The 72,089-nt window shown below is 39.0% G+C and overlaps 1 protein-coding gene across 1 annotated transcript; it reads right to left on the reverse strand.

Annotated features, from left to right (window-relative positions):
• Positions 1–11,236: 11,236 nt before the first annotated feature.
• Positions 11,237–47,247, reverse strand: COL1A2 (collagen type I alpha 2 chain). The gene is made up of 52 exons (XM_036328161.1): positions 46,988–47,247; positions 44,495–44,505; positions 43,899–43,913; positions 43,231–43,266; positions 41,991–42,083; positions 40,658–40,711; positions 37,718–37,762; positions 37,550–37,603; positions 37,405–37,458; positions 37,031–37,084; positions 36,567–36,620; positions 36,019–36,072; positions 34,427–34,471; positions 34,081–34,134; positions 33,939–33,983; positions 33,545–33,598; positions 32,948–33,046; positions 32,777–32,821; positions 32,531–32,629; positions 32,073–32,126; positions 31,830–31,937; positions 31,404–31,457; positions 31,206–31,304; positions 30,229–30,282; positions 29,718–29,816; positions 29,272–29,325; positions 28,764–28,817; positions 28,558–28,611; positions 28,236–28,289; positions 27,233–27,277; positions 25,715–25,813; positions 24,412–24,519; positions 23,709–23,762; positions 22,797–22,850; positions 22,005–22,058; positions 21,857–21,910; positions 21,651–21,758; positions 21,230–21,283; positions 19,905–19,958; positions 18,785–18,946; positions 17,960–18,067; positions 17,192–17,299; positions 16,747–16,800; positions 16,556–16,663; positions 16,360–16,413; positions 15,881–15,988; positions 15,356–15,409; positions 14,690–14,797; positions 13,884–14,142; positions 13,555–13,739; positions 12,586–12,828; positions 11,237–11,700 (listed from the first exon to the last, which is right to left on the reverse strand). Exons 1-52 carry the CDS (start codon positions 47,055–47,057, stop codon positions 11,554–11,556), a joined length of 4,101 nt encoding a protein of 1,366 aa, XP_036184054.1. The 5' UTR covers positions 47,058–47,247; the 3' UTR covers positions 11,237–11,553.
• Positions 47,248–72,089: the final 24,842 nt, after the last annotated feature.

Genomic DNA, 72,089 nt, shown 5'->3' on the forward strand with positions numbered 1-72,089 from the left:
GTGTTCATGGGGATATAACTCTGTAATAAGCATGAGATGGGGGATAGGAATTTGCTGTTTCCTCAATCAGTCTCCGTTTTGCTCATCTCTTATAGTGTATACATCTTGTTGCAGGGACTATGATTCTAATGGTAAAAGTACATACTTTTCTTACAGCATGATCAAAAACTCAAGCCAATAGCTTTCCTGCTCAATCACACAAACAGCTGTCTATTCTAATACTAAAAAGAAAAACTGTTGAAGTTATGGTATTTGGTATCCAACGTGGAGATTGTCAACTATCTGAGATTTTTTTTCATCATGTGCTGATTTTAAAACCTATTTCCTGCATCAGATGTAACCTCACTGAGTTCTACCTGTTTTAGTGTATAGCTTTTAATTTTTCCCATAGCAACTGTTCTTTGTTTTGTTATAAATAAGCCTATGAACAACTGTTGTGCCTGTATTATGATGTGATGGTCAGCCATTATTCTTGAGCATCTACTTACTGCTGTTGTAGTGTCTTTCCTTCAGGTGCTTTTTTTTTCCCTTTACTACTTCCATGCTGATAAGATAGAGGAGGGAGGAGAATTGGTCTGCACAATAACCAATTGAGGGCTGTCTTTAATGAAAGAGGAGGCAATAAAACATCCATTCTAAACACAACCTTTTGGAGTTTTGTGGAGACTTCTTGCCATGACACCTCCTATTCAGAGGGTTGGATCGACATTTATTCACGTGAGCCAGTTCAAAGGGTATATTTGCTGTGGGGTTTTTTTGGGGGAAGTGCGCTGTTCTGGTTCTTTCTGTTGGCTTCATTCTGCAAGCAGACATGGCATTTTTCAGTTAGAAGACTTCTATAATTCATGTGCATGTCCTTCAGATCATCACATGCTGCTCCTCCAAGCTTCGGTTGCTCTGGACAGCTGCACTGGGGGAGAGCTATGTGTCATTCTGATTGGGGCAGTGGAAAGAAAACCAGGGTTTCACAGCTTTATGAGACACTCCTTATAAAGACTCTCCTTGTTCAAAAGTCTTTAGAAAAACCAAGGATTCATTCCCTAGGATACCATGCTAGTATGGAATAATAAGCGGTCAACATTATAGACATTTTTAAGGTTTTGGTACATACTGATTAATTATTCTCCAGAAATTTTGTACCAACATATACTCAAGTCAACTGTATATGAGATTGATCTTTTGGCAAAACCACTATTGTTGTTTTTTTAATATATTTTATTAATTTTTTACAGAGAGGAAGGGAGAGGGACAGAGAATTAGAAACATCAATGAGAGAGAAACATCAATCAGCTGCCTCCTGCACACCTCCCACTGGGTATGTGCCTGCAACCAAGGTACATGCCCTTGCCGGAATCGAACCTGAGACTTTTCAGTCCCCAGGTCGACGCTCTATTCACTGAGCCAAACCAGTTAGGGCAAAACCACTATCGTTTTTAACAGAAGCATAGCCATAGACCAGGTGAGGTTTTACTTTGTATTTATTTAATAACTAGAGAAATCAAACATTATTTGCATGTTTAATGACCTCTTGTCTTTTATGTTTTTATTCATGTTCTTCATCCCCACCTCCCACCATTTTTTTTTTGTGTAAGCATTTTTGTTTTAATTTATGTCTGAGAACTCTTTGTATTTTGTGTTCTTATCTAAAGACAAAATACTCAAACTATTTGTAATAAGATGCACATTTTTCAAGAGCAAGTAGGAATAGGATGATTGTGAGAAGGATAGATAGGCAGCAGACATTCAGGTAAAGATGTTATTCATGGTCTTTCACACCCTTTCCCCCTTTCAAAATTGCCCTACTCATGGCTTGTGGTTCCTAGGTGGCCACCTGTTATACCACATGACTTTAATGATCATAGTTGATGGGATATCTACTCAAAGGTCACCAGTTAATAGCCTGCCAAGGGATTTATGAACTGCACCGGAATCTCTCCCTGAGGAATTAGAATAGTAAGTAGAAAAAAAATTGCCAATTAATATCAGATCTGAAAGGACAAACATGCAGAATATGGATGAATCAGATTGGTGGTGGAACTACAGAGTGAAAAGCATCCCAAATTCCTGCTCCTGAGAACTCTAAAACCACCTTCAAGAGGCACATTCCAGCTCCATTTCAGCAAGGCTGTTTACCTTTCCCACTCTTCTTCGTCTATGTATATCCCTGTTTCTTGAGCTCCCTTGAGTGTGTCTCTGTTATTCACATTTAAGAAGAATGATTCTGAGGAAAAGTACCTATGATTAATATTTAAAACTATCTGAGTTACCACGACTCTATACATTTCCCAACAGTCAAATTTATAGTTAATTCGTTCTTTTAACAATTTCTTCAACATAAAATCATTGAGCGTACAGTCTATATTAGGAATCGGGCTAGGCGGTAAAGGAAATCGGTGATGAATCAGACAATCTCTGTCATCTAGACTCATATAGTTCAAATGCACTTTTCTACATAGCATGGTCTTTCATTACTGCAGATTGTCAGATCAATGGTGACCAACCAGTTGCTAGGCAACTTGAAAGACAAGAATACAGAACGGTTGCAGCTTCATTCTGATATGAATTCTTTGAAATGTTTGTCAAGGACTGTGAAGGGTCTGAAATTTTCTCTACTTTAAAGCTGTTAGCCTGTCAAAATTTAATAGATGCTGGCAGAAGACATGTGACTTCTGAGTCAGAGACAAAGGATTTTATTACTCACAACAAGGCAAGCAACATAAGTTTTATGTTTGCTTCTGGTACTCTTGCCCGTGGTGGCAATGCAGAGCACCCAGGTGGACATGTCACAACAAAGGAACACCAAGCAAAGGGAGCCCAGGTCTTTTACAGTGGGCTTAGGAAAACCTGCCTGACATTTGCCCTGCAGGGAAACTATCTTTATTATACTGGGCAGTAACCTGCCCTCCACTCTGCAGGGACACGTACACATACCCTCTCTCCCAAGGCTTCTCTTCACTATCACTATAAACATCCTCGAAAAGACAGTCCAAAACAAAGGCCTTTGCTTGCAAGACATTTTGCAGAAAGCCAAAGACCCATGGAGAATTGTGTCCCAAGAATATTCTTTCTCTGGATACTTTTTTTTTTTTGAACCACTCAAACTTTTGGTTCTTTTTCTACTAACCCTAAGTATCTACTTATTCTAAGATTTATCCATATTCCTTTATTTTTGCCATATCCTGTTTAAAGATTTATAGTTAAAACCTTTTGTGTGTGTGTGTGTGTGTGTGTGTGTGTGTGTGTAACAGAAACCAACTTTCTCTAACTTAAGCAAAAAAGAAAGTTAATGGAAGAATATTGGATTATTTCCTAATTCAAAGAACAACCAAAAGCATAGTACTGTCTGGGGATCTTATCAGAAATTGAGAGTAGTTTCAAGAGTATCATTATTAATAGGCTGCAACTTCAGTGGCTTCCAGTCTCTGTCATTCCCCACTCCAAGTTGTAAATTCTCAGAAGAGAGGAGTTGAATGGCATAGCCTGGCTAAGGCTCTGCCTCTAGCTTTTCATGATGCCCAACAGGGAAGGATCATGAATGTACAGACCTCATAAATCTTGGTTGTTCCCAAATTAGGAAAGGTTCTTAGGAGCTTTGGAAACCTTAATTGTTTTCTACTATATCTGGATTTATTTGATAGGTATTCCACTGCTCATAAAAGAAATACAGTTATTGTTTTCAGCATTACTCCATGTCGTTTAAAAAATCAATTAAATATAGTTTTGCTTTGTGTGTCATGTTTTTGGCCATCTTCTGACATTTATCAATTTTTTTTGGAGTCATTTTGTGAGCTGATCTAAACCAATTTAGTGAGTCAAGATTTTTAGGTAAATATAGCTAGCCTCTGGTGGTTGAACATAGATTGGACTATATGTTTCTTATCAGTATAGTCCATTTTGCTATTAAGTGGTATCTTACAGAGTAGAGCAAGGTTTAGCCTAAACTTTGTTAATATTTATTGGCTAGTCATATATTTTCAAGACCATAATTTCAACAATAAAAATTTATTTTTAACATCTTTTATTCTAATTAACATATTCTCTCCTGTAGATTTCAATAATGCTATTTAAAATACCAGAGTTGATACCTTTAAGGCATATTTCCAGGATTACTTAATCAGCCCTCAAGTGTGGACTAATGTTATCTTATTACCCACATACACACATGTACACGAGACTTCCCGTGGAAGTATTTTAAAAGTAAATTACCAGAAAGATAATATAATAGGTTAGAATTTAGGCATTTAGTCATGCACTCATGCTAATTTTCATATTCCTTTGCAATTAACATTCCTCCTGACTGGATTAATTAGGTTTGCAATAAGTAATCACATTTATAATACTGCAACTGTTCCCAAATTAATTGCTTACGTGTTCAATGAGCCATTACATGTTTTCATTTAAGCAGCTTAGAGAACCCAGGGTTTTAGAGCTGTCATCCTAAACATTTTGGGGAGAAGAGCACAGAATCATCCAAGAATATGCCAATAAGATGATCACAGCAGTGAATGAGCAGTTCCCCCACGTTGGGAGTACATGAGAATCATCTCATAGTATTCTTCATCCCTGCAATTCTGGTTAGGTAGATATTGTGTAGGGTTTTGGAAACTTGGAGAAGTATTGTACATTGTCTTTCTAGAAAAAGCACCTATACACATACTTCTAACTTTAAGGGAGGGTTTCATAAACCTATGGCTTTAGCCTAGTACATTTTCATTCAAGACTGACTGCATATTACAATCACAAGGGAGTTTTGAAACAATATTTCAGACCAATTAAACCATAGTATGAGTGGTACAGGGTGACTAATCTGTCTGGGTATTATTTTCCCCAACCCAGAATGGAGACTAGAGATTTTTCCCAATCTATCAATCCATTTTCCTGAGTTAGACTCACTTGACAGATACCTAGCAAAAGTGATAATAAAAAAGAAGTCCAGTTACCCTATAAATCCTTTAAAATACACAGCTTAATTTATGCATTGGTGAGAAGGCACATCATTTTTGGCATGGATTTGTCTTTCTCTATTAAAAGGTTCAAAGGATTTAGTGGACTTTGTACTCTGCTTGCTAGATAGCTCTCCCAAGCTTGAGAGAAGAAAAGCAATGCTCTCTTTATAATTTATGGTGGCAAGGTGAGTGTTTATTATGACATTTTAGTTGAAGAAAATCTAAGAAAACCTGTGGAGCTTCAAATTGACCATAAGTTCCCTGTATTTTAGTGGCATGCTCAACAATAACTAAAAGTAAATATTCATTATGGATAATCCAGAGAAATGGTTACATGGGCAATTTTATAGATGTTATCTGAGGAGGTTTTTTAAAAAATTCTTTTGATTAGGAACATACATATCCTAATGTGTCAAATAGAAGATGGGAACTTTAATTACATTATATTGATGAAAGTTTTTGAAATTATTTTAGACTTCTGTATTAGAGGGAGAAGGAAACTGATAATCAGTAACATAAAAACTATGTTGGAAATAACTGTAATCAAAACTTCTTCCACGTCTCTTTGAAGTGGATCCATTTATAGTATTATTCATATAGACATTCAAAGCACTGCCAATAATAGGTGATTTAATGCTATTTAAAGCCCTCGAGTAAATGTAATAGGCCGAGACACTTCCCCGAGGACATGAATTTAATAATTATGATCATTTCTTGTGCTGATAACTCTTGGATGAGGATTTCCACTACCAGAGACAAAGTTTTAGAAAATCAAATTGTGAAAATTAAGTGTCAGAAGTTTGGCTAATTTAATATGTATGAGTTACGGTCTATTTGTGTAGAACCGGCTTCCAAATAAGCAAAAGTACCATTTCTAAGCTCAGAAAGCTTTCTCTCCGAAATTGGATGCACCCAATGGCACAGGGCAGAAACCAGTTGAATGTAAATTTGTTCTTTTTGGTCAGAAGCTTTACTTTTTTTTTTTTTTTTTTACTGTTAAAGTGCAATGGTTAGATATTATGTTTGTAAAAAAAAATGAAAAGGTTTTCAAACTTTTAATAAAAGCTCAGAGCCTTTTTATTGGATTATGGAAGACTCACTAAAATTTGGACCTTCGCTGGATCCTATTTGTTGTAGGAGAAATTGAAGTATAATGGAATCGAAATGAAATGAAATGGAATGGTAGGCCACTGCTGTCAGAGAATATAGTTCTCGTGGAAAGGTGGATACTTCCCTTAGCTATGGAGTTAATGGCCGTCAGAGGAGATCTCGCCTCGTGGGGGTAATGTTAGCAATGGTGCTGGGTATCTATTCTCCACCCAATTCTGATCCTGACAATCCTGTGGGTCGTAGCATCATCATCCCCATTTTTATAGGTGAGGAAACTGTGGAGGCAGGATTCAAATCCAGATATCTCTGCTCCCTAAGCCTCTGTTCTTTCTGTCCCCATCTTCTTGTCTCTGTTTCACATCATCTCTAAAACCCCTTGCTTCAATCCCGAAGGGTAACTCCCAGCATCTTGGGGCAACATTTATAGCATTGGGCAGCTCTACTCGCCCAAAAGTCCATTCTCCTTTTGAATTAAGTTTGCCTCCTCCTGGCTTCTACTTACTAGAAAGATATCAATGTTAGATTAGAGAGGGTGAGAACAAAAGGGAGCATTGGCGACATGAAGGTAGGCCACCATGGAAGCTCAAGAGAAGGCTGCGTGTCTGGGCAGACAGGCAATAAGCACAGGAAGCTGTTGTTCTATTTTCTCCTCCTAACATTGAACTTCCTCTCTGACCGGGTGCATGTGGCACTTTGGAAGGACTGGGGTGTTCTACTATCCAGTCAGCAGGGGGAGCAGTGAACTTGAAGCGACGTCCCATAAGGAGAGAAAGGCCATCCCCTCAGCACAGTGGTTTATGAGTGGGTGTTCTTATCCTGGCTGGCATTACTAGATTCCATTTAAAAAAATTTTTCGCTCTTTTTTTTTCATGCTGTTTATGGTTAATTAAGACATTGGACACCAAGAGCAATGCTGCACTCGGAAAAGTTATTCACTTTAGTGGTAAAATGCATTCTGTGTTTTTGAATTTATTTAAATATGTAGTGAATTGCAGTTTTCAAGAAAAATGCACATAAACACAAACATAGCATTCTATTTCAAGATGCCCCCCATCCCCCAGAAGTCCCTCACGAAATCCTGTTTAGAGCAGTAATCTCTAAAATGTGGGGTGGGGAGGTGTATGCACCCCAGGGTGGGTGCAAAATGATCCAATGGAGTATGGAATTTTCTCTTTTTATTTACTTTCTGCCTTGTAAAGTTTTTATTCCGCATAGGTTTTATATTGCACATAGTATATTAGTACCATAGTACACCTATAACACGTATATGTAAATAGTTCAACAAAACTAGTTGTAAGAGCTCACATTTTTACTGATTGGGCAGCACGACTTAAAATTGATAGACTACCAATTTAGAGAGTGATGCTAATTAAATTTAAATGATAGTCTCTTCTCTTCCTAAATTGGTGGGCCAAGGATAGGAGAGTTAATTAAGAGGTGACTCCCGTTGACGGAGTTTTTGACCTAATGATGAGGTAACGTTCAGCCACACTTCACTAGGCTCTTTAACACCTACCCCATTTAACCGCCCCTCCCGCCCCCAAGATACATGGAGTAGGTATGCTAATGGCAATGGTATGTTAACCAAATTCTCAGATAACTTAAGACACTTTCCCAAGGGTCCTTGGCTAGCCAGGGGTGGAGCTGGTGCTCATAACCTTGGCTGCTGACCACAGATTATGTGCTCGCTCCACTGAACCACAGGGAGAAGTCAATCACTATGTGCTGTCTATGGCCCCTCTGCTGCAGTTACTGGTGCTCCCCGAGGACACCGAGTTGTTGAATCCCTGGCTGATCCAGGCACAAGGATAGAACATATTTTCGCTACTTGATCAGAGGGCTAGGAAGCTGAGCTAACAATTCAGCATTTACTCCCTGCCGTTGGTACTATAATACCAAACATATTTCAAAACAGATAGAAAGGTCTGGAAGGGTTTAGATACATCTGTGTACAGAAAAGATTTATAATGGGTTATTAAATGGGAGTTTTGAGGCTGACTTCACGGGAAGTGCCAACCACTACTTTCTCCCAAATTTCCCCTGGTGCCACTGTCAAAGGCGAAGTACTCATCCAGATGGATTGTTGTTCTGACCCAAAACGACATTTCCAACTTTTCTTGTATATAATCCAATTTCTGAACTTCCTTTTCAGTGATATTAAGTGGAATAGCATAAAAAAGACTTTTGGCATTAAAGATAATAAATGTGTTCAGCATTGCTCAGGTGTCTTCGCTCTTTGCCAGTGCATTAGCTTTATTGATTTTAGAATTTTAAGTGACCCTTTTACCAGACTTGATTAATATCTCCTCCTTTCATCTCGGCTACCTCGCTCCTTTCCTCTCTCACGTGTGATGTTCTTCCACTTCACACAGGCACTAGCTAGAGACAGCTGACCTTCACATGACCCAGGGTCAGAAAGATGTGAGGAGGGTCTCTCAGGCTTGGTGATTAGCCTCTACAGAGGCTAAGCAAGGGTCAAACCTTCAGTACCTGGCCCAGGCCGTGAGGACACTTACAGTGGACCTCCTGGCTTGGTAAGCACCAGACTTTTACTATATGGCTTCCAGAGGAAAAGCGTTTAGGCAGACAGAGGGCTTGAAGGTGAAATGAGATATCTGGCAAGAACTGGCCAGCTCAATCCAAATATCACTGTTACTGCATGATGCTCAGGTTAATATCCTGAGAGTCCCTCTCATTAATTAACAGTGCCCACTGCTATCCTCAGAGGACACTTTGTTTAAAATTGTGTTCACACATTATTTTATTCTCCCTCTGCAACTGAACTGCGAGATCCCTGAGGATGCTGCTGCCCCTGAGGAGGTATGGCTTTGTGCCCCCCTCCCCAGGGTCCCCAGAGTGGCTGGGACATGGTAAATGATGACTCCTAAGCTAGGGTTTTTCATTCCCTTTTAGAAAATAGGTGGGTGGGAGGTTGATGAGCCATCACCTGGAGCTGCCACTCCCCAACCAAGATTTTTTTCATTTGTTGACTGCTTATTTCTTTTCATAATATTTTAAGAGTAAGTTTGTTGTAAGTGATCAAAATAATATAACTGTATTATAGCATATTTGGAAAATTTAGGGATAAAAATTATTCTTGTCATTACTAGTTGAATGCACCTACTCCTTGGCATTTTAGATGTATTTTAATGTATTTCTGGAAGTGTACTTGAATATTATATTTTAAAGATTGTAACACTCCATTATAAACATTTTTCTTTTGCTTAATCATCCTCATAAATGTTATTGGGATACCAAAATGCGTTTCACTATTTTCATATCTTTTAGATATATCATTATTTATTCATAATTGGTATATTTATTGGATATACCATCACTTGTTTCAACAAATATCATTATTCTTATCATCTAGCATAGTATTTGGCTCATAGTTGGTACTCAGTAAATGTTGGCTTTCTTCCTTCTTATCTTTCTCTACTCTTTATTCTATCTGTATAGTTGTATCTTGTATTGTAAGCTTGGGGGCATAGCATATATTTAATCCAGAGATTTCTAACTGGTTATCATGCAAGTTTGCCTTGACTATTTGCAATTACTAATTTGTGAGGAGTTACTAGTATTGTGACCCCAGAGGTTTAGCTTTCTTTATATTGTCTGTCCAGGTATATTGATTCATTCTTGCTAGACATAAAATATTATAGCTATAAAGGATTTTGGAAATCACCTTAACCAAAGGTTTCCCAGTTAGTGCACATCAGAATTTTGCCAGGTGCTTTCAGAATACTGATTCCTTACAAGTCTTCATTTGGTGGATGAGGACTGAGAACCTGCTTTTTACTACACATCCCCATAGTTGATTCAGGTAGCAGAAGAACCATAATTTGAAGTTACAATTTGGTTAGTAGACCTTGCTAACTTTTTAGAGTTAATGTTAGATTTCCATCATGTTCAGTTGCTTAAAAAACTAATTGAATCTTGAGATGACTTATAACAGGAGGCAAATATTATAATCACAATTATGTTCTGCAACAGGAAATAAGCTGTAAATGAATTTTAACATTTTACTTGACACATTACTATGTTTAAGTGTATTTAAGATGTCATTGAAAGGTGCAGGGAAGGAAAATGAATTTGATTTGGCAGGTAGGTGTTCATGGTACTATTATCCACAATTGTCTGTGCTGATTGACAGCACACATATTGCCTCTTAACAGGCATTGTATTCAGTTGCATCAGATTTAAGTGTATGGCATTTTTTATGAATATTTGAAACTGTTTTAGTTGATAGTATTAATTGTGCATAGACCAACTTTCAGCCACTGTTTCAAAATGCTTAATGGGTAATAACCCAAAAGGGTCTGTGGTCCTCTGCTTAGAATAAACTTAGGTCAACAATGCCATGTTGCTTAGGTATTATGTATTTTGAGTAGGACAAATGTGTAATAGTTCAGAGAAGGAATCTTCCCCATATTATAGATATAGAAACTGAAACTCAAAAAGGTGAAGTGCTCAAGGTCAGTCAGCCAGAATTGGGGCTCAGATATCCTGGGCCCTTGTTCTCTGCTCTTTCTACCAAACCAAACTGCCCTTCTGCATAGTTTCTATCCAATAAGAAACACTCGGTCTAATGGCCGGTAGAGATGCCATAATCCATATGTATATTGCAAAGAGCATTGAAGCAAAGAATTTTAGTCAATATTTTCTTTTGGAAAACCAAACATGCTTTATTTCATTTTTCACAATTTATTTAAACATCTCACATATACAAAATAGGTACAATTTAATTTTTCTGCTTGTCTTGAGAAGCAAGGCTTCTTTGGAACCATGGGAGAGGATGAAAATGAGACTGGCAAAGAACAAATGCTGAATTTAAAGAAGAGGACAATGTTGGGCAAATGATCTGCATACTTTTATTCAGGGATAAGATGTAAATTACTGATGCAAAATCAAATGGAAAAAACACAATACAACTCAATACAGAGAAGTATCTTCTGAAATTCTTCTAGCACCATCAACACTTTTCAAGTATCTGAAATACTATTAATTAGCACCTTTGTATTTTGAACAAAACAAAACAAGTACCTCAGCTCATCTCTGTCTGGGCCAGCACCTAATGGTATGGATCACACTCACAGGAAAGTGTTTTGAGGTAGTTTAAACCATCGGAAGTTTGGGTTTTAAACTTCCCTCTGTGGAAGATATTCAAAAGCCACAAGTGGTGCACATGTTCATGGTTTTTATTTTTCAATTTTTATTTTGGTTTTCTTACAAAGGTTGACATTGTCCACAACAGGTGTAAGAGTGTTGAAAAAAAATCCAAATCTTTTGGGGAGGGGAGAGGGAGAGGGAATTAATGAAATCGTATTGCACAATGCTCTGATCAATCCTCCTTCTCTTTTGCCCGCAATTTAAGCAAATAGATGTGCAGAGGAAATGGAAGGATTCAGCTTTTAGTGAAAAAAGAAGAAAAAGAAATGGCAAAGAGAGAAAGTTGTTATTTTAGATTTCCTTTTTTTTTAATTTAGGTTGAGGTCAATTATTTGAAACAGACTGGGCCAATGTCCAAACTGATTTCTTGGTCAGCACCACCGATGTCCAAAATTGCAATATCAAGGAAAGGCAGGCGAGATGGCTTATTTGTTTTGTATTCAATGATTGTCTTTCCCCATTCGTTTGTCTTTTTCTGTTACAAAAAAAGAGAGAGAAGAAAAAATATACATAAAGCAGCAATATTTTAGAATCTAACATCATCTGAATCTTAGATATAAGAACTACATTTTCACTTGTGTCATTCTGAAGACATGTGTCCCAGATCAACACATTCATCTTTGAAACAGAAGCATCGGGGGGTGTCTTTAGAGGGAGAGGCTTCCTACCAGTCTAATTAAAACAACAACAACATTGCAATACATATTCCTAGTGATTTATGTCTACATCATCATTTTCAGGATGTGTGTGTGTCTGCGGGGGAGAGGGGAGTTGGAGAGTATTGCTATCAGTATATTTAAATTTTTCTTCCATTTATAGTATACTAGAGGCCCAGTGCACAATATTTGTGCACTGGGGGGAGGGTCCCTCAGCCCGGCCTGAACCCTTTCACAGTCCGGGAGCCTGCGGGGGATGTCTGACTGACTAAGCAGGCAGTTGGACATCTTGAGCGCTGCCACGGAGGTGGGAGTGGCTCCCGCCATCTCAGCTGTGCTTGCCACAGCTTCTGGCTGAGCAGTGCTCCCCCTGTGGGAGTGCACTGACCACCAGGGGGCAGCTCCTGCATGGAGTGTCTGCCTCTGGTGGTCAGTGTGCATCATAGCAATGGGTTGTTCTGCCATATATGGACATAGTATATATTTCAGTAGTTCAGAGAATTTCAGAAGGCAAGAAAGATCTGATAAGAATACTCTGGATTTAACATCTGAATTTAAATAAATAAATTCATGTAAAATTATTAAATAAGTTAGGCCACTCATTTATCTGTTTACTTTGTGTATGTTTCTAAATTAGGACCCCCCCCACCCCCCGCCCCTCAGGTAAGTCCTATTCACTATTCCCATATTTCACTTTTACTTACAGAGCAGCCGTCTACAAGAACAGTGTAAGTGAACCTGCTGTTGCCCTCGGAAACAAGTTCAACATCATTGGAGCCTTGCAGAATGACAGACTTCTTCAGGTTGCCAGTCTCATCATCCATGTATGCAATGCTATTCTTGCAGTGGTAGGTGATGTTTTGAGAGGCATGGTTGGCCAGCAGGCGCATGAAGGCAAGTTGGGTAGCCATTTCCTTGGTTGTCACGCCTTCAACATTGTATTCAAACTACAGAGAATAAGATGGACATTCCAATTAAGTGGAGAGGGACTCAGATACTAAGAGTCAATTTGGAAAAAAATAGTCTGGTATAAGGAAAAACAATGAAGTCAGATTTGAACCTTAAGAATAAGGAAATTTTACTTTCTTATTTCAAAAAATATTTATTGTTGAAAGTATTACATATGTCCCCTCTTTTCTCCCACTGGCCATTAAAGGAAACAGAATCCACTTGTCTTTGAAGTATTAGTTACCTAGAAGGGCCTTGGGAACAACCCGGCTGAGGCTAGGTCATCTCAGAAAGGTACCTCTTTCAGACAAGCCTTTTTGTGCATGTTTCTTATTTACAATAAAAGAGCAGAGATCGAAATTTGGATCTCGTTCTTTTTCTGTGATTCCCACCAGTAGGCATTCAATAAAGTCAGTGAAAAGGTTAATTAAAAATTTAAATAAGCACATATGCTCAAAATACACATGCATGGTCAGGACACCTTCATATTAAATGACATTAGTCAGTTTCTCCAGTGATTATCAGTTAATTTAAATGTGAGTAATAACTTTGAATTGTATGGATATGTTCAGTCAATATGTCTTTAATGTGTAACTCAAGATAGAACTGGAATCCCCAAAAGAGCAGGTTCTTTTAATAAGTCCATTCCAGTAATGGATTAAAAAACAAACAATCCTAACAAAATATTGTTTAGCAAGGGAAGGAATGTTTGTGGGATTCCTCACCTGGGTTCCACCATTGATAGTTTCTCCTAACCAGATGTGCTTCTTGGTCTTGGAACTTCTGTACCCGTTCTTGACTGGGATGTTCTCAGGTTGAGCCCGGATGCAGGTTTCACCAGTAGAGAAATCGCAGTATACTTTGATAGCATCCATAGTGCATCCTTGGTTAGGGTCAATCCAGTAGTAACCTTTAAGAAAAAAAACAAGACCCGGACCATAAAACCTCACGCTGAGGTTTTACTTTTCATTCTAAGTATCAGTGGGAACTGATTTTGAAAAGCCCAACTTGTGAGAAGGGTCATTCTGGCTCATTCAGGGTAATCTTGACCTACCACTGCTCCACTCTGGGTGGCTGAGTCTCAAGTCACGGCATGTGCGAGCTGGGTTCTTCCTAGAGCCTTCGGGAGTAAGAAGGGTCTCAATCTGGTTGTTGAGAGATTTCAGAGTGGCATCAACTTCATAATCCTTGGGTCTGAGAGAAGGCGGTGAACGAGGCTGGTCAGCCCTGTAGAAGTCTCCATCAAAACCAAAGTCATAACCACCACCACTTATGCCAGGAGGCCCGGGAGGGCCAGGGGGACCAGGAGGACCCTGCAAAGGTGAAAGTGAGAAAGAGGAGGCTCACTGAGAGACATCAATGACAGCAGGTTTTCAGATGGGCATCACACAGAAGCATGTTTTAATAAGTAAAAAAAGAATCAGATTTATGTAAATAAACAACTTGCTCCCAAGCATACATGCAGGGATAGACTTAAGCAACTCATTATATACAGACCACTTTTAGATATTTTGGAAAACATGCAACTGGGAGACTACTTTAATGTGTTGACATAATTATCTTGGTTTAGTCTTTAGGCCAGTGATGCTCTTTTTTTTTTTTTTTTTTTTAATATATTTTATTGACTTCCCACAGAGAGGAAGGGAGAGAGACAGAGAGCCAGAAACATCGATGAGAGAGAAACATCGATCAGCTGCCTCCTGCACATCTCCCACTGGGGATATGCCCGCAACCCAGGTACATGCCCTTGACCGGAATTGAACCCGGGACCCTTTAGTCCGCAGGCCGACGCTCTATCCACTGAGCCAAACCGGTTCGGCGCCAGTGATGCTCTTTATTCTTTCCCCAAATAATACTTACAGCAGGACCTTGGCTACCCTGAGTGCCACGAATGCCAGCAGGTCCGACCACACCAGGATGTCCATTGCGACCATCTTTGCCAGGAGGGCCAGAAGGACCAGCAGGGCCCTAGGGAAGAAGGACTTTGTGAGCCAGTGAAACCCCCCTAAGAGAGCAAAGGCCTGGGGCTCACTACCTTCTATGCAGTGGTTCTTAACCTTCTGGCCCTTTAAATACCGAAGGACTTGTATACATGTATATAAGCCAAACCAATGGACATGGACAACGGGGGGATGGGAGCATGAGTTTGTGTGTGGGGGGGGGGAGGTTGGGGGTTAATGGGGGGGATGAGGACACATTTGTAATACCTTAACTAATAAAAAAAATAAAAATAAATAAAAAAATAAAAATAAAAAATAAATAAATAAATAAATAAATAAATAAATAAATAAATAAATAAATACAGTTCCTCATGTTGTGACCCAACCATAAAATTATTTTCGTTGCTACTTCATAACTGTAATGTTGCTACTGTTATGAATCGTAATGTAAATATCTGATATGCAGGATGGTCTTAGGCGACCCCTGTGAAAGGATCGTTCGACCGCCAAAGGGGTCACGACCCACAGGTTGAGAACCGCTGTATAGGCTCTATTTCAGAGATAGATGTCTCTTAGAGTTACCTACCCTGGGGCCAGCAGGACCCACAGTGCCAGGAGCACCTTGATCACCATGATGACCCTTTAAAGAGAGAACAGGAAAATCACATTTTCAGAACACATGTCAATAAATAGATTTTTAAAAACTGAATGGAAAACTTTAGTTCCAATGAACTCTGGATTGAGAAAATTGAAAATGTAAAATGGGGCTCTTTTCTCCCATTATGTCTATTATATTCAATTCTTTTTTTCTGCAAGCTATTTCAGCAGTGCAATATTAGTCATTCCTCTAATTACATTTACTTTAAGTGAGGTTGAAGGACATTGTTGCCAGGAGATTTTAATATATGTGTATTTTTATCTCCCTTAACCCTCACCTTTTCACGGTGGGATGAAACAGTATTATCTCCAAGAGATGAAGTTAGCCAGAGAATGGTAAATGAATATGAGGCAGGACATTTTAGAATAATACCAGTGAAAATCTAAGGAAGATAATTTTGGGTTGAAGGCCTTTAAGATCTGCATAGATGCTGGATGTCCTCATTTTACTTACAGCAAGACCAGGAAGACCTTGCAATCCATTGTGCCCCTTTAAGCCAGGAAGACCTCTGGGCCCCTTCTCACCAGGCTCTCCCTTATCACCTCGAATACCTTGTGCGCCCTGCAGAGAAAGAGTAGGGCATATAGGACATTTACCTTTTTAGAAAAATGACACTCACTTCTCAACAAATACTGTTGAATCTCTTTACAAAGGAAACTCAAGCCATGCAAAGGTCTAAAAGCCATGTGTATGCTACTCCCATCTCAATCTGCTTTAGTTGAGTTTTCTGTAATGTTGGCTATATCTTCATGATTATTTAGTACAAATAAGCAGAAGAGATTTGAAATTGTGATTTAAAAGCTATTTGTAACAATTCTCAACAGGGACTAAATTAAAAAAAAGTCTAGCCTATATATTATTATTTTTTTTAATGGACAGTCTAGATTTCTCTTAAATGTTCATTTGTAAAGAAATCTTCACTATGTACATACACTAGGACCTCTTGGACCAACGGCACCGGTGGGACCAACAGAACCAGCAGGACCCTGTGAATTGGAAAAGAAAAACACAAGTTATCAGCATGCCCAAGATTGTCCTCCCCGGCCCCTCTCAGGTTCCCAAGTGTGGGTCAATCAGAAGTAAAGCCTATGAGGATGACAGCATTAAGAACTGGTATTTACAACTTACAGGTTCACCACGGTTTCCATGTTTTCCAGTGGGACCCACAGGGCCATGAGGACCAGGTGCACCCACAGTGCCAACAGGACCAGCGTTGCCAGGGTAACCACGGTCTCCCTACCAAAGGCAAAATGAAGCTTAGCATCTTGCCTGTAGTTTAGTCACTTTTAAATGAGGGGAAGATGAAGAGGTGTACCAACCTTGTGTCCAGGTTGACCATCACGGCCTGGGGGACCATCACTCCCAGGGTTGCCCTGTGAAGACACCACATCAACAAAGGCACTTAATGAGTTCTGTAGCCCACCAGCCCCTTTAGTTCAGCTATTCTGCCTTCATCACTCCCAGAACTCAATAGTGAAAACCCTTTCAGACTGTTAAAAATAGGAACAACACCGTGCCAACCTAGATTTTTTTAGAAGTGTTTTCTTAATATTTTGGCCAGCTTTGAAGTATTATATACTATTTAAAGACCTACCCTGCATCCCAAGTAATTTTTTTTTTCAATACTAGGAGTGGTCAGTATATGTAGATATTACTGACACCATGTTTAGAAACTTGGAACAAGTGGACCTCAGGGCAGGATATAAAGCTGCACATAATGAAATATTGCTAGGTTTTATTTTACAAACCAAGTGTTGGACTCACATCACGGCCGGCTTCACCAGGAGCACCATTAACTCCAGGACTACCCACAGCACCAGGGGGACCACGGGCCCCAGGTGGACCGGCAATGCCAAGAGGACCAGGCTCACCCTAAAAAGGCAGAGAAGACAAAATAGCATTTCTCTCATTGAACAGAGTGCCAATCCTACCTCCCCAGAACTACCCTAGCCAGGAGTTTTCAGCTTGAAGAAAGAATGAAAATGAATAGGCTATAAAATGGTAAGAACTGTCACCCTCACCATTCTCCTACACACTTAAGATGCCCGGCTCTATGTAGTTTTGGAATGTCCTCTGTATTCGGTGAGCCTAGTTTCATCTGCTAGCCCAAATGAAATGAATTCATAAAGTTGAAAGAGTTTATGGAGATGAGATGGTTCCTAGTTGCTGTCACGTCTAAGGTTTAATGGGATGATTCAGAACTTTCAGAGTTTCATTCTTCCCACAGGATAAATGATGCTAGCATTTCATATTGCAGAGGAGTAAATGCAATTAGAGCTTATGTCATTCTTAAGCATGTAAAAAGAACAAAAATCATTCTGCATAATGTTAAGCTGTGTCTTTATTGCATGTGTCTAAGTAAGGTGGTATTAAAGCTTCTTGGAGAAGTGACATGTGATCTGAATAAAGGAAATGCCATGAATAAAATATCTTAAGTGGAGTTATTCAGTGATCAATCTGTCACATTTGAAGTGGCAGCTTTTAAAATCTTTTATTATGTTAATGAGAATAAGAATCGTGTCAAACACTCACCACAGATCCGGAAACACCTGGTAGACCACGTTCACCTCTAGAGCCTGGGAGACCCAGAATACCAGGAGCACCAAGAAGACCCTGAGGACCTGGGGTGCCAGGAGGTCCCTGAACAAGATGAAGAAGACTGAGTGTTACTGTAAAGACCATAGCTGATAACAGGTTGGCTTGAGGGTTATGAGAATGAGCTAGCCTCAGTTTAGAAACAGTCTGGTTAGCAGGACATATCCTTAGATGTCTTTTCTTTAGTGAGGACAATGAATTTCCATCTTGGCATGCATATTTTTGTTCCTGGTCCCTTCTTGAAACCAGTGGAACAACATTAAAAATATGTGGTTGAAATTAATGAATTTAGCCCTCTGGGTTATGGAGTAGAGTTTTTATAGAATCTATGCCAGCAAGCAAATTTGGCCTCTAACTGAACCAGGTCTAACAAAAGCACATTTCAGAGTAGGAATAATATTGGACAATGCACGTTTAAGGAACTGGTAGCTTACTGAGATCAACTAATAGATGGTAGGATGACCACTGCGCTGGGATTCTGTTCTAATCCCAGTATCCTAAGGTGCCCTCAAGAACTTAAAGGGCTATTTTGGTAAAACCTTTAGTTTTCTCTTTTATCATTATTCCCATCTAGTGCCTTCTGAGCATCCACTGAAGCGATGACCCTCAATATCTGTTAGACAGATTTCCTGGCTTAACTGAGCTCTACTCAAGAGCCTGCAATGCTCATCAACAAATATACACCATTTGAAGATTTGTGTGTAAGGGTTTTATTTTGATTCAATGTAAGGTATTAGGAAAGAGGAGTTTAAAATCACTTACAGCAGCACCAGGCTCTCCAGAAGGACCCTTTTCACCAACAAAGCCAGGAGGCCCAGTTGCACCTGTTTCTCCCGTTCGGCCAACTGGACCTTGGTCACCACGAGGCCCACGGATTCCTTCTTTACCAGAAGCACCAGGGGGACCAGGAGGGCCAGTAATACCCTGTGGGCAAATGTACAAGGTCATTTACTTTCTGTTAATCATCATGGGCCTGGAAGAGAGCAGCTGGGATTTTTGATATTAAGATGCAGGGGAAACAACAAAACAGTATCCTGGCCATTTGGGAGAAATGTTTAGATTTTTAAACATTCTTTCTTATAGAAAGAAGCAACTCCCATCTTCCTTCTCTGGAGGCTGTAATAAAGTGAATGGAGGTAGAAGCTAAGGCAAATGTCTGTGAGGGGAAGCAATGCTGTAGTACTAGTAACCTGGCATATTGGAACTAAGCAAAGTTATCAAGTTGTTGTAAACGAGTGAGTTTTGGAGAACTCTAGTCATTTATTTTTTGAAGAAAGCCAATACTGGCATTTTGGTCATAAATGAGGAATCACATATGCTCTCAACTAGCTTTAATTAAATGCCTACAGGGAATGAAGATTTTTCTGTTATGAACCTGTAAAAGGATTCCAAGAAATCAACATCTTTGCTATTTTTCCCCCCTGAAACCTTAACCGGAAGACTTAATCCTTGGTAATTAATTAAATTCTCTTGAGTCCTGACAGAAGAGTCTGATTCAGAATTAAATTAGAGGCCAAACCAACTTTAAATTCAGGAACAATTATACCTTAACAACGGGACAGAATGTTGGCTATAAAGGGTAATTAGATATAGAAATATCTGATATGTGACTAAAACTGTTCTGTTTTTTATTTTTAACAAAAAGACTATGCCCCTAAAAGGGAACTTGTGTTCACATGAATAAAATCCTCTTAAATTGATATTATAAAATATAATTTGTGATGAATTTGCCTTAACGGTTCAGAAAAACTGATTTTAGACTAGGAAAGTGATAGCTAAATATCAGTAGCATATTTTTACACAGTTTCTTATCAGTTTCCCACCAGAGGCCAGGTCTTTTGGCTAGAGTATATGACGATATATTTTGTAGTGATTTACTTACACTGGGTCCAGGAGGACCAGTACGTCCAGCAGCACCAGGGAAACCAGTCATGCCCTAGAACCAAGCACATTAAAATTCCATATTAAAATTCTACAGTCAGCACCAACTTCAAAGATTCAGGTAAAATGGAAAATTCTGACAAATCCTCAATACTCTGTGACAAAGGGATGGACCAAGGAGTAGGTAGTGGCAGCCTCATATAGAGTATTATTAAATCAGGACTCTAAGACCCTCCATCTCTACCATCTTCCTCACCAGCATTCCTCTACTTGTGACACCCATATTTTGCATTAAAGCTCTGATGGTCCTTTTCTAAATGTTAATATACTACTGGAGGTTTTAAGAACAAGAAGATAAAGACACTATGCCATTATTACACCTTGTTGTGTATACCTTAATAACTATCTTAACTATCTGGCTGGTGCTAAGGGAATGGACAATGAATAAGTAATTTTGTTTACAGAGGAAGATACGACAAAAGACTAAGTTTTAATTGTTGTCCAATGAAAGAAGGAAGGAGCCTTAGGGAGCTCAGGGTCTCTAGGGAGTTGGTGTGATAACACTGGATGTCAAAGGAAAGGACTTGGTCAGGCAGAAGAAGTGAAGCATCAACAAGAAGATAAAGGGTATCAAAGAAATATTTTACCCATCCCACAATTAAACCACCAGGAATTTTAATTTGGGTTATTACCTCAAGTGAGGTGGTAGCAACATACGTGACACTGAGTCATACCTGGGATTATGTTAATATCCTATGAAGCTGACCTTCACTTCAATATGAGAATTTCTTTGATCAGAGTTAACTTGAATCTCAAGTGTCTCCTTATAGTAGTACACATTTACCCAAAATATCCAAACTTTCAAGTTGTACCTATTCAATTTTTTTAAAAAAATTATTGTTGAAACTATTACAGGTGCCCCCCTCTTTTTCCCCCATTGACTCCCTCTACCCTGCACCTGCCACTACCCCCCACATCTATCACACTATTGTCTGTGTCCATGGGTTATGCATATAAGTTCTTTGGTTACTCTCTTCCCTTTTCCTCTAAGATTTGTCAGTCTGTTCCATGCTTCCATGTCTTTGGATCTCTTTTGTTGATCAGTTTAGTTTGTTCATTAGATTCCACATATAAGGGAGATCATGTGATACTTGTCTTTCTCTGACTGGCTTATTTCGCTTAGCATAATATTTTCCCTGTCCCTTCATGCAGTCTCAAAGTGTAAGAGTTCCTTCTTTTTTGCAGCTGCATAGTATTCTATTTTGTAAATATGTCCCTCTTAGATTTTAAAGAAAGAAAAGCCATGAGTCCATTTTAAATACTCACAGGGGGGCCACCATCACCACGAGTTCCAGCAGGACCTGGGGGGCCATTGGGACCCTAAATGGAAACAAAAGAAGATGGGATCAAATCACAAAACAATTCTTACAATTGTTATTCTTTTATTCAAAGGAATCATTCTCATGTCTCTTAGAAGCAAATATAGAAATTAAAAATAATTATCTGTGTCATATAAAATAAAATAAGTGTTCTTACTTCAATATTACCACCTATGGGATTATCAAAAAATAAGGTAATATAAATGAGACTTTTACAAATATAAAACAGGATGCAAATGTTAATTCTTATTTTAAAAATAATCTTCTATCTGGCATATTCTCTGCTGTGTGTAGTAGGAATTTAATTGATGTATGTGCAATTCTAATATTTCATAGGTAGCTGCTGAGCACCAGTGAATTCAACTTACAGATGGTCCAGCAGCTCCTACAGGGCCTGTGGGACCCACAACACCATTTTCACCCTTGGGCCCTTTGGTTCCTCTCTCTCCTTTAGCACCAGGTTGACCAGCAGCGCCCTGTTGGAAAGGAACAGTTTTATGGTTCAGGTAGTCCAAACTCACTCACTTACCAACGTGGGATGTTTTCAGATTAACCTTTATTACATGATACTCACGGCAGGACCAGCAAATCCATTGGGACCAGCAGGACCAACTTCACCACGTTCACCCTAAGTGAGAGAAGGCATTTTTATGTCTTAGCATCTTAGGTTCATCAATGTCTAAAAGTTATGAGTGTCCGCAGTGACCCAGGTTTCTACTTACAGGGCTACCACGAGGGCCAGCGGGACCAGCGGGACCAGCAGCACCAGCTTCACCCTATGATGGGACCAAAGATGAGCTTGTTAATGTGCCAAACACAAATGCTCACAGAGTTGGAAGGAGAGGTAACCATGCTAGACAGTTGTCCTCTGTCAGAGTTTGCAGATGCTTTGGGAGAGATAACTAATGCACATCTACAGAATAAAATGAAGTGGTTCTGACTCTGCTTAATGTTTGTATTCAATTTGTGGGCTGAAGTGGTATTGGTCATACACTTGCAAAAACTCTATAAATCAGTGCTTACAATACCAGGAAGAGGACATTCTATTTTTTAGATGAACACAGGGCTGATCTATTTGCTGCAATCTGTGCAGTACAATAAATAAGGCCTATTTTAAGTGTTCAATGGGAAATGAGCACACTATGTATTTTATTGATTTCTTTACTTTCTTTTTCTTTCTTTTTTTTTTTTTTTTTTTTTTTTACAATTGCAGGCTTTGAGAAGGCTCAGTGCATTAGGATGTTTTTAATGAGCAACAGAGTAGGACTTTAAAATAAATGACAAGGAGTAAAGTGTAGATCACATATCTGGCATATATGTAGAAAGGGGAAGAGAACTTTAAACACACAGTGTTTCCTGCTGCCCCATCATAAAACATAGGTTTTTAAATAAGTGGGTTTAAAACCAAGCCATATAAATGAATTACTGTGACTTTTGGGAGCTAAGGCAGGCAGGAAATTTTAGCTACTGCTATTGGCTTGGAGAGTTGCAACTCAGAGAAAATGCATGCTTACCCTGTCACCAGAGGCTCCAGAAGGACCAGGGGCACCCATGGCACCAGGAGCGCCCTAGGACCAAAAAGGAAACAGATCTTATAATAATCTCCCCTACCATCAACAGTGACCCCTGCTGTTCCCCCTGCTGTGCTTATCCAGGGACAGGCCACTTTCATGGCACACTCTAGGTGGACATCAAAAAAACCTTTGATGCGTTTCAGTTCTAATTATCAATACTACTAGAAGCCACTCTCAGAAGGAGAGTGCTCCCGTGGTAAAGGTTATGGGAATGTGTAAGGCAAGGGCAGGTTAGGAATTGGGGAGATCTGAACTCTCTGCTCTTATCAAATTCCCTTGAGAGCAACAAATGTGTGGCCTTATTTGGAACTGTTAGGACTTTGTGATTCAGGGAAAGGACTACTATGAATGTGCCATAGTGAGATATCAGCTCCAAGAGAAAGATGGGAAGAAGAAACCAAGGTAGCTTATGGCTTTTAAGAGCTGTGGTATGGTTATTATGAGACTATCTTTGGCATCTCCATGGCATTAACAGGATCTGGTTAGGAGGTTCTGGCTTCTTAAAATGTAGGAGTTAGTGTTTTTTTCTAAGCCCTCTAATGACTTCAGCAATCCTTTAAAGTTCCAGTAACCCCAGAGTTTTTGGTTTGTACTTTTTACTTTTGTTCAGTTAACAATGAGGAAGGTAGAAAATTCAGGCTGTGATTTTCAAAGTGGTAAGTCCTCTTGACTTTTGCTTTTGGAACATGTAAAATGGTATCGTTAGTCGTAGACCCAGGAAGGGATAGGAGGCTCTTTGACTAAACTCAAATCCTTATTTGTCAGTTCTGTTTTGGAAAGCTTCTCAGCTCAAATTGAGTGGGGGTACAAAAACATAATCTAAGCACAAACAACAAACAAAATTTTACTCACACGAGCACCATCTCTGCCTGTGGTACCCACTTCACCTCTGAGGCCAGGTTCACCCTGAAATATAAAGCAGGAGCCATGTTTTGTCTTCCGACCAAAGTTTTTAATCAAAATTACTCTGGAGTGTTCTTACAGAACATACTACAATATCTCAGTCACTGAAAATCTTAGTAATGCCTTGATTCCCTACCATTCTACATGTGTAAAAAAAAAAAAATAGGAAAATAATCAAGGACCTTTTCAGATGATCGTTAAATATTCTTTTCTAATTTCCATGACCCTCCTGAAGCATAATCAAGCATAATTCATGTGGACAGAATTATAAGGTAACGTCACAGCGGGCTTCAGCGCCCAATCCCTCCTATGGCATAACTAATGCAGCAGCACGGTTGACAGCTGTTCAATATAGCTTTTTGCCATTAATTAGGGCAGGATGAGGCATTATTGTTAGTGGCATTAAAATGAGCCTCATGTATTACTCAACACCATCTGTTTGTGTGAAATTCCATGGTAGCAAGGAATTTTGCCAGATTAGTGAGTTTAGAAATGCGTAGGTGCTAGGTGGCAGGGGGAAACATACATGCGTAGATATCAAAATGCTACTAGACCACCTGCCAAGAATTGTAAAAAACTGGGCAACCTCGTGCAGCCTTCTCGCTAAAGTTCATCAACAATATGTATTCAAGTCCAAACACTAAAAGGGTACCTTGTCTCCCTTGCCTCCAGGGATGCCAGCAGCACCCCTCTCTCCGGGGAGTCCACCAGGACCAGAGGCACCAGCACTGCCCGGAGCACCCACGGATCCAGGTTCACCCTTGAATCAAACATACGTGAATCAATTATTTCAGTGGCAAAAGAAAAAAAAAAAAAGAAAACTCAAACTCTTGAAGGATTCCAATTGAAACATTTAATAGATAGCATCATTGCCTACTTAGAGACACAAAGGAGGGCTATGAAAGGAGGGAGAATGTAATGGAGGAAGATGCTATGATGACAGTGACTGAAGAGAAGCTGGGAGTGGGAATTGGTGCTGTGGTTTTTCTATAACCTGCTCCCAATCCTCCTAAGGGAGGCAGGCAGGGAAAGAAAAGGATAGGATTGGATAATAGGAGACAGAGAGTGAAAAATACTTGTCAACCAACATTTCTCGAGAATAAGACTCTTAGCTCAGACAGGAGCAGAAAGAGACCTTACCGATCGAGGAAATGTTTACATTTTAATCTCCTTAAGAGCGGGGATTATAGCCTCCATTTCTATATCAGGCTCCACAGTCCCACGTCCTTAAAGCCTGTCTACTAGCTTCTGAGGTGAACCTTATTTACTTTCTGATTTCCACGTTTTCTCTTACCTTGTTTTTATCACTCCCCCCAATATTCTTCTACATACTAGAATAGCTTTCTGCAGCTAATCTTTACATTTTTTCCCTTAAAGAATCAAAAGTAGTATCAGCTGTCTTCTCTTTATTCTGATTAAAGTGATCTGTTTTTCAGAAATGTATAATTTCACTTATTTTAAAATCAAAACCCCAGATTCCATTTTGAAACAAGATTTTCAGGCTTATGTTTTTGGGGTGAAGGTACTGTTCATTTAATTTTTTTATCATTAAAAAGTCTCTTATTAAAATTTAGACTACTTTGTGAAATTTTACTCTATGAAAGAGGATACTGAGAAGGTAAAAGCTTGTTCTCTAAATATAGTATCTAAATGTATCTGGAGATTAAAACAGATTCTCAGTCCAGACAGGAACAGAAAGAGACCTTACAAATAGTCTGATGAAACAATAGTGAAAACCCATACTAAATTTTTTATGTGTGTAGAAGACTGGGATTTCCCATTTTGGGAAATAAATCAGGTTCACTGGAATTGGATTATTATTTACTTCGATGGCCATCATCATAGAACTGGAAATAAGTAAATAATCTGAAAAACAACGAATTCACTATTGTAAAGGATCTACATATTCTAGAGGATAGTGGGCCAAATCAGCAATATATAACATGAAATTTTACCTTGTTCCCATCAGGCCCTGGGGGTCCAGAAGGACCTCGGCTTCCAATAGGACCAGAAGGACCAACAGCACCACTTTCACCCGGGGGACCGCGTTCCCCCTGTAAAAAAAGGGATTGGAAGAAGTGTTGCAAGGTTCATGATTACAGAGATAATGTTTTGCACATCAGAGTTCATATTTGTTAAGCTTTCAGAATCCTGGTTCTGCTACTGATTAGAAAATTATAATTATTTCTTCTTAATTTCTCTACCAGTAAATGAAGGGATGGGATGAGATGATCTCTAAAATCTCATTCAGCTCTAATATTCTATGGCTACAACTCCAAAATTAATTCTCCTAGATTATAATATTCAGATTTGGAATTAATTTTCCTTTTTTTCTGTTTATTTCCCTTTTTTTGGTGCTAGATCCATAGGTAAAAAGAGATGCCAGTTATGTATAATATTGAAAGGGAAATATTGTGTCATTTTAGGTGGACAGCAATGCCAGGTGATAATAAGATTAGATATTAACATATCTATGTTCCCATTTTATAATTGCATGCAATAATTATGCAACAGTGACAATATTTACCAGAGGAGACATACATATGTATATGTTATATGTATTTTTGTATCTATCTATTAAAATATCTCCCAATTTGCATGTAAATATCATTATGCTATAACATTCTATGGCCCAGAATATTTAACAAGTAAGTCCACATTGCTACTGTTTCAAAGTCCCTTGTTCTAACTTGGTCCTATGATACTGCAGTTTTATGATATTAAATTTGCTTGGGCATCCTAGATATATGTTAACTAGCCACAGAGTAGGACACTTTAGGGGTAAGCTAATCACTCCAGCTATTCTAATGACTACAGACAAACTAAATATATATATTCATTTATTTTTTGTAAGAGTAGACTCATGATTTTGGCTTTAGACTTTAAACATCAGCATACCTTGCAAAAATTTACCTTAAAACTTAGTAAGATATTAATTTTTCTTGACTAAGGTTGAGCCACTGTCATAAATATATCATGCTTGTCTATTTAAATCATGAATATAATAAAAATATTAGTCATTTATGTTTCTTATAACCATATGGTTTTTGAATAAAAAATATGAGCAAATAAGTAAAAAAGTCTACTATCAATTAAAAATTCAAATGCTCTCTACAGATTATGTTTGACTACAGAAGAATATCAGGAACTTGTCGCAAGGTCATCAAGAGTTTTTAGGAGAGGCTGGCCAGCATGGCTCAGTGGTTGAGGGTCAACCTATGAACCAGGAGGTCATGGTTTGATTCTCAGTCATGCCTTGGTTGCAGGCTCGATCCCCTATAGGGGGTTGTGCAGGAGGCAGCCAATCAATGATTCTCTCTCATCATTGATGTTTCTATCGCTCTCTCCATCTCCCTTCCTCTCTGAAATCAATAAAAATCTATTTAAAAAACAAAGAGTTTTTAGGAGGAACAGTCCTTGTTTAAAAAAATACATGCACAGAAGTTTATGAAAGTTAGTTAAGTAATACTTACTCTTGGACCAGCAGGACCAGGGAGACCAAATTCACCAGGGAGACCCTAGGCAAAACACGAAATAAATGAAGCATGAAATTTATGTAGGTTCTCAAAATCTACATACGAATTGATATTAGAAATGTTTTAAAAGAGTTAAATAAAGTCAGATAGGCCTTGCCTACATGGGATATTAGGAACAAGAGAATTTTTAATGGTGTATGGAAAGATACAAAAAGTGAGAATCCTTTTGATCCAAGCTTTATCCATCCTAGAACCTGTTATCAGGAAATTTAAGTTTCCTATTATTTAGTGTATTGTTTTTTGAAAAGTGACCACAGACTATGTCCTTTGATAATATGATAAATAATGATGAACACTATTGGATGTTACTTATTTTTAGTTACATTAACAGACTGCTTTTTTAATAGAAATGATCATATTATGCACATTACCTAGTTAAAATGTATACCCAAGTATATCTCCTTTATTACTGACCAGCTGTCTCCTCAATATGCCTGACTGTTGACAGAGGAGACCAGGCCACATAATGTAACTGAATTGAGAAACATTCATCACAATTACAGAGAAAATGACTCAGAACTCGTGTTCTGATTGTGGACCACAGTATCATGTATGAATGCCAAGAAAAACATTAAAACCAATTTTTCATGGTCTAGTTTGATGAAAAATCAGTGCATTAACTTTTTTCACTACGAAGAAGGACATGATTTATGTTTTAACATTACCAAGAGCAATGCAAAAAATAAGGCTAAATGGAAAGCTCATTGATTTATTTTATTTCCATGGTGTGATGTTTCATTCAATCCTCAAAACAAAGTAATTTAAACAAAATTGGGTAACTTGGCTCATTCTCTCCATCAGTACCAACATATATAGAACACTATCATTCACATATTAAATATGAAGTTTCCTTTTTCATGTTATAATTACACTGCAGTAGAGTATTAAACAGGGAAAGTCCCAAGTTTAGGTGAATTTACTATAAACTTGTTTTACTCACCCTCTCTCCTGGTTTGCCAGCTTCACCAGCTGTACCTGCAGGGCCAGGCAGTCCCTAGATGAAAGAAACACCAATCTCAATCTTATGGCTATACTCAGGCAGTTTGCTAATAATTGGGTTTTGGGGGGAACTCTCTAATATCAACATGATCACTAACTATTGTGTGTTAGTGAAGCATTACACAAAAGTTTGCCTTGAAAAAATGCACCTTCTTTGCTTCAGTTCTGACAGCCTGTGCTCTATGGTGGTGGAGAGTGGTATGGTGATTTGCAGATGGAGAGTCTGACCAAAAGCACTATTCTGTATGTTTTACATGACTTACCTGGAAGCCTGGAGGACCAGCGGGACCCTGTTCACCTTTTCCACCTTGGACACCCTGAGAGTGATAGGAAAGACAGCATAAATAATGGTAGATGGCACCATTACTATCTAGTGACATCACTTTTGGACTGAAAAAAGGAGATGGCCATTTTGCAGGACTATATTTATTTTAGGGCAGAAAAGAACACGAGTGGGAGAAATACTCACCTGTGGTCCAGGAGGCCCCTGAGCACCATTGTTTCCATCAGGACCTGGGGCACCCTAAAATGTTTAACAGAAAAACTCAGGGTCAGCAAGAGTCAGACAGTTTAAGATGCCTCAAAGCCTCAGGCATTACTTGCTCAAAACAAAGCTTGTCATTTTAGTATGAATTAAACTCATTCTGTGTTTCCTGCTAAGGCCCAAATACCATCTACCAAGTTTTGATATGGTTCACTGGAAGTCCATCGATAGAGGGCAATTAATGAAGGTCAGAGAATGAATTAAATAAAATCCGAGCGTATCCAAAAATAATTCTGACTTGACATATATTCTGTTTTGTTACAGCTCACTTCCTTATAAGTGTGGTTTAAAAACAAAACATTTTTAATGGTAAAAGAACCCCAGGGGATGCCATCTTGGAAAGAACATGATGGAATGATGTCAGGTGGCCTCACAGGAAGTGTGTCCTAGATGAATACCATGTGAATAGATCTACACAGAAGTTAGCACCTACCCGGACACCAGCAAGACCAGCATGACCTTTTTCTCCAGGCTTGCCAGCATCACCCTATAATAAACATTTAAAAAATGTTTTACACATTAAATGGCAAAGTAACCATAACAATTTTGAAATGTTCACTTCTTGCTTTTGTTTTTTAGATTCCTAGTCCTTGAGTTCTGTTGTCCAAGGTATGATCCATCACCCTGCAGCTCCATATACAACAAGGGACACCTGTGTCTGCAGAAGCATGACTCAGGAGATGGATTTTCAGCAGGTGTACAGTGAGTGATACACTGGACTCTGACTTTTAATATGGTAAGTGGCTAGCAATTTTCCCATGTTGAGAGGAACCCCTTTGAAATAGAGTAAACTGAGGCAAGAGAGAAATACCAGAGTTTTGGTGAAATGTGGCCACAAAATAAAAGTGCCAAGGGAGAGGAGGTTGTGGTGATTCTTACAGTGGGACCCTTGGGCCCAGGGAATCCGATGTTGCCAGGCTCTCCTCTTGCTCCAGCTGGGCCAATGGGTCCAGGCCTGCCATCTATCCCAGGGAGACCCTGAAACCAGAGTTGATTGAAACTTTACCCAGCATCAACAGGGTCTCACGACCTCAGGCTTGTGATCCAGCATCTTCAAAATCAATTATGAATCCATTTCCCTTTTCTAAGTAGGATGTTACACACATAGCCAGTCAATTTCATAGGTACACAATTCCCTCTTTCCCTCTCTTTTCATACCCTTGTCACCCTCTCCAATTTTCCCTGTCATGTTTTTTCTTTTTTCTTCTCTCCTTTCAGTCCTGTATTCGTTTGGACTCCGTAATTACAACCCATTATTTTGCATTCCCAGATGATGTACATGGCTGATATTTATTTCCAACATATTCATGTATAAATAAGCCACAAAATAGACTTGATAAGGGTGCAATAAGTGTTCTTGAAAATATAATGGAAAAGGAACAATACTTACCACGGGACCTTCTTTACCAGCTGGGCCAACATTTCCAGGGGAACCGGGAAAACCCTATAAAGCAAGTGAGGATGGTTTCATATTGGCACTTTCATGCACATACTACAATTAGTATTTCATGAGGCACCAATTAATTGAAATCTAACAAAAGCACTTTCCCCTACTTTTTTTGTTCATTGCCTGGGGTAAATTAGGAGTATTAGCCACAAGCTGGGAAATATGAAAAGAACCCTGAAATCTTTTATTTTCTATTTATTTTGTGCCTTTCCTTTTACAACCGATCTGTTTATAGATATCTCAAGAAACTGTTGAGCAACATACTATATGGGCAAAATATATCATGTTTACTCATCATAGGAAAACAAATACTTTTAGCAAGCAATTTTCCAGAGTGGATTTTTTATTGCTATGTTTGATGTCTTTATCAGTTGTTTATGGTATGGTTACAGTTGATATTCATCCATAAGAGATAACAGAGGCAAAAAAATTACTCTATTGCTATGGAATAGGGTGTCTATGGATCTCAAGGTCGTTTCTCCATAGAAAGTGTGATGCTGAATACATTACAGCACTTTGTGATTGCTGGAAAAATGATTTCACTATGAATCTAATAAACCGATAATGTATAGACCTAATACATTTCACAAATACCTTATATAAAACTCACCAATTGAGATAAAAGATTCATGCTGATAGAACTAACCTAATTTGGGTATATGAAAATAAATCCATTCTTCCCCAAACCTCATAGCTATTGTATCAAGTCATAAATAGGAAATTTATGAACTAACCAAATGTGTAAAAAATCTCTACTAGGCTTTGGTGAAGTTAAATTTAAAAAGGCAACCATCATCAAGCCTGCTAACACATTTACTAGTACTTTTCATTTCTTTTATTGTTGCCTTCAAATAATATTCATATCTTCAAAAAAGGAAGCAGTGACATGTGTTACTTGCTCAGAATCAATGGAAACTTACTCGGGGTCCCATGAGACCAGGCTCTCCAGGGCGACCAGCATCTCCATTGGGACCTCGAGCACCAGCAGGACCAGTTGCACCACGTGGACCAGCAGGGCCCTGTTAAAGAGAAGGGGAGGGGCAGGGCTCCAGTGAATGACACACCAACCACAAGAAGCCTCAAGCTCTTTCCCAGGAAATGAGTAATAGACAACCTACCATGACACCAGCTCTGCCATCAGCTCCAGGAAGACCACGAGAGCCAGGGTTTCCCTGTAAGAACGTACATGAAACAGAAGAGCATTGAAGACGATCCTTGAGCCAAGCGGGGCAGAGTTTATTGAAACATGGCAAGATGCAAGAAATCTCGATTCCCTTAAGTGGGAGATACGAACACAAGCCATGTCGAAAATTTTTACCCGACACCAAAGGAATGTCTGGAGGAAGCATTTTGCAAAAGTGGGTCATCATTGTTTCCAGATCTATTTTATGACATGCTGAAACGAGTTACTGATTTAATAAAGCAGATGGAAAGCAGATGCTTCCTCCGTCTAGAAAATGCACTCAATAATTCTGACCAATTCCCAGGGAAAGGGTGTTATCATCTGCCTCTCGTGTGTCTGGTCAAGAGCATTTGGAACCTACTCTCAGCCCAGCAGGTCCTGGGGGGCCAGCGGGGCCAGCTTCACCAGCGGTGCCTCTCTTTCCTTCTTCCCCACTGGGACCAGGAGGACCTTGAGCTCCAGCAGAGCCCTGTTTAATAAAAAAAAGAGGAGGGAATAGGAAAAATCATTTTGATGTCATAATCGGGTGGAGAAAAGTTAAAGTATTACTTTTGGGATTAAAAAAGTAATAACTTCATAAAATTATGATAATAGAACTACTTACGGGCTCACCCTTGTTACCAGTCTCTCCTTTGGAACCAGCCGGACCAGGCTCACCCTAGGGTTGAATACACAACACTGGTCAAATGACAGACATTTGTCACAACTTTCTTACAGAAAAACACCTTGGAATGTTTATAGATCAAGGTAAAGAGAAACTCAAGTTCTCTAAGAAATGTGCCCAGTTCACATTGAAATGTCTCACAGGGGAATAGTCTTGGTGGAAAGGACAAGACTGATAGTGTTGAAATATGCCTCGCTGACCTTTGGGTGACAGTCTAGGATAGCAGGAGGGAGAAACTGTATGTACATGTACATGCACTTATAGAAGAAATACCAGTTAAAAATGCTAAGGAAGAAAAAAGTGAGAATCATGAAACTACCAGAGGAAGTCTAGATGGTAATGAAAGGGGGGTACAGGTGGGATTTCAGGATGATGAAAGCTACAGCCCTGACACTCACAACGAGTCCTCTGGGACCAGCGGCACCAGCAGCACCAGGAGGGCCAGGAATACCTCGGGGTCCAGGGAGGCCAGGGGCCCCAGCAACACCAGGCAGGCCCTGAGAAGGAAAATGCAGTGTGGCCAATCATGAAGCCACGGACAGGAGAGGCAGCACTCATTTAGGGCCATTAAAATCACAGCAGCAAATCTGAGCTCTTGCCCCCTTCCGACATCCTCCCTGCCTCCATCCCCACCATATACTCACAGCAGCACCCTTAGCACCAGCAAGGCCATTGGCTCCAGGGTTTCCCTACAGGAAGAAAAAAAAATGAAGGGAGAAAAATATCAGTTAATAGAAATATTTGTCTTCTTCTTTGACCCCAGCTTCACTCTTTCCCCCTTCCACAAAATGAGGTTAATGACAGTGGCTACTTACAGGGGGTCCAACGGGTCCAGAGAGACCTGGAAGACCTACTTCACCACGGGGACCGGCAGGACCAGAAGGACCAGGGTTACCAACAGGTCCAATTTCACCCTAAAAGAAGGAAAGACACTGGGGCATTAGCCAGCAAGTAATGAAATAGCATAGCTCCATTTGGAGGACACCAATTTTATGAAATTTCTTCAGAATTGCAGTCATTTCCCTTATCTAGTCTAGTACCACAAGATTTGGGTTTGGGATCTTATTTTCCTGACTACCATCCTGATTCTACCATCCTGGCTACCACTGCTAGCTTCATCTCTCTCTGTCCCTATGGTAGAGACTCTGGTTCTCAGCTAGTCGATCCCCACTAGTTTGGGAGTATATCCCAGAGGAGCCCCACAGGATCATGTCTATGTCGCCTTCTCTATCTATGCTCATAGTGCTCGAGTGCAGAGAGGTGATGTATTTCAAAGTTGGAGAGAGAAAACTGGGCATTCTGTGTCCATTAAGGTACCTGTTCTGAAATTCTCTATCTGCAAACACAGTCTCTATGTTTCTCATCCCTATAGAAGTTTATCAATATAATGACAGTTGTCACCATGTTTTTACCTTGGGGCCAGGAGCACCTGGGAAGCCTGGAGGGCCAGCAGACCCAAGGGGACCCTGAAATCAAAGTAGAATGTGGTAAGAAATTTCTTCCCAGTAAATTAGCAACACAACAACAACAGAATATTGAAAGGCTTAGAGGGGCTTGATCTTATTTAATATGGCAGAGGAGAAACTGACAGCTGGTCTGTTGCCATTAGTATCTTAGCAAAGGGAAGACATTCAAGGTATCCAAGGTAGAGTAGATTTTACTTAATATATCATTCAACAGCCCCAGGGATAGTATGTATAATTAGAACCTTCAAAAGACCCCACTGATATCTAAAATGGTGTTATTTCGTAAGCAATTAATAAAGGAGATAGCTCCCATTACACACTCTTCAGTGTCAAAACTTACAGCAGGACCCACGGGACCCACACTTCCATCACTTCCACGGGCACCCTATGGAGAACATAAAGAGGAAAAGTCAAGTGGAAAGTTAAATAGCAGTTATTAGAAGATCTTCAAAAAGGCTGAAAAAATAAACGGAAGCACTCACAGCTGGGCCAGGGGCACCAACTCGTCCTCGCTCACCAGGCAGCCCACGGGCTCCCTAAAAGCAGAAATAGTTTCAGTGAAATCCAGATGCCAACTTTAAAAAAGTCACAGGCATCATTTACTTTGTCCATTTTCTAACATGCGCAAAAATCCACTAGAAGTAAATACGTCTTATTTGAATTCCAACTAAAAGGTAATAGATTTCAATTAAGTATGCAAGAAGGCTATTAGAAAAATATCAAAGAATATAATGCTGAAGGAAATATTAATTAGCAAAAACATTAAAGAAGTTCCAGCTTGCAAGGAGTGTACACATTTAGGTTTACAATAAAGTAATTATTACTTACTGTTTGACCAGGAGTTCCATTTTCACCAGGGGCACCAGGTTCACCCTACATGAAAAACAATTGAGGTTTTGTTAGTCACACACACACACACACACACACACACACACACACACACACACACACTTTTTTCTGATTGGGTAATTTTTGCCCTATTATTTCCATTTGAATCATTCATATATTTTGTAACATTTCTTACACATATAGACTGTTAATTATGACAAACACATACATTTTAAAATGTTCTAAAATATGGGTTTTTATTTGGATAATACTAACTATCACAGCACTAGGGAGATGTGGTTGAGTGTTACCCTCACTCCAATTCCCCCCTTTTATTTTGGCTATCATTTAGACTAGGCTTATATATTAGAAATGATAACATAAAAAGAAAGAACAGAAGATAAATTTGCTTTTAATATTACCATATTTACTTTATTTTAACACTCAGTAGTTTTATTTTTGTAAAGTATACATGAAAATGTGAACTTCATAATAATTTTTGGAGCTGTCATTTATTTCCAATCTATATGCTTGAGTAAAAAACATGCTGGTGAGGGTAGTGGTGGTTTAATTTGATACATGGCACAGGTAAAAAGAACTTTCCTTCAAGATAATCTGACTTAGAGATAGAAGAAACAGGATTTGAGAGATCAGTTAAGGAGCCTTCATTTGTAGGATTCTATATGACATGTATTCTTTGGGAACAGGCACTAGAATGGCAGTCAGGAATTCTAGCCTGTGTGCTTCTAACCACTAAATGTGACTTTGGACAAGTCACTCATTCTCTTTAAGCCTCAGTTTCCCTCATGCAAAAAGAGGAAGTTCCCAGAGCTTCTTGCAAGCTTTACCATTTCCTGATGCTTTGATTAGTAGTCTGAGCTATTATATGAGGCTCTGGAGAGAACGAGTTTGACCTTATCCATTTGTGTGGCAGCTGGAAAGTTAGGACAGATTCTCCATATTCATGTTCATTTCTGGTCCCGCTAGTATTCGTTACTCATTAATTTGTAATTACGTTGGTATTCACTTTAATATCACATTATCTCCTTAATAGAAGAGAGAACATTTTACAGTTGAAAATGCTGTCAGAGAAGAGCCTAGCCAAGAGATAACACACTTCTGAGACTTTAATTACCTAATTAAAAATTTTTTGAGTGTGAATAGATAAATCACAGCAAAGAGGCTGAAAAGTGTATTGTGACATGAATGTATCTATCTAATTAGTGCAAAGCAAGGGAGAATTTACAGTTTAAAGTAACATATAGTGTCCTAATACCTGACTCTATGTTTATTTACTTTTATTTTGGCTGCAGAGATCAACTGAAATTATAGGAAGAAAGGAGATGAAGGAAAAAATTATTGACATTGAATCTCAACTGTATAACTCATATTGAATTAAATAAATATTATTAGGGATTGGCCTTTTGTCACAGAATCCCATGGGTCCCACCGTTGAGGGATTTGAAGTATGGAAGAGAGAATAAGATACTCTTTAGTCTATGAGTAGCTTTTGGTCAAAATACACTTTCTGGTGGTGATGGGAAATTACAATCAGTTGTTTTAAAAAGAACGTTTCTGATTTAGTATTTTACCTTAATACCTGGAGCACCAGGTTGTCCCTTCAATCCATCCAGACCATTGTGTCCCTGAAAGGCAAATCCTTATTATTAAAATGCTGTTCCATGGCAGCACTCGGTCAAATCAAACATCATCTTTCTCTGCCGTTACTATCTCCTGGCTAACTCCTGTGACTGCTTCGGTAGAATGCAGTCCCGGGGCTCCAGCACCTGGCAAAAGCCCTTCTTTTCCCTAGGAAAGCTCCCTGAAGGGGAAACAGAAGGATATAGGACTAGCTGCTCTCTTTAGTCCCTTCCATTTTTAATCATCTTCCTATCTTTAGAAGCTGTAAATACCTCTTAAGCCATTTTATGCAATTTTCTCTGTAGAGATCCCTGCTCCTTGGCAACTATGAACAGATGGAAAGAAACTACTTCCCAGTGATCCTTCACTCTTTGACTCTCTTCACTCTGGCAAACTCCAGGACTTTGGATGCAAATATGTGTCACCCAGAATTTTAAATATAGTTGAGGTTTTTCCTAAAAATAATCAATTTTCTCTCACGGGGGAATAATGTGCTCACCCTAATGCCCTTGAAGCCAGGAAGTCCAGGAGTCCCAGGGAAACCACGAGCACCCTTAAAAAAAACACACACACACACAAGAAGACACATGAAGTTTTTGTTCCAAATAAAAAGATAATTATTTCTTCCCTCCGAAAGATTTTTTTCTTATCAAAATTCGAGCTTGGAATCAAAGACTAATATATATTTTAAGCACAGAATAGTAAATTAACTTGCTCTATTTGAGTAACTAATACTGTGGTGTTTGTAGAAAATACTGTGTTTAGCTGTTCATAGTGTGTTTGCTGTAATTGATATTACATTAATAAAAACTGTCCACATTCTTATTTGTCAGATGCCTTCAATAAGTGTTATAAGTATGCAGACCTCTAGGTTGTTATTTAGACTGAAGTTAGTTTTAGCAGCAATCTTATATGCGAGATGCCTCTGATGTTTGGACTGTATACTGTTGTAAAAAGTCTTACCTGTGGCCCAACAACTCCTCTCTCGCCAGGCCGGCCAGGTTTCCCAGGGTGACCCTAAAACACATAATTAAGCATTAGAGGGTTAACCTTTCCTTGGTAAACTCTCAGATGAAAGTGGGGGATCTTGGTTTTCACAATAGGGAAAAATGGCATCCCATAAAAGTGCGGATCCAAATATATATTTAATTAAGAATTATATTTTCTTAAATACAATCCAATTAATTAATATTTCACTAACATACTATTTTCCATATGGGGTCGGTTATATCGGGCATATTTGGCTCTTGGCAGAATACTTCGTTTGAAGCTAGAAACTCTCCTTGAGGCAGGAGGATTTAAATGGCACTTGGAAATGCTTAGGAGTAAATACTTACGTCCTCACCAGCCTTGCCAGGAGGGCCAGCTGGACCACGAGAACCCGCAGGACCCTAGAGAATGGGAGACCCATCATTGTGTTAGGAGATATTAATACATTTCTTTAAAAAAAGTATTTATCACAAAGGGGATGAATGTACTTACAGTTTGACCAGGTTCACCAGGCTCACCAGCAGGTCCTTGGAAACCTTGAGGGCCCTAGGAGAAAACAGTACGCCATACTTCAAGCCTTTATTCAATTCTATCATTTTACATAAGAGCTTTTTACATAAAGGCTTTTTTTTTCTTTTTCCACAGGTTTTTTGTACTTACAGGGGCTCCAGCTGCGCCAGGAGGGCCTCTGGGTCCCATCAGACCCTGGAAACAGGACGGACAGAGTTAGCACTGACAGTGGTCATGGCCTTGGTTAGGGTTAGAGCCATCACCATAGACATTTATTAATGAACAGCTGAACAGAATGGTCCTGGTTTTATTTCATAGTTTTTGCCCTTTGCCAAAGAAGCATTTAAGGACCCAAGTTTCCTCCACTATTACTCTGCTTTTGCCTTTCCTTTTTATTAACCCAAATCAGTAGAACTCAAATTAGATGGGAAGGCCACAGGGTCCATCCTTAAAATTGTGCACAGCGGACATAGTGAGATTGTTCAAATGCAATGAAGTGAATCAGTCTTGCATAGTTCAGAATATGTGACTACCTTCTATGCAGCTGACGAAGCATTTCCATTTGGATTCCCTTGATCATACGTCATCTCCCATGTCATCCTTAGCTAAAAAATGGATATTTTTATTGCCCCAAGGGCATAAATTGAAAAGGATAAAAGAATCCTTCTTAATGATTAGAGGGAGGTTTGTTATAACCTTATAGCTCCTTTAAGGGCTGTCGGTGACTGATGAAAATGTCAAACAAAATTGGATGTAATGAGGGGTAAAGAAAAAGTAAAATGTTATTGAAACTTCGGACTGGAAGGGTCTATTGTATAATATTATTATTGTAAGTATGGCCTGAATGGAAGCCAATGGTTCTCCCCTTTGTTCTTTATTCTGTAGCACATAAGTAGAGTAAAACAGAGTGTTACTAGTTTGCAAGGCAAATATCCATTCTTGATTCCCCTTTGCAGTAATCAATGCCCATGCAAGCTCTTCTGTAGGGGCTGTTCCTCTACTGCTGAAAATATCACACAGACAAGTCTCCAGTAATTTGTTCATGACACACAGGGACTCTGCTGTCAAGCCTGCCCCACTGTGTTAATGCCAAGAGTGAAATGATATGAATTTTATGAAAAGGCACATCATCTTAATTATAAGAATTATTTATTTGGTCTTGGAAATTGCCTCGACATTCAAAGAAACTGTCACTTTTCAATCCAAATATCTTTTTAGGTATACATTAAAAAATAATTTCCTTTGACAGCATGAATTTTTAATTATATTTATTCATTTTTCCGTGTATTTGCCACAAGTTCATTTACATAAAAAGGAGTTTATTTTGTGGAGGCTGTGAGACAGACAATGAGTATTCATTAATTCAGGGAAGAACCCTCTAGGGTTTTATAGTTATTGATTTTTGAACATGGAAAATTATTTTAATGCTTTATTGCTGCCTATATTTCCTATTTGTGAAACACATATCTGTTGATTACATATGACTGTGAATGTGTATAGATGTGCAGGTTTAAATAATATTTTATTGATATTTAAAAGTAAAACACTCTGCTCTATGCCTCCCAGAGAGGTGTTCCAAAGTCAGGGGAATCTGAAATCCATATTAATTTTCTGGGCTTATGTAGTCTTTTTTTTTTTTATTAGTGCTTTGTTTTTCCCCCTTTAGCTTCTTCTTAAAATATAGGTATTGCTTACTTGAAATTAGCCATTTCAACTAATGTCCAGCATTAGTTGAAATGGCTAATTTCAAATATCCAATGTAAACAAAGCCCAAAGGAAATCTCTAATTCTTAATTTCCTACATGAATGTTTTAAATTACCAGGAAAAGTCAGGAAATTGCAAATCATCAATTAAAGGCACATAACTTTCAAGTGAGAGTTTTAATTTACAAAAAATATTATCTTGCCCTTATAGTGTATTAGTTTATTGTGGACCATTAACTCCAGCCAAACATCTTCTTTTGAAGATAGAGTACTGAATACATTATTCAGGTGAAATTTATTTTTCAAGGACCTTGTTAGCTTTGGGCAGATAAATACCTTTGTTTGGAAACAATTAATTAAAACCCCTAAATTTTATGTGTGCATTAAACTGTAGTGTTTAATCAACTTAATGTCTTAACTTCAACATATTTTCCCTCTATTTTATACATAATATATACTATTTCCTGCTCATATAGTTTCTTTTTCTTAATAGCTCTCACTAATGCTTGTTAAAAGGTTCACTTGTTAAAGATAGATCATCATTGTCATAATCATATAGGAAACTTTTCTAAATGTCACTCAAATTATAGCATATATTGATGAACATTTGTGCTGAGAGATATAAGTGCTAAATTTTACTCACATCCTCTCCTATTAATTTGTAATTAATAGACTAAAAAAGAATTTTAATCAAAACGAATAAAAAGAAACATTTCCTACATTTCCAACTCCTTGAGGGAGGGTGAGAATCTATCATATTTACTATTATACCCCCAATGCATATTACAGTTTGGGGTTCATTGAAGGCCTGAGAAATACTTGTTGAATAAAATTAGTATTTTATTCAAGCACTAGATGCATGATGCCATCCAGTATCAGACATCTTGTCTGGTGGTTAGTCCTAGTTTGTCATTAGCCACCTGCATGACCTCAGGAAAGGGCTTAAACTCTCTAGTTATGCAGTGAATGGTCTGGACTAGAACTTGCTGATCCTTTTCAACAAGTTTATAAAACATAATACTTCTGTGTCTCTAATGATGCTTAAAATTTGAAACAATATCAAATGATGTAAAAAATTTAATCAGAGTGGTCACTGTTTTGAATTAAATTGATTTATCTAAGTTATGATTACTGTGTCTAGAGATTATTTCTTTGATATAAATATCTGATTTATTCTAAGAGGCATGTTTGTAGAGAAAATTGAACTCCCTTAAACTAGGCTTAGATTTTTTAATATATTTGAATACCAAAAAAAGTTGCTGCTTTTATCTGATCTAAGTATTGAATGCTATCTAGGTAGCTAAATAAATGGCAATGTGAAATTTAACATAAAAGAAATTCTCTATTCAGTAATTTTTTGGCTAAGGTAAAAAGAGATAAGCATACCATTGGTCCAGGGCCACCTCCAACTCCTTTCCCATCGAACTGGGCAGCAAAGTTCTAGAGGAGGATAACATAACAAACATGTGTATATATTAAACTTAAGCATAATAATTACCAGCCATATAGTTCATTTTCTTATTCTACTTGTAAAGATATTTCTGTTGTTCTTTAAAAGGGAGCAATGCTTTTGATATAATTATTACTTTAGAATTCCATATCAAGCTAAATTCCTAAAAAGTCAGGGAAGTAACAAATTTTAAATTTAATCCATACCTAGTTTGAAGTGGGGAGCTTCCCTGCTTTATTTTCCAAGCCCTTTCGTGCTATGTTCATCCTGTCTCTCCACTCCCATCTCCAACCCGTCCTTTGAGGAAGGGGAGTTTTCTAAACTTTCAAAGTAACTGAAGGCCTCTGATAATTAAGCTGAGATCGACTCTGCATTTCCACCTGTTGCCTCACTCCTCCAGAACTATACAAAATGACTAAGATATCTTTTTCTTGCTGGAGTTTCAAAAAAGATATAAGGAGTTTTCAAGTTTAGAGGGAAATTAAATTAAAATGCCCCTTAGAAGATTAAACTTTTTAAAAATAGTTCACAGTAATAACTTTACTGTTAAAGATCTCTCTTATAGTGGTAGATCTATTAAAGAAGGCTCCTTTTAATGCACCCAATAGATAAGCAATCATAATAAGATCTTTGGGGGAGAAAGGTCTTATTTTACTGGCATACAGTTGAGTATTGGAATCAGGCTTCTGATTCATAGTGCTAACCAATTAAGCAAATATGTTTTCCTTCCTGCAGTGAGGCCATTTGGCACTCATACCATTGTTAAAGACATAAAGCTAAAAGAAGATATTAATGAAAAAGGGAAATGTACTTTTCTCAAATTAGTTTCAGGCAAATTAAAACTAAACTGCCTGAATGTTGGTTCAGCAGACTTCAAGCCAAGGAGAACAAAAAGAGTAGAATGTTTGCGAAATTGCTTAAGAGCAAGGATTTCAGTTATAATTCAACCTAATCAAACTCTTTAATAATGCAACACCTCTTATTTGTGCCCTACTGATGAAAGATATTAAATTCTCAAATTAAATAATGGTCGTGAGGGCTGCCGCTCCCTTCAGTGCACACAAAGACCAGTCCTGTCATTGGCAAGAGCTCATAAAGAGACGGGCAAAGCAGAATCTTGAATGAAGAAACCAAAGAAATGAAATAAAATATACTAATATTCACATAGCAAACTTAACTGCTAAAAATAAATTCTACAATGAGCCTTCTTCCCATAGAGGTATAAGAAACTGAAGATAGATAAAAGTTAAAAATACGTAAGACACTTACCCCGCCAAGACCAGGGGGGCCAGGAGGACCAGGTGGGCCAGGAGGGCCTGGGATACCATCATCACCATCTTTGCCTGGTGGGCCTGGTGGACCCTGTATGTAAAAAGCAAATTAGGTCAGGATTAGACAGATCCCATAGGAATTTATACGTGGAAAAGGATACCTAAGAATACACGTGGTAAAATTAGTTGTTCAGACCTTTCAATGTGCAAGTGGTGTGGAAATTTAATATGCCATATTTGTCTCTGATTAAAACGGACTTATGACACGAGTCTATTTTAGAAGGAGGTTTAGTAACTGATATATGAAGAAGACACAAGACAAGGTAGTTTCTCCGTGAGCAGGAATATTTCAGCCATTGAATATTAATTCATAATGGAGCTCCAGCATTCAAATAAAGGTAGAAATTATAGCTAAAATGTATGATTCTATAAACTTTATGTGGGTAACAGTGCACAGGGATGAGCTATGCATGTTGATTGTCAGTTTCTGACTGCGATGAACTTATTCCATTGTTCTGGTATGTTATGTATGAATAGCGGATTAATTAATGTGATAATTAATAAAGCAGTTTTATCACAGGGTAGAAAATCCTGCAGATTTCCTACCATTAACACTACTTATGTCGTTAAGTAATTTACCGTCATAATGCTACCTCTAATGGTTCATTTGAGCAGAATACGTTTAAGTCTGCACTTTCCAAAAGATATAAGATACAGGTATTTATGTATTGGCAAAAGCATCATATAATGCAAAACCACATATGCCAAATAAACATAGCAGAGATCTAAGCATATTATGAATAAAATGTAAGCCTAATTTGCACATTTATGACAGGTTGACTGATATTTCACTATTATTCCCAGCTACATAAGACATCTCAATTGAAAAGCAAACAAATGTATTAAAAAGATAAGGACTATGTGGTGGTAGGTAGATACATTTTCATTACGTATGTGTTGGACAGGTCATCCAAAAACAAAGAAAGAAAGATCATGCAAAGAATATGGCTGTCTGTAATAGTTTTGCTTTTTTTGAAGGATAATCTTAACTTGAAAAGAATATTGATTATATATAATAATGCTCATTTGCTTCTTCTGTAGTGGGCATTATCTGCTTAAAAGGTGGTACAATTACCTGGATATATAATATTCCTATAAATTGTCAGTCTTCTGTAGTTTCTAGTGTGTAATTATTCAATTACGGGCCAAAGCCCTTTAATAGTTCAAAAATTACATACCCTTTCTCCACGTGGTCCTCTATCTCCATTTGGGCCCTACGAGGAAGATACAAATAGCACAATTCTAAATGTCTAAGCAATTTCCAGTGAACAAGCAAAGCATTCTTAATAGAAATTAGTTGGTGAGACTGATCTAACTACAATGTTATTAGATAATAGCTATAAAAATAGCAGAGTACAATAGAGTAGATTGTTTTTATTATAATTATATGTAATATTTTTAAACTGGGAAGTTGGAGACTCTAGTCCCCAGTCATTAGGCCAATATTCTAACTACTATATTTAGAAAGATGGTGCCTGTGGATAAAATTACCATTTTGTTACATCGTTAACATCATATTTATATAGTCAAAGCCCTTTAAAATAAACTTTCATCTATTACCTATAATTAACATAATAGTCATTTCATCTTCAGAATAAAAACGAGTCTTTCTTTTTGTCGTTACTAGGTAGATCACCACTTTTTATAAGTATAATTAGAAATGATTCTGGAAGATAAAACTTTATCTTAAACATCAAAGCTACTTTATCTTATGGTGTAGCTAATGCATAGTTATGTGGGCAAGTCTTGGCAAAGTCTTTTTCTTCTATAGTCTACTATAAATTTATTAGAATTAAAAGTTATCACTGATCATTTCAGATACTATAGAGAAGTATTGGACTCTTACCTTTCTTGCAGTTTCCTAGAAAAGAAAAAGTGAAAGATTATTATGAGGAAAATTGTATACATGTATTTTAAAATGAATCTCATTTTCATGTAGTATACAAATATAGTTATACCGTGCATTAATATTACCTTTAAATTTCAAAGTACAACTTTAATTTGTATAAATAAATAAAATATGTATAGAACCAAAATATATACTTATCTGTAATTATGCCTCAAATTCAATTCATGAACTAAGTATTTGTTCATAATACTTGCAAATGATTCCAGGGGAATGACAAGATTCTCTAGCTGTGAGGTCTTCTGCTCTATGGTAGCTGATGCTTAAACCCGAACTTCCACTGGATTATTTACTCTCTATTTCTTATGGGTGTTCTTATGAGATTGGTCTTATTCAGTAGCCCCGCCCACTTTAGAAGTGGGGGTGGGTACTTTCTAAGGCAGCCAGAGAGGTTTGAGGACATAACTCTTGAGGATTTTCTTGCGAATCCAGTTTGGTCAAAACCAAGGTAGCCTCCCCTTCTTTCCCCAAAGAGGACATTACTGTGGCCAAGGCAATCAAAGTGTATAAAAAATTATCAAAATAATTGTACTTACCTCTTTTAAAGCTGTAGGAGAAATGGGAAAATAGGGGATAGTTATTAGTATTATTTCACTGGCCAATATCAATGATCACCAAGTAGATATATTAGTCTATAAATTAACTTACCTGATTAAAGAACCAATTGCTTTTTTTTTATTAAGGATATTCTAATGACTTGGAGATTATGCAGGTCAATAGTATGGCAGGGATCAGCAAGGTGATTTGCATGAAATATTAACATGGAACTATTTTGAATTGAATAGTTAATTATTTACCATTTTATAAATCTGTGAAATATTAATGTGTCTGAAGGACATTTCTAATGCTTAGAAATTAAGCTGGTAAAGTACACAGGTATCAAGACCAGTAGGTTGATGAAGAAATAATTTATGGTTTAGATAATTTTTAATATAAATATAAAAAAGGGAAAATTTAGGAAAGTATGTTACCTAAGGTAGGCTTTGGTTTTTATAAAACCTTAAGGTAACTTAGTACTTCACTGAGTTTGTACCAATCTTAATGTTATTTTTTTCAAAAAAAGTCTGACAAATTAGTCACCATGAACATGGATTCATTTAGACATCTGAAATTTTGCTTTAAATTGGTTCACTTAAATAAGTTCATTTTACCAATATGCACTACTGTTTCCCCTTAGAAGGAATTGCTCTGTATAAATGGAAAAACTGGATTAAAAATCTTGAAAAATAATGGGGAAAATACACTAAAGTAATATCCCCTCCTTTGTCATAATTGCTTTAAGTTCTTAAGACTGAATTTCTCTCCTATGATATAAAAATTATAGGTTAACACAGGATATAAGTGTGGCCAAGATGGCAATAAGATGAATCTCCCCCCCCCCCCAAATTGCTTTAATTAGGTGGCCAAGAAGTGTGTCATTTGGAGTGAGAACATCTGTTGCAATAGTCACAATTCAGGAGGGTGGACCACATTCAGCACTGACATTTAAGGGCAATTTATGAAAATTACTTTTAAATTAAGAAAATGATATGTTTACTTCATTTTGTCCATCAGCAGGAAAAATAATTATGCATGGACTTGATTAACGGAAGTCCTTACGATTTTGGATATTTGACTCTTAGTTATTCAGACTGAGCCATTTTAAAGAATATGTATTTGGTAATATTCATTCCAGATGGTAATTGGCTGTGGATCAGAAGGTGAGTTCGTTGCCTTCAAACTTCCTTAGATCTGTTTTCATCTTTTCTCTAGGAGCCAGTTCTTTCCTCCCAACCTCTGATCTCATAAAGAAAGAACTTGGTAATGTGAATTTGTTCAATGCCGTTACTCCTTAGTATCCACAGTACGTATAATAAAAGTGGATGAAGGAAGAAACACAAAAAAACTGCAATGGTAATGATGCAATTGTAGACACTGGGGCATGTGGGCGGAGCAAACTTTTTGGAGTGTTGGGTGTGGCCAGACACCGCTCAAACTCCATCAAGTCACTATCTTTGTCTGGTAATTAGGCAGCCATTTTCAAGACAAAATGGCCTGATTTTCTTCACGCTTTCTTGATGTGGAAGTCTGGTCATAAAACCTACAGCTGGAAAGTGGCCCTGGGGACCATCTCATCTCTATCCTGCATTTTAGGAAAGGCTCAGTTTGATTTGCCCAAGGTCACATGGTAAATTAGTGGCAAAGCCATGAGAAAAAAACCAATCTCTGGGGTCTCAGATCAGTGTTGCTATTTCCTAACTTGTTGTGTCCAGAATATCTGCTTGTCGTTGGAAACATGTTGAACTCTCAGGCTCAACAAAAGGCAGAGAAGATTTTGGTTAAATAATGTTACCATTTCCATGACCAGGTAATGAATTGAGAAGCTAATATTACTTTTCATAATGTGTCCATTCCAAGTAGCATCCATTTTCCTCCCCAGAATACACTGACTAGCTACTGGGAGTGGCTTTAATCAGAAAGGCAGACAACCTCTCTGTGTAAACCTCAGAGTCTTCCATTAGCTTAAGGCCTGGTCCCCTGAACTTTCATGGTCCTTCCTGCAGAGGGCGCATCATTATTATTATTATCATCATCATCATCATCATCATCCAGACAAGTCTTAAAACACCCAGAAGAGAAAAGCCCTCAGGGAGTTAGTTTTATATTACAAAATCAGAGGGGTTTCCAAAGCAGGTCTCAAGTTCCACACGGTGGGCGTCAGTGCAGTTCTGGGGCCTGTTAGGACCCTCATCACCTCAGTTGTTCTATCCCATCAGAGGGAAAAGACCTGTTCCCTTTGAGCTTCGCTAACCTGAACAGACCAAGTTAACAGTCTCACTCCGGAGTTCAGAGAAAAGTTCCCTAACTTTTGGCGAGTCGGGGCTTTTATGGTTTCATTTCTCAGACACGTTACATGTTTCTTATTTACATGCCAGAGAGCCTTCCCTCCAAGCTGCACCTCGAACTTAGTTGAGGCTTTCCTTTTCCTTCTTGCCCAAACCGTCCAAACTCTCTCTCCCCGCTGCCCCAAACAAACTGAAGGCACTTACATTGGCATGTTGCTAGGCACGACGTTACTGCGAGCAGCAACAAAGTCCGCGTATCCACAAAGCTGAGCATGTCTACCACTTAGACATGCAGACTCCTTGTGTCGCAGAGCCCTGGGTCACCGGCGGAGGTATCACCTGGCGGGCGCAGGCATGCAGTCGTGGCCTGTACCTCCAACTTAGCCGAAACCTCCTGCCGCCTTGGTGCTAAAATAATAAAGCCCGGATCTGCCCTATTTATACGGCCAAAGTTTCCCTGGCCCGAGGGTGCCTCCAGAAGCGCTTCCACCAATGGGAAGGCTGGGGCTGGGGGCCCGGGCAGCCACAGCTGGGAGGAGACTGCGGGGGCGCAGAGGAGGGAGCGAAGGGGGGAGGGACGTGGCCAAGGGGCTGGCTTCTTAAATTGGTTCCATTCTTTTTGAGGACGTGGACACTTTTGAGGCTTTCAAGGGGAAACTCTGACTCGCTGTCTGCATACCTCCGCCCTCCCCATCCCCCCGCCCTCCCCCGCCCTTTCCAAGTTTGGAAACACTTGTGGACACGTCGGAGCGCTCAGCAGACACCGACGTGGGCAGTGTTTGCAGAGCTCGGGGCAGCGGGGTAGCTGTGGAGGGGACGGGAGCCGGGAGATCAAAGCAGGAGCTGTCCAGCCTGGCCTCACCTGGTGCCCTGCGGGCCACCGGCAGAGTGGAGAGGGCCCCGCGGGCGCGGAGGGGGCAGGGGAGGGGGGAGTCAGGACTCGAAGACGTGGCGCAGCCCTGGCTATCCTCCCCCCGCCCCCTCCAGCCCGCCCCCCGCCCCTCCCCAGCCCCCGCCTAGCTTTTCTCCAGTCTTTTCCCCTCTTTGAAGAGTGTGTGTGCCCACATTTTCAGCAGTCTCTCTCTCTCTCTCTCTCTCTCTCTCTCTCTCTCTCTCTCTCTCTCTCTCTCTCTCTCTCCCCCCCCCCCCCCTTTCCTGGCTTCGGGAGAGGAGGAGAGGGTGGTGATAGGGGAATTCTGTCTGTGGAGGGTTAGGCAGGAATCCCAGGACGCTCACTGTTGCGGGGTGGGGAGCAGGTTAGGGCGGCGTGGCACCCGAGGATATGTGCTTTGTGCACAGGCTTTGTGCACACCAGGCTAGACCAAGTCTTTGGGGAGTCCTTCCCCGCTGGCTTCCCTCTGCTGAGGCTAATTTTAAACGGACTTTAGGCAGTCTGGCCTGCACATAACTGCCCCAGATGGACCTGGCCACCTCTCTCATGCGGTATAGAACCCCCACCTCCTTTGCTTCACAGACTCCTTGTCTGCATTTACTAGCCTCATCCTGAGCCTGGACTCAGATAACCCTCTAGTGAACCCCCCCCCCCAATCCCTCTTGACCTGCTGCCCATGCACTGACCCCACGCATCTTCCTGCCTTCTTCCCAGCCCCTTCCACAGATCGGGAAACCGCCTAGCCTGTCTTGAGGGGCTTCTAATTCACGTTTGGGATATGGGCAGTCTTCTCTGGTAACACCCTAAGCAGCGTCCTGTCAACATGGATGTTAACTCTCTCCACCAGGGAGAGGAGGAGCTGGGGCCTTGACCTTGAGACACTCGGGGGTGGGGTAATGGGGGGGTGGGTGGGAGGCCAGAGCTCCTGAGAACTGTGAAATGCTGAGTGCAGTCAACTTCAGTGGCTGTCCCCTTTCCCAGCCTCTTGACGTGTCATTTCTGGCCCAGAGGACAGGCCATAGGTCTGGGGCTGTGCCTCTGCTTGCCCAGCACCCCTATGAGGCAGCCCTGGATTACTTAAAGTGCCATCCCCCCCCCCCCCCCCAGGAGTCAAGGCTAAAGGGGCATCTTTAGGTCAATTCCATCTCTATCAAAGAGAAATTATAATTCTTTATTAATCTTTCTTCCTTTCTTCCCCTCCCCATCTCTTCCCTCTCCCCACATTTTTTTTCAGGGGGAGGAGGGAGGGACTGTACTTTAAGGAAGAATTTCTGTTTAACTCATCAGCAGCTACTATAAAACAAGGGACTGAATATTCTTAAACTCTTTGCTTCCTCTAAACTTAAAAACTAACAAACAAAAAGAGAATAACCAAATAAAAGAGGACAACCAAAAACCATAATACATTCTTCTTTTATTCTAAGGAAGGGCAGTGACTTTGGGGACAACTTTGGAAGACTTTTTGAAATAACTTGAGTAAAGGAATTTGAAAGGGTGTCAGGTCCTTTCTATGAAGGTGATTATAAAGTAGAATGAATCCACACTCAATCTGATCATTTAAATTTTAGAACAGCTTTGGTAAGTGGAATTGTGATTTCTCATTTAGCATAAAAATGCTCAGTTTTTGAGAACTGGAGAACTATGGATTCAAGCACACAAGTATAAACTTAAAGGAAAAACATTTCTGCACAGTAAACGGAGAACTTGAAACGCATTCCTGGAAACTGATGCAAACACCAAACGCTGCTTGGCTCCCTCCCTGCTGATGTGGCAGGGTTTGAAGCAGGCAGTCCTCAGTGATTGGTGGGAGGTGCTTGCTCTAAACGGAACAATGAAAATGGAGAAAACTGAAGGGGAATTTTTCTTTTTAAAGTGGGAGACAGATTCCAGTTCTAGCAGTTTTTACACATTATGTTGCCCCGTTCTTTCTCTTCCTCATCAATCAATGGAAAAGATAGTTAATCAAGTGTTTGTGCTATAGGAGGAATTCTTTAACACTTACCTTCAGATCCCTTTAATATTTTGTGTCTCCAAACAGCCAGTGGCTTTTGGGTGGCGAGGGGTGGGTCTGGGAAGAGAGCTGACCCAAGGCCTAAAGTGAGTGTCCTGGTAATGGCTGTGATGGTGTGTGTGACTGTAGGGGAAGCTTGGTGACTCAGGGCAGGGGTGAGAGTGTTGGGAAGTGGGGTTGAGACTGAGTAGGAGGAGCAAGCAGTAAGGAAAGGGGATTGAGGATGGTAGAGATTGAGAGTAGGGGATGGAAGAAGGGAAGCAGAGATCAAAGGCTTCTACATTTTGCTGCTAGACAGCACCTGGGTTCCTATTGCTAGATCATTCTCTGTTGCAAAAAAGATGATCTCTTCAGCTCTCTGTGACCTAAGATGACAAGCTGGGGCACACTTTAAAGTATGGCAAGAGAATGGCTGGGAACTTGACTGCTAAAGGAATGCAGAACAGCCTGCAAAAGCCATATTGTTTTATACTTCTATTCCTTTCTTTGATCAAAGTACGAATCTGACTGACGTCTCCTTTCAAACACTTATTAAGGATCCACTCTGTGGAAAGCATTAATACCACACTATCTCATTCTAGTTCTAGCTTTTAGCTAATTTGGTTGTCAAACAATTGCTAAGTAGATATTAGCAATTAAGATGGTATCTGAAAAGTTTTGAGGGCTGTGTGATATTTCTTCGAAAGACATGGAAATTCCTGCCCTACATCATATCAGTTGGGTTATTCAGTTCTTGTTGATTATTTAAATGAGACCATATTACATATATATGTAATATGGTCTCATTTAAATAATATTTAGTGTGCCAATTACTATATTATTTGGTGGGTTTATGACTGTAAAACAGAAAGATGTGGTCATTGCCCTCAGGGGGCTTCTAGTCTGTTGGAGGATAGAGAAAACTGTTGGGAGTACTGTGATGGGGAGAATAGGGAGCTTATGTGTTTATGAGAGGATTTAAGATGAACAACTAACCTAGATTTAGGTGGCTGGAATCAAGGAGGACTTCCTGGAGGATGCAACAAGCTCAAGCCTCACATGTGAACAGAATTTAGCAGAGATGGGGACAAATCCAGGAACAGAGGCATGAAAATATTTGGCAGGTCTGAGGAATGGAAGTCTCAGCATGTGAGATTGTGGAGGGAAGGGGGAGAACTGAGGAAGGAACTAGAAATGAGCTTGGTGGGTTTAGCGGGGATCAAATCAAACAGCATCTTTTAAACTATATTCTGGGGCTTGTGTTTTCTTAACTATGTTATGGGAGTGTTTGGATGATTTTAAGCACAGAAATTATGTAATGAGAGAGTGCTTTTAAAAAGACGACTGTGGCTTCAGTGTAGAGAAATAATTAGAAGGGGAACACAGCAGAGACAGAAACCAGTTAGGGGCAGTAATTCTGAAGGAAAACAATGATGGCATGGTGGTCTGAACGAGGGTAGTGTTGGTGGAGTTGGAGAGAAGTTGGTGGGCTTTAGAAATATTTCAGAAGTAGAAGAAAAAGACTCTGAAGTTTGTTTGTGGCGACTGAGGGAGAAAGAAGACGAGAGGAGCATCACCAGGTTTCTGGCCATAGCACTGGCTGCCTGCAGGTATTATTGTCCATCCAGTTGGGAAACATTTGAGGAGGAGAAGATTTGGGGTAAAGGAGAGGAGGAAAATGAAGGCAAATCTGGGTATGTTGAGTTTTAGGTGTTTGTAGACCATTAAATGGAGGGGTCTAGCATATGATTAGATATTTAAGCTTGAAGCCCAAAACGTATACTTGGCCTAGATTTATGGATAAGAAGTCATCGGATTACAGAAGTCCTTGGAGTGGAGGAAATATTTCAGGTTGTATGTGTGTATGGAAAAGGACAATACTGAAACCCAGGATAAAACCCTGAAATGATCCATCAAGTCATCAATGAACAGAAAAAGAAAATATAAAGGTGGCCAAGAAGCACCAGCGACATGAGGATGGAAGAAAACCACAGTGTCTCCATTACTGAGGGCAAGATAAAGGTTGTTTGGAGGAGGAGAGCATAGTTTTTTGGGTGCTGAAAAGTTTGTGTTTCTGAGAAAGCTAAAAAGGTTACATAAATTAGCAACATGGAGGTCACTGGTGACACTAATGAGGATGGTTTCAATGGAATTGAATTCAGCTGAGAGAAAGTGGAAAAGTGAGGTAATAAACACATCTGAGAAATGCGTTAGGTGATTTCATGGTTGTGTGAACATCATAGAGTGCACTTATGCAAATCTCTTAGTAGATGGTACAGCCCACTACTGTAATTGCATGTGCTAAACTATTATACAACTGGCAGCACAATCGGTTTGTTTACACCAGCATCACCATAAATATGCTAAGTAATGCACTGCACTACAGTGTTGCAACAGCTCCATCACTAGGTGATGGGAATTTTTAGCTCCATTATAATATTCTTATAAAAAAGATAAAACTTATTCAGGTAACATTGGTTGATATATAAATTTCAAGTGTTTACCAATATAATTCGATATCAATATACTCTGTTGTGTGCTCACCACCCCAAATCTAGTTTTCGTTGTAATCTTATTGGGCTACCATTGTGCATACCATCAGTGGTGGGCCAACACATTGGTTTCTGGCGCATGACTGGATAGTAGAAGTCAAGAAAAACTTGGGGTTTAGTGTAAGGATGATGTTGAGATTAATATGGAAGAGAATTTTGCATGTTAGGATGAGATCATCGAAAGCAGATGTTTAATCTTACCCCATTTTAAAGACTTCCAGTGAAATGTTCGCCTGAGGTTTCCATCAATATTCCCCTCCTCATCTGCTTTTTAAGTGTTGAAACAAGGAACACTTAAGGCTCATAACTTTTTTTTTAACTTGGTAGTGAATGACCAATTTTTTTGGAGGTCCTATAAAATGTGTAGACAGAATCTATTTATATAATAGTTATAAATCCCAGCTGAATCTGGGAGAATTAATGTGGGATTTAGTGCCCCATTTTTCAAGTTTAGAAATATGAAATAACCACTTGAGTATTCTTGTACTCATACTGAATATATGGATATAATTGTTTTGTGGTATCTTTTTATTGACTATTCCATAGTCAATGGTCCATAATTCAGAGGGAATCTATTAGGGTACACAAATTTCAGCTTTAAATTAAGTGCACCTTGTTATTATGAGAAGATGCTGATTACATTTCTTCAGCTTGTTCCAAAGCCATCCTTAAATTTTCGAGCACCGGAATGCTGATGCATTCCAAAGTTCACTCTGACTTATTAGAAGGTTGGTTGGCTTGGTTTCCAGGCTCATATTTTTTCAATTCCTTTCAAGTGACTTGAAGACATAAGGAGACTTTACCTCAGTTGCAAAAAAGGTTCTGGGTGTTGGTCATTGATTGACTCACCCATTAAGTTGAATCAAGATACATTCTTTTTGGTTCCTACATTACTATAGAGAAGAATTATAAAGATCTAATTGTATGTGATAGTATATTTAGAATTATATAATTTATATTTCATCTTTTAAAAAATCTAGAAAATTAAGTTAGTGGTATTACTGATGAATTCTTTAGAATTTAAAATTTGATTTTGACCTTTGGCATTCTCTACTTGCATGAACAATCCTTTAGTTAGTTAATGTGACATCATAACTACCTATTATATAGTGTACTAAGCACCGTGCCAGGAATTTTTACATGAATTACCTCAAACCTCCAACAATTAGACTTTAGTGGGGTGTATTTTATTATTCCCAATTTTACAAGCAAAAACCTGAGGCTTTGAGAGATGAAGTGATTTGTCTGAGGCTTCCTCGGTTTCCTAGAATGGGTCAAGTTCACCTATTGTACATTTTCAAAATGCCTTGTACTCCTAATATCTAGTATCTATCACAATGATAATTGATGAATTAATTAAAGGAGTTAATTGCTCATTGACTGACTTCAATTGAATGTGAAGTCTTTAATAGCAGAGACGATGCCTATGTTATTCACACTTCCAACCCTAGATCTGGGCATAGTGCCTGCTGAATAATAGATATTTAACAAGTATTTACTCAATAATTGAATACTGATTTGGCATGACATAACTGGAGACTATAGAACTTAAGTGTAAATTCTGGTTATTTTTTTCATTGATGGTTTACCATTTAACCCACAGACTTAAAATTTTCTTTTGATTGATAGGTAAAAGTGGCAATTAACATATGAAGTTTACTTGGATAATATGTGAACATATTTTAGCTAACTCACCCAATATAGCATAATTATTCTTTGATATCTCATAAAGATTTTATTTAATTGGGTCAGAGATATGAAGAACAAAGTGACTGAAGAATAAGAAAATGCTAATTTTATTAATTATAAAATCACAAAATTTAGAGTTAGAAGACCATTTAGATGTCATCCAAATCATAATTATAAATGTGTGGAATCAGAGTTTGTTTCCTATCATATTTCTGAATTCTGGCCAGCGTCAGGTACACAGCTGGTATTCAGTAAGTTTTAGTTGTGTGAAGTAATACATTTCATAAATGAGTAAACATGTCTAGAGAGGTATGTAATAAAGTAGCTTCTGGTAGACCTGGCATCTCCTGATTCCCAGTCTCTTCCTCTTTTCTTTAAATTAAAATAGCATCAAGCATTTGTCTGGAATATTTTGCAATATTTAACCTTTATAATAGTCTGAATATTAGTTATTATTTTACAGAGGAGAAAATTGAGGCTCAGAAAAGTTAAAGGTTTCCTCAAGGTGAGTGGTTCTCAACGTGTGGTCCCTGGACCAGTGATACTAGCATCACCTTTGAACCTGTTAAAAATACAAATCACACGCCCCATCTCAGATCTACTAAATCAGAAACTCTGTGGGTAAGTAGCAATCTGTGCTTTAACAGTCTTCCAGGTGATTTCGTAGTGAGAAACGGTTAAACTTGAGATCTATCTAAATTTAACATCATGGAGAAGAGATGTGAGCCAGACAAGATGAAAAAGTGGGAGAGGCCAGTTAAGAAAATATTAAATTCTTTTCTTTATTCTTCTTCTCTCCAAAAAACCCCCTTCAGATCCATTTTTGCTCTCTCTCTAATATGCATGTTAACTTATTGCTTCTTTTCTTGATTCTCCTTGGTTCAAGGGGGATAGGTAGCTGAACATTCTGAAAGACTATTACTTGTTCTTTATTTACAGTATTTGTAACAGCAAAGAAAGACAGTTTTAATTCCTTTTTGTTGATTCAAACTCTGTTTAAGCTTGCAGTGGAAAATGTGTTCTGAAGGATATACATGAATTCGAGAAAGCTAAGTGTTACTGGCCCAATGGTTACAACTCAGGGCTGATGAAGCCTGGATTATAGCCTTGGCTCCTCTATGGGCCAATTAACCTCTCCTTGTTACAGTGCTTTGGAATTCACCACTCTGAGGACCTGATATGGACCTCCCTAGGTAATTAAATAATTCAGGTGAGACAGGAAAGATTCAGGTTAACTGCAAATCCATTCATTACTCATTCTAGAAAATGCCCCTCTACCCCCAACCCTCAGAGGATGTTTTCAAACATTTTGTTTATATATTGACATCACAGATATATGCTTCTATTCCCTGTAGTTCCCATGTCATGATTGGATACTGGAATAAAAATGGCACCCCGGAGCCTTAAAAAATGGACTTTCCTTTCGAAGCACCCAAGAGGCTTAGTAAGAAAATAGACTTTCCCATTTCAGGATGTACCAAATGCTGGACTACAACTTCAAAAAGTCATTGTTTCTGCCTGTGAGTCCCTGCTGGGCTTTCTAGCAGAGTCCTGGTTTTACAACTGTGGCCCCTCAGGCACACCTGCAGATCCAGGCCTGCACAGACTGGAAATGGGTCCTGTCCTTGTGTGCGATGAATTTAAGGAGCTCTGATTGTAGCATTTTCTAACTGTCACTCACTGGATTTCACTCTGTGGCCCTGTTCTTTTCTTGGGCTTCATCTATCTGAAACCCAATCTAAATGGTATGCCCATTCTTAGAGTATATCTTCCATCTTCTTGCACCTGAATTCCTCTTTTGATAATGGGCCTGTTTCCCCTATGATTGGCTTTCTTCATTTTATTCACTTCTTCATTCATTTATTCACTCAACAAATCTGTCTTTGCAAGATGCGATGTTGAAAACTAGGCCTGAAACATAATCTTGGCAACCTTCCCTTTATCGCCCTTTCCTGACACCATGGAGACCAGAGTCCTGCCCCTACACTTCAGCACCCTGCCTCGATGTGCATGTCCGTTACTGTTGCCTGGGTCTGCAATAGTGTTTCCCTGGGGCTCTATATTCCAGCACCTGATGCAACACCTGCATTCCTTCTTGCACTATCTCACCGATGGCCATCCTGGCTTGGCCCAACACATACTGGTTATCTACATGCTTTCCCTGCTTCTGACTTCCTATTGTTGCCTGTGGCTGAGTCCATTTCTGTGGTCCTGCTCTCCACTTTTTTCTCAGAATCTCCATCTGAAAGAAGAGGATGAGTTTTGCCAGTTCCTCTAGCCATATCCAGTTTTGGATTGCATGCTCCATGAACCATGATGGTGTTCCAATGATGTCCCAGGTGCAAATGCAGAGGCAGATACAGGGAAAAGATATAGATTCCAAGCTCAGAAAATGTCACAAATACAGTAGCTCCTTCCCAATTGTGGGGATAAGTAGATATTTCAGTTTAAGGTACTTAAAATTTTATGGGGAAAATAAGGTAATAGAGGACCTGGATGCAAACCCTTATAAATCTCTGTATAATCTCTAAAGTAGAACCCTCAAGACAGCATGCTAAATAAGGAGAGCATCAGTGACATTTTTCATATCTTAAATTACTAATAATGGTTATGGTACAATTGCTTTCCATTTACCTTTTGCTCAATAGAAATTTCTCAGGGTCTCTCTCCCCTGCCACTTCAATGAAATGCCCATAAATTTGCTTTGCTTTGCTGAAGGTAATATACATATGAAAGGATTTTTCCCCTGTAGCTGGTTCTCTATCCAAATTCACAATGCCTTTCTGATTTCACGATTTGGAATAGTTGACTCCGGCACCCTTATTCTCAGACATAACTCCCCAGAGCACATACCATCAGGCCTCTCGTACACAAATATCACTTGCCTCCTTCCTAGCAGCTGCGGGAGTGCCATTTTAAGGTCCTGGTTTATGTCTCTTCCAATTCCCTTGTTTCTTAAAGCCTCAGGGCAAAACCCTCGGTTACTGCCATGCCATCTGCTTTGCTTTACTTTTATTCCTAACACCTATTCTTTTATTCTAATTATTCCCAATAGGAGTGACGCATAATTCTTATATACTGAAATTAAGATTCTTGAGGTTGGAAAAAAACATACAAAACCAAATCTGTATGTACTGGAATCTCTTGTTCACTAAAATTTGAAGTAGGGGCCATTCACTAATGGGGAGGAGTTACTTTACCTAACAGGAGAAAATGGTGCATTAGTTCATGAAAATAAAGGTATATTGATCTCTGTTTCTACGAGTCTATTTTTGTTTTGGTTGTTTGTTTTTTAGATTTCACATTTAAGTGAAACCCAGAAGGGTGGGGGTGGGGAGACAGGTGAAAAAGGGAAGATGAATATAGTCAAAAATATTGTGGTAAGTTTACACAGTGGCAGATGATTACTAGAATTTGTGAGGTGATCACATTGTACTAGTAAGGTATAAAGATGTCAGATTACTATATTGTACATCTGAAATGAGTATAACCAATATAAGATCATATATCAACTGCACCTAAATTAAAAAGGTAATAAATTATTAATATGAAATCATATAAATCTTTAAAGAATTTTACCTAATAATAGACAAACATATAAATTGACCATCCCTCTACTACGCTCACCAGCCAATCAGGAGAGTATGCAAATTAACCCAACAAAGATGGTAGTTAATTTGCATACATAGTCACGAAGTGGTGGAGTGAAGACTGAAGGCTCCAGCTGGAGCAGTGAAGGCCTGGGTCTTGGGTGTTGGAGGAAAACCGGTGCCAAGAGCCAGGGGAAGGGAAGCCATATTGCACAAATCTCTTCGTGCTACGGGCCTCTAGTATAGAGATAATTCCTCAGGGTCTTTGGGATACGCATTACAAACAAGCAATAGGTTTTGGGTTGATGGACAAGTAAAGAGTCAGAACAAAGATATTTGATCTCAAAATAAAACAAAAATATTTTGTATTTGTTCAGTGAACAATGTATTAAGAAAGTCTAATGGAGTCCATGAGGAGGATCAAAGAGCAAGGGGTAGATTTTCCTTGGAAAAGTTGAGTGGGGGGAGGGACATTGTAACTGAATTGGAAGAACTTACCAGCCAGAAAGAAAAGGAAACCCCTTTCTCTGGAGATGGTACAACTTGTGAAGAGGCAGGTGACATTTACCAGGATTTCTAATTGAAAATAATTTCTGTTATAATTCCCTCTAAAATAGTGGTTCTCAACCCAGAGTGATTTTGCCCCTAGGAGACATTTGGCAATGTCAGGAAAGAGTGTTTTGCTGTCACAACAGAAGGGTGAGTAGTGTACTATTGGATAGAGGTCAGGGATGCTGCTAACTATCCCACATACACAGGACAGATTCTGTAACAGTAATTATCCACCTAAAATGCCAAGAGTGTCACTGCTCTCTAAGGTATGTCCCATGAGGGCTGGGACCTCACGTGTTTTATTTGCCTCGGTGTCAATAGCACCTAGTGTGGCTGGAGACAGAGTTGGTACTCATTTAACATGAAAGAGAAGAAGGAATGTTTGAGGAGGGGAAATACAGCAGGTCCTTGAAGAATGTCTTTTCTTTTGATGTCATTTTATTATAATGTTAATGAGAAAATAATGCATTCCTGGCCATTACAGCTGTCTGTATGGAGTTCGCTGTTGTCCTCATGTCTATGTGGAATTTCTCCAAAGATGTGCATGTGAGATGAACAGTTGCGTCTCAATTATCCTAGTCTGAGTGAGTGTATGTGTGTATGTGTCTGTGCACAAACGTGTGTGTGTTTCCATTACTCTTTCCCTCTCCCTTCCTCTCTGAAATCAATAAAAATATATTTTAAAAAATAATATGGCAAATCATTGTGAGCCATCTATAATTGTCCCAAATAATACAAAATGTTCTTCAAGCTGGATAAAGCCGAGGCAGCTATGAAAGCCCATAGCAGGAGCGGGGAGCAAGAAGGGACTTAAGAGACCATTTGGTATATTTTTACAGTCTTGATTGCTACACTTCATGTGAGGCCTAATGGAGTCGTTCCAGAGACACAAAGTGGTTCCATCAATGCCTTGTGACCAGTCAATGACAAAGATCTGAAATAGTACAATTCACTGATTCTGGGAACTTTAATCTTTTCCTTCTATAAACTTTATCTCCAAAAGATTTATACAAAGTACAGTCAGAACATGATACTGGTAGTTCAAAGAAATAAAAATAGAAAAATAATCATGAAAGAATAGTGGAAACTTATGATACAACTTAAAATTGTATGGTCTTTAATGTTTTTGATGGATTTTCCTAAAGAGCATTAAGAAATGTGCACGACTTAAAAATTATTTTTAAAAATAAAGAGCGGGCTAAAATATGTACTGTAGTGAACATATTTTAGGAATTGAAAGAATGGTTTCATAATTAACTGAAGGTATTTTCCTAATGTGAAATGTAAAATGAGTATATTTACACCCTTATTTTATATACCTCTTTTTAAAAATGGAATATTGTTTCTTGTATATTTATAATACCTTTCAAATATGGTAATGAGCAACTGAAATCATTGAACAGTTAGAATAGCTCCATTTCTCAATATTGGAAGAAATATTACTTTAACCTACCTCCTTCTCAAGCAAATCATTTATCCATTTATTCCACAAACACGTATTGAATCATGGGCATTGAGGAGAGAAAAATGCTTAAGATGATAATTGCCTTCAAGTTGCTCATAATTTAGTGGGGATGTGTGAGAGAGAAACAAAACAATGTGATAAAGGTTTTTCTGTAGGAAAGCAGAAAAGAGGTAGCGACCCTTGCCTGAGAATATTAAGGTGGGTCCCCAAGAGAAGATGATGAGTCTTGATGGTTGAGGGATTTTTAGGTTGTCACTGCAGGAAATACACAGGAATATGCAAAAACATAGCAACATAATGGAATAGAAGTATTTACTTATTTATTACACATTTATTTTATGCCCACTATGTCTCAGGCACAGTGACAGGCATTGATAATCTAAGGTGAGGGTATCCCTGCTCTCTTGATCTTAAAGTCTAGCACAAAAGAAAGGCATGAAACAAGTTGTACCATAAACTGTGATGAGTCATTTGATAGGAAATCTGTAAGGTGCTGTGGGAGTACATGGCAGGGATTCTAGCCATGGGACACAAGAATGGATTCTGAGGAAATGACAAACTCAGAACTAGAATGATGTCTTAGTCAGTTTGAGCTGCGATAACAAACTACCATAGACTGGGTAGCTTAAACAACAGATATTTGATTTTCACAATTCTGGAGGCCAGGAAGTCTAATATCAAAGGGGCCCACAGATTTGGTTCCTGGTGAGAACCCTCTTCCTGGCTTGCAGACTGCTGCCTTCCTGCTGGAAGAGACAGAGGGAAGGAGAGAGAGAGAGAGAGAGAGAGAGAGAGAGAGAGAGAGAGAGAGAGAGAGAGAGAGAGAGAGAGAGAGAGAGAGACTGAATCACTTGGGTGTCTCTTCCTCTTCTTAAAAGAACTCATCCCTTCATGGAGGTCTCTACCCTCATGCTCATGACATCATCTAACCCTAATTATCTCCCCAAACACCACCTCTAAATACATTGCATTTAAATTTGGGAGATGAGGAGGGGGGATGCCAATCTTTAGTCCCTAACAAAGAGGTACCATTCAGCCAAAGGAAGGAAGATCAGTGAGATGGGGTTGAATCCATGGAGGTTTGCTTCAGGTAAGCCAGAGGATAAACAAGGCATATTAAGAAATATATCCTAGAGACAGTGAGAATCCACCAAAGAATATTAAACCCTAACCCAAACATTAACCCTAACCCTCTAACTCTAATTCTAATCATGATCAGAGTTTGTTTAGAAAGATACCTCTCTGTCTGTGGTCTAGAGAATGGATTGAAGAGAGGTGAGTGGGACACGACCCTTTAAGAGACTCTTCCAGATGAGAGATGAGTGGTAGTGGGACTTGGGGTGATAACTTTGGGGATGAAGAAAATTAGGTACATTTGGGATGTAAGAATCAGGAAGAAGGAGGAGTTAAATATGACTACCAGGTTTCTGCCTTGTTGTGGTAACATTTCTGAGTTAGAAAATCTTGGCAGAAGAGTGTTTTGTTTTGTTTTTAATATATTTTATTGATTTTTTACAGAGAGGAAGGGAGAGGGATAGAGAGTTAGAAACATCGATGAGAGAGAAACATCGATCAGCTGCCTCCTGCACACCCCTACTGGGGATGTGCCCGCAGCCAAGGTACATGCCCTTGACTGGAATCGACCCTCGAGTCTGCAGGCTGACGCTCTATCCACTGAGCCAAACCAGTCAGGGCAGAAGAGTGTTTTTGAGTTTGAAAAACTAATGAATTCTTTTTCAGGTATATTGTGTCTGGCATTCTCGCATATAATTTCCCATGGCTGGAACATGGGGGTTGCTTATGGAAAAGAATGTCAAGGAGGACAAAGGTTTATCTTGAAGCAACTAATTCAAACTATGAAAATCAATAAAAGTTTACAAGAGAAGCAAAACCCTAGCTGAATCTTGAAAGATGAATTGGAATGGCATGGAAGATAAGAAGAGAAAGATCTAGAGGTAGGAGACACGGCAAGAGCATGAATGTTGGAGCTTAGAAAAGGCATGGCATGTTGCAGCCACCCTCCCCAGTTAGTAGGGCAAGAGCACAAATTATGTAGCAGAATGTGGCTGGAAATAAGGGTAGAGATTAATTATCCTAAATAAAGACTGTGTCACACTACACCCAGATTACTGTTCCAGCTTCCTAACTGTTTTTGAAAGTACTCTCATATTATGACCCATTTAGTCATCACAACAATCCACTGAGTTAGTAGCAAGCTCAAGTTAATGACTTTCTCAATATCCACAAAGCCTAGTTTAGACCTGAGATCATCTATATAAAATTGCCCAAAGCTTGGCATTTGTCTATGCATTTTGTGTATATCTTCCAAACTACCTTTCATACAATGCAATGATTATTATTCTGTTCAAAAACTCTCATTAACTCCCTATTATGTTATATCAGCAAGAAGAGCCTCTCTGCTTGATGTCTCCAAGGCTCTCCATAATTTGGAACCATCATACATATTTAATCTTATTTTCAACTACTCAACAAAATTTGCCTTTGTTGCTTTGGTTATCTTTTACTGCCTAACAAACTAGCTCAAAACTTAGTGGCTTAAAACTACAAATTTTTGATTTATGGATCAGGAATTCAAGTAGGGCTTAACTGGGTGATTATTCTGTTCTACTTTGTATGAACTGAGGTCACTCAGGGTTCAGCTGGCAGCTGGTCATGTCCAGCTGGTCCAAGATGGCTTTTTTCATATATCTGTTGCTTTAGCAGAGATGGGCTCAGCTGGGCCTGTTGACAGAAATGCCTCCATGTGGCATCTCTAGCACAGCAGTCAAATTTCTTATTTGGCTCCTGCAGAGTGTTCTAAGAGACTAAAGCAGAAGCTGCAAGACTTCTGCTGTCTTAGCCATGGAAGTCATGCAGTGTCACTTTCATGACATTCTATAATCATAAAGAGAACTTCAGTGGCAACTGAGATTCAGGAGGATGGGACTACCCAAGAGAATGCTTACCTAGAAGCATTGTTGATTAGGGCATTACTTTTGGAGACTAATAAACACACAACTTTAGTTAAAGATATTCTTATTATACCTGTTCATGTCATACTTATCCCTGCATCTGGACAACTGCACAAGTTGATCTTCTTACCTGATTCCATCCCATCTCTCCTTTGACTTACCTACATCCTTCCTGTTCTTCAAGGATTGTTCAAGTCTCATTGTGAGCATTTTGAATCTTTCTCTGAATACTCTTGTCCCCAAAAATCTTTCCTATATTTAAAATACAACAGCATTTTATAGTCTGGCAATAGGACTAGCAAAGAGAAGGCTGAGTTGGAAATATTTGGGTGGAAGTATCAACATTGAGCTAATATTTACAGAATCACAAAACACCAGCTGAGCACTGGGTTTGGGAGGCAAGATTAATTTTTATTTGAATATGTTACTTTGTTACAGAGGAAGAGCCAGATGGAATCTTGCAAACAATAAAAGGAGAGAAATGAAGATTGGGAGAGAGGTCAGGAATAGAGAGGTCTATTTGGGAACCTCCTGATGAGGAGGTGCTTATTTGGCTCCTGCAGAGCGTTCTAAGAGACTAAAGCAGAAGCTGCAAGACTTCTGCTGTCTTAGCCATGGAAGTCATGCACTGTCACTTCCATGACACTCTGTAATTGTAAAGAGAGCTTCAATGGGGTTGAACAAGCTTACCAGAGGAGAAGTTGTGAATTGATGAAAAACAAAAGAACCAAGGGCATATTTGTGGGGAATTTTTGCAGCAGAAAGAGCATGAAGATTCAGAGAAAGAACAAAGAAAGAGACAGGAAGAGACCTGAGGGAGTGCAGAGCTCCTTACCCTAAAGGAGGAAGGGGCTTCAAGTAGGTGAAGGTGGTCAAGTACTAAGGCTGGACATACGTTTAAGAAGCAGGGGACGTAAGAAGACTGTTGAATTTTATGATTAAGATGTCACTGATCTAAGAATTATTAGGAGGAAAGCTAGATTGTACCCAGTATAAGTGGGTGACAGGGTTACGAAGTAGGAGTATTGAGGGCAGACTGGCCACTTTTTCAAGAAGTTTAGCACTAGAGAAAAAAGTAGGATATCATCTGCAATAGAATTACAAATATAACCCTTAATGCTGACTGTTCCTCTCTGATGCTAGTCATTAAGTGGGAGTAATGTGTGCATCTGTGCGTGTGTGGGGGGGTGGGTGGGTGGATACACCACGTAGGAGTGTTTTCCAAGCCAAGCTTAGCATTAAAATCACTGGAGGACTGATTACACTTTTTAAGGCCCCAAATCAGACTTACTGAATGAGAATTTTCAACGGTGGACCCCAGGCTTCTGTAGGATAGAAACAAATAAACCCATGGACACTGACGTAAGGGTTTTCGTAGATTCAAAAACCTTGGGTTTCACAAAAAAGTTGATGTCTTTATGGAGGTAGGGCTAAAATGGAATTAAGTTGTTAAAATGGAAAATTGCAAAACAAAACCTACAGTAAGAATTCAAGATGTAAGAAAGTATAAATATAGAAGATGAATATCTCTAATTGAAGTCAAACATTTTAGCAACTACAGAAAAAGTCATATACTTTAGATATTTTTTTTTTTTGCCTTAGCAAGCAACGTGGACAATTTTAAGCAAGTCTATCATCAGACCTCCAAGCTATTTTCCTTTCCCTCATTTTTTTCTTTTTTAAACTGGGCTGGGGGAGGAAGGTAAAAAGAATGTGGTTTGTGAGGCAAACTAAACCTCAGGAATTATTTCAAACCAAACACTCTTTCGAACTATTTGAAGTCTGGAAGTCTGGATGGATGTTGGGGGCAGGGGAATGAGCCAAACTTGGGCTGTGGAACCATTTGTCATTTCCTGGGAGGTGCCCTGAGCTTAACTCTTAAGGGCAGCACATCTGAGTACACTTCTGAGATTTGACCAAGAGCAAGTCCAGCCCCAGCCTTTTTCTTTATATATTTCAGGTTGGTGTTTTCCTAACCTACACCTCAGTGGAAAAGAGGTGTTATGTTGTGTGCATGTTTCCACAGCAGAATCTTTATTAAAACGGAAAGTCTGGCTTTTGTTTTGCACTAGCGTTCCAGGAAAGGGTTACAGAAGCCTGTCTCTTCTTGATGTATAACAGCTGGAAAGAAAGCACAGCAGCTTCCCTCACGTTCAGCTCAGAGTTGCACTAACTCCCGGCCATAACCATCCCCCCACCACCTTTTCACTTAGTAAAATCTTCGCAAAGTTGAAATCCAGTGGTAAACAAGGGAAGCAGATTTAGTACATCAGTTTGGGGAAGACTAAAAATGAGGATGCTGTAGTTAAAAAGGAGGTTCTGCAGTCTCCACGATTCATGGTTAGTGTTGTTCCTAAAAGGAATAGTTCAGGATAAGGAGCAGTCTTGGTCTTACTGAGATGAGAGCCTGAGCTAGAATTGGAAGTTCCAAACCCAAATCACAATCAAGTCCAAAAGCTCAGCATCTTCAATTATGTGAACGCTAGTTGGAGCTTTTTGCTGTATGCAGCTTCCGGTAGATAACAACTTCCATTGTCCCTCTAATCAGTGTCTTACAGAACTGAGCTTGCTCGCTACAAGTAAGCAGGGACACATAGATGAAGTGTCCACAAAATGGCACACCCTTGGGTCAACATAATAACCACTTAGGTTGTAGAGAAATCCACATGATTCATGAGGTCCTTCACTTAAACACATGAAGCAACTATATATTACATTTTCTCCGAGTCAGAATAAGTGCTTTAAATAGCAATCAGGAAGGAAATGTTGAAATGTTGGTCTCAGAATGGCCTCTCTCTCTCTCCCATTCTCCCTCTGTCTGTTCATCTCTCTCTTGGTCTCTCAGCCTCTGTTTCTCTCTTGCGCTCTCTTGCTCTCTCTCTCTCAGATAAAGTGTCAGTGTATAACCCTCATCTTTGGAGTAAACTTAAGTTCCCAAGGAAATAAAGGCAACTTATTTTTCATTTAAATCCAAGGATAGCTTGGGTGGACCCAATATACTAATTTTCTCACGTGATAGCCACAAAACTGTTTCAAAAGATAAGATTTGGAGGTGGGGGGGAGAGCAAAAGTTTTATAAATACACAAATTCTGCTACAGAAGGAGATGGCTGGTGTATTGGGTGGAGGCCATGTGAATGCTCTGTCAGGGCTCCCCTGTTCAGCCACGCTGGCTTCTCTCTGGAAGGGAGGGCTGTCGGGCGCAGCTGGGCTAGGCTCCAGCTGGTCAGCTATGTGGCACTGCTGCTATTGTTGCACAAAATTCTTTCCTTATTACACATCTCTCTTCTCGATTCAATAGAAAGTATAGTTCTTGGGATTTTCTCTTCTTGCACTTGAAGGAAACCAGAAAAATGAAGCTTATTTTCTCCTCATTTGCTGAATCTGTAGCTGGAAGCCACTTTATATAGAGTTTATTGTAAGAACACAGACAAAAGAAAGAGAAATTTGATCAATCACATAGGATGAATATTCAAGCAGAATCCATAATTTACCAATAGAGAAGTAAGTTGAGCTGATTGGCTGATTTTAACGAACTCTAATTATGTGGCAATTTGCTTTAAATTGGTTGTATAAATTTAATGATCAGTCTAATAGTGTTCCTATCATATATGTCAAGGGGAACTTTTGAAGCTGGAACATTAATCTTTTCTGGCAAATTATTAAAATCTTGGCAAGAGCAGAAATGAGACAAGGGTAAAATTCTCTTTAAGACTCTCCTTTTATCTGTACATTGGGGGTAATATTTTCTCAGCCTACATACATAGGATGATGAACAGAACCATTATTTTAAAGTCATTAATCACTCTTTAAAATCAAGTGGAAAAGCTTTGTAAATTATAAGTCAATGAATCTCAATGGGGGTGGGGAAAATGGAAGAACAGGAGTGGTAGTCACCCAAGTTAAAGAAGACTGTTGCCAGATTTGAAGACACTGATTCATGATCCTTTCCCTCAGTTTTAGGTTCTGAGGCTTCTAATTCCTGGTTAATATGGCCCAAAATAAGACAGAATTTTACATGATCAATTATCAGTGAGTTGGCTCTCTTGTGTATTTAACAGCTTGAATATTTCAGGCCAAAACAAATTCAAAAGCAAAAATAAACCCTGTTTTTGCTAAAAGCCAATCTGAAAAATTTTTTTTTAAAAAAAGTAAGATGGTGGCCCAAGTTTTCTAAAGCATTGTAGCTGTGACAGTCTAGCCCAGTAATTCCCAAAGTGTGGTACCTAAATCAGTAGAATCAGCATCACTTAGGAAACCTGCTAAAAAGAGAAATTCCAGTCCTCTTCTCCAGACCTTCTGAAACAGCACAGAATATCAGGATCCAGGCCCAACAATGTGTGTTTTAACAAGCCTTCCAGGCAATTCTGGCACATGTTCAAGTTTGAGAACCACCGACCTAGTCTAATTCTGTTGACTACTTGATCATATCGCCTGTTTGAGCAATGGCAATTGTTTCTCAGTCTCTATTTCTCTCTCCTTCGAATCCCTTCTTCACATTGTCACTAATTATCTTCCTAAAGCATCATTGTAATCACTTCACCACTCCTGTCCAAGTGTCTCAGAGGATCCCGTTACCTACCGCATATGTTTATATAGAAGGATCCTCACTATCGAGTTTAACCAACTAGTTTTCCAAAGGTGACTATTCTGGAACAGGGAGGTGAGGTAGGGAAACTTGGGCAAATCAGATGATAAATCCATGACACCAAATGATTGTATTTATATCTGGTTAAAATGAGCAGTTTGGGGAGTTGGGGAAGATATGGAAGAAGGAAATGTCAAAAAAGGAAAACACCAATCTGGGGGGTGTGTGCAGAAGGGGCAAGAACTCTTAGGATCCAAGCCTACTGCTATTTGGGGGTAGTCAGACCCCTTTTTTATTTTCTTGGGACTAGCTTATGGGATGCACTAGTTTTCTAGGGCTTCTGTGCAAAGCATCAGAAACTGCGTGACTTAAACAACCGAAGTGTATTGTCTCCCAGTTCTGGAGGCTGGATGTCTGAGTTCAAGGTGTTGGCTGGACTGATTCCTTCTGAGGGCTGTGAGGGAAGGATCTGTTCCACACCTCTTTCCTTGGCTTGTAGGTGGCTGTCTTCTGCTGTGTCTCCATATTTAGTATCTTTCCTCTGTACGTATCTCTGTGTCCCTTTTTATAAAAAAGACACCTGTCATCTTGGATTAAAGCTCACGCCAATGCCTTCATTTTAACTTGATTACCTCTTTAAAAACTCTACCTTCAAATAAGGTCACATTCTGGTGTACTGGGGGTTGTGACTCAACATTCAAATTTGGGAGATTACTATGTTTTTCTTTGCCCTTGGATGGTCTAATACCTCTCAAGGAGCGGTGTGAAGGAGAGTAGTGAGTGGGACAGGTGCCATTCAGAACTTTAATAAAAATTTTCCACTTGGGAAACAACTCTGATACTAATTCTAGTCTAGAAATAAAGAATGCTAGCACTGAAGGCTCTTTTTTAAAAAATTAAGTTTATTGGGGCGACATTGGTGAATAGCATTATGTACGTTTCAGGTGTACAGTTCTTTAACTCGTCATCTGTATATTACATTGTGTGCTCATCACCCAAGGCCTCCGTCTGTCACCTTTACCCTCTTCATCCTCCCTCCACCCCTTCCACCTCTGATAACTACCCTTCTGCTGTGTGTGTATGGGTTTGTTTTGTCTGTTCGTTTGTTGCTTTCTGTTTTATATCCTACACATGAGTGAAATCATATAGTTGTTGTCCTTTTCCATCGGACTTATTTCACTTATCACGATATGCTCAAGATCCCCCTAGGTTGTCACAGACTTCATCCTTTCCTATGGTGCGCTTTGTGAGAACTTCTGGCCTGATTTCATCGTTTTGACAGAAGAGCCCCTGTTGGAAGGAGCTGCATCCACAGTCACAGATCAGGTCAGGCTTCTGATTTCAACTCCTGTGCTTTGGAATATCCACATTCTCGAGAGGCGAGGTGACTGGCCCGACGTCAGGGCAGAGCGGGGGCCACCAGCTCCCTTCTCCTTCCAGGACTCCGTGCCCTATATGGCTAGTGCGTTGTGCCGAGGGCGTCCAGCGTGCTTCTGAGCACGGTGCATGAAACATTTGTGCGCCTCACTTTCCAAAGCCATCTTGTCACCTGAAACAACGGTATTATGAACTATTGGAGGTTTCAGGTTCTTTCCCTCAAAATGTATTTCCCCCACATATTGACTGTATGATATTTTCTTGACTTCATAATTTCTCTTAACTTGTTGCTTGTTAGAACTCTTGTAACAATGATACAGAAAAAAAAAAACTTACCTAAGTCGTTTCCAATCAATAGTCATCTATTTCCTGCAAATTGTTACAGAAAAAGAAAATAGATTCAGTCAGCTTTTAGTCTTTTTTTTTTTTTAAATACTCACCTGAGGGTATGTTTATCAATTTTAGAGAGACAGGATGGAGGAGAGAAAAAAACATGATGTGATTGTCAAGGGCGGGGGTGGGGGGGGGGGAAGGACACATATGTAATACCCTTTGTAATACTTTAAGCAATAAAACAATAAAAAACAAACAAACAAAAAAACAAAAAAACATGATGTGAGAGAGAAACCTTGACCACTTGCCTCCAGTACATAACATGCCCTGGTTGGAGATCAAACCAACAACGTAGGTATGTGCCCTGATGGGGTATCGAACCTGCAGCCTTTTGATGTATGGGATGATGTTCCAACCAACTGAGCCACCCAGCCATGGATAGATAGCTTTTAATCTCTTCATTTTTTAAGACCCAGAGCCAAAGAAAAAGTTTTGCCTTTGAAAAAAAGAGAAAAAAACCCTTATTAATTTAGACCTAATTTTGAATTTTTGATTATATAAGTACATGAAATAATATAAATAAGAGCATAAGAGGAAAGATTAATCAAAGGAAAGTTTTTTCCAAGTTTACAAGAAGCAAGAAGGTGAAGAAATAATTCTCTCCTGTTAATCATTCTATCCCTAGCACCTATTATACTAGTAGTTCGTAGCAAATAATATGTGCTCAATAAATTTGTGTTGAAAGAATGAATGAATAAATGAATAAGGTTGTATACTTAGAATATAAGTAGATGTTGGCAATACTTGGGCTGTGGCTGGATATGATAATCTAATTTCAAATCTTGCTTTGTTATTTATTAAATTTGAATCTCAATGAAGCAATTCTCAGTCTAGTTTTAATCACCATAGTTTCTTTAAAGCAATAAGCCAGAATTTCATTAAAAGAATTATAATACCCAAACTTCATTAATTCATACTCCTCTTTTCCTTTATTTTGTATGTCATGGTGAAGTCTAATTTCATTGAAATGGCCCAGAGGGAAGTAAGCAATACCAAATAGGAGACAAGAAAACTGATTAAAGAAAAACTCCAATGTTTACCAGAATCCCTGTCTTTCTTTATGAAAGTCAACTTCACCTGAGAGAAGAAAGAAAACATATTTTCAGAGAATTTAGATAGATGAATGTGGCTGCCTGGGGTTGCCTGAGAAAATAGTTTGGAAGCACAAAAAAATAATCACTGCTTTAAAGATAAGAATCATAAACATCTCCTCTGAAACAGAAAACTCCATTTCCCACATGGAAGAAGCCACCTTTATATCAAGCTGGTTATGCAAATTCTATCAAAATTGTACAATATAGCTTACTCAACTTTGCTTGACCCCAGAAGTGAAATAAACACCTAAAAATGTGGTGTTTTAAAAAATCTTGTTTGCATCCTTTATTTTAAACTTCAGTCTCTTTTATGTTTATGATTGTGTTAGATGAGTCTAGATGAGTCCCTGTGCATGTATAATTTTATTACTTACAGGCAAAACTAAAATTGACATTCTGAGACAACTCCACTTAGTCGCCTCAAATGGTTAAAAAAGATTGGCATTGGCCTGGCCTAGCTGCAGCCTTCCCTTACCCTTTAGTTAAAAGCCAAAGCTAATTATCATCAAGCGAATGGAGGAGAGAGATGGAGAATGGTTTTCTTTCCCTAATTGCGTCTGTTTTATTTAGGTCTACTCTCTGGATATTCCATAAATAATCACTGTTTTATGTCATTCCTGGTATCAGGACTTATTTTTGTGCTTATCAATGTTGTATTTTTCTCCAACATGTTCAGCATGCTATTGCTTTTATAGCAACTTGTTTCTTTCCTAAACCATAAATACATTGTCCTTGGGCCCATTCTCTCACATTAAGCAAATATAACTTCTCTGCTTCAGTACACCTTGCCTTCATTGTTAGCAATGACATTCTATTGGGCCTAATAGAAAACCTCTATATAATAGTTAGATTTATATGAAGATGATAACCAGCAAGGTTTTCTTGGAATTGCTGAGTGTGATCAGAATGTCATATTTTGCTACTGCAAATTATTAAGAGCTACTCTTTATTAATACTTCCATTTTACCAGGTATTCTGCATGTATTTGTAGCTAATCTTCACCACAGCCTAAAGATGTACTTTTCTTTAAAATCACATAAATATAGATGAGAAAAATCTAAGATTCAGGTCAGATAGCCAATAGGATCCAAATGAATTTTGCCTACCTCTGAATCTCAAGGTCTTTCAATCAAGAGCTACCTCTCATATGGTCTCTAGTTCAGGAGTAAAAATAAAACTTATAAGAATATAAGTCACTCTAAAATGCCTCTTTAAAATGCCATTTCCCTGAAAATATTGATAGGAGCTTCTACTCAATGGTGATTACTCCTAATTAAGTGAAAAATAGTAGGAAAATTTTAAAACAAAAATAAGTGCTTGGTAAAAGGGAAAATATTCCCTCTGACTATATGCCTTCGTGGCACTTATAAACTTGCAGTTCTTGCTGAGTTCTGGCCAGAAGTGAACAGGGTAATAGAAATGAAAGCAGAAACAGATGTGGGCAAGTCTAGGTGACCTGCCAAGTGAAAGATAATGTTCTATACAGATGCAAACATGGATATAGTGAACAAAAATCTTAAAGGCATAGTTATCTCCATTTGCCAGGTACCAAACAATGAGAAAAGTACTTGGGGTGGCTTCTTCCAGGGGTGGCTCCTTAAAGCTGAGCTCTAAGGGTTTGGCATATAGAATTCTATTTCCATTCCGAAGTGCCTTCAGCTTCCTTTGCTAAGCATTATGGGACCAACGTCTTAACTGATTGCAAATGTTTCTGTGGTAAACTTTTCCATGGGACTCACCAGCTGGGCTGGGCAGGGCTTCTTCTTTTGCAGTAAAACACAGAAAGTGGGAGTGGGTAACAACAGAATCATCCTGGAGGACATCATTGTAAACAGTTGTCAATGAATCTACTTTCTGTATTTGCTAAATTTTAAGTGCAGGGTGCTCAAAAGGAGCAGGTAAAATAAAGTCATAAAAAAGTACTTGGACTCCTCGCAGCCTGACTACTTCCAGTGGTTTAGGAGTGCAACCCAGAAAAAGTATGAGCCGTTTCCAGAAAAAACAGTCTAAATGGCCAAACCAAGCAATTTACTTAAAGTGGGCAAAGCAGAGCTGGAAGCCATTATGAATCTGAAGCCAGAGACAGTATTCTCCTTCCTTCTCTCACTGGTGGACCTAGGAATTGAGCTTTAATAAGGAATCAAACCTGGAAT

This window comes from Myotis myotis, unplaced genomic scaffold, assembly GCF_014108235.1.
Source record: "Myotis myotis isolate mMyoMyo1 unplaced genomic scaffold, mMyoMyo1.p scaffold_m19_p_11, whole genome shotgun sequence".
Lineage (NCBI taxonomy): Eukaryota > Metazoa > Chordata > Mammalia > Chiroptera > Vespertilionidae > Myotis > Myotis myotis.

Coding starts and splice junctions, on each gene's coding strand:
- COL1A2 (XM_036328161.1), bottom strand. CDS start 47,057: ATGCTCAGCTTTGTGGATACGCGGACTTTGTTGCTGCTCGCAGTAACG. Junction 37,604..37,717: donor CTGGCGCAGCTGGAGCCCCT/GTAAGTACAAAA, acceptor GTTTTCTCCTAG/GGCCCTCAAGGTTTCCAAGG. Junction 21,759..21,856: donor ATGGATTTGCTGGTCCTGCC/GTGAGTATCATG, acceptor CCTTTCCAACAG/GGCGCTGCTGGTCAACCTGG.